This window comes from Polypterus senegalus, chromosome 17 (assembly GCF_016835505.1).
Source record: "Polypterus senegalus isolate Bchr_013 chromosome 17, ASM1683550v1, whole genome shotgun sequence".
Lineage (NCBI taxonomy): Eukaryota > Metazoa > Chordata > Cladistia > Polypteriformes > Polypteridae > Polypterus > Polypterus senegalus.
In genome coordinates this window covers 32,876,564-32,948,652 of record NC_053170.1, presented here as the reverse complement: position 1 = coordinate 32,948,652, position 72,089 = coordinate 32,876,564, and the positions used below count along the sequence as shown (strand labels likewise).

The 72,089-nt window shown below is 40.6% G+C and overlaps 1 long non-coding RNA gene across 1 annotated transcript; it reads right to left on the bottom strand.

The window, feature by feature from the left end:
* Positions 1-43,357: 43,357 nt before the first annotated feature.
* Positions 43,358-64,387, bottom strand: LOC120517563. Its single transcript, XR_005631056.1, has 3 exons — positions 64,306-64,387; positions 61,688-61,731; positions 43,358-43,519 (listed from the first exon to the last, which is right to left on the bottom strand). It is a non-coding gene; the product is annotated as an uncharacterized LOC120517563 (long non-coding RNA).
* Between the last annotated feature and the right edge of the window lie 7,702 nt (positions 64,388-72,089).

Genomic DNA, 72,089 nt, shown 5'->3' with positions numbered 1-72,089 from the left:
CAAAGGTTCATTGTATAAGCTGCAGCACTCCATTGAACTCTCCTGACTGTTAAAAATTTCAAAAATGTAGTACACCTTATATTAGAATGTACTTGCACTGCAACTACTCAGCAATTATCAGCTTTATTACACTGATTACAGGCATTCTAACTATGTCACTTGGATGGTAGTTACTTTTCATATCTGACTGCATTTATTCATATCCATATTTAAGATTAAACACTACTTGAATAACACCATGTCACACTGTAGTTAGTCCAGTAGTTATGAAATTAGTACAAAGGAATAAGAGACACTTATTTTTTTCTCCAGCCTTGGAGTTTTTTTTGTTTTTTCTGTCCACCCTGGCCATCAGACCTTACTCTTATTCTATGTTAATTAATGTTGACTTATGTTTATCTTTTATTGTGTCTTCTATTTCTCTATTCATTTTGTAAAGCACTTTGAGCTACATTTTTTTGTACGAATATGTGCTATATAAATAAATGTTGATTGATTGATTGATTGAATGTAAAGTATTGCTGAGAACAGACTTTAGGGCCTGTTCACTCCTGAGTGTTTTAAATTTAAAGTGTGTATTTGGGATCTTACAAGCTTTTTATTGGTATCTTGTAAGCATTTTTCGGTGTTTTTCAAGAATTTTCAAAGACTACAAATAAAGTGACAATACAAGACTGTAGAAATCTTTATAATTGACCATGAGTGACAGCTAATTTCTAAGTTAATGCTCACATAATAACCACTGTGGTCAGGTGCAGGAATAACAGGTCAAGCAAAATGAAAAATTGGGACACCAATTGGGTTGTCCAATTTAATATGATCATCCAAACAAAAAAGTCACATCTTTAGCCGGTAAAGGAAATGGCAACTCAGGCTCAGAAACATAAATACACGCTCTCTAAGCTGTCAAAAGTTAAGGTCATTCCAGTAAGTCAGTGGGAAATGACTCCTCCATTTGGGGAGCCAGGATTCCTATAGTTTGCAACTGGAAGGGGAGGGGCTAAGAGTCCCAGAAGGGAAGGGGCTAAAAAAATACTAGTGACAGCGACCACTCTCACTATGGCGGGTTATCACATACCTCGATCAAACCCATGAGGAGATCCCAAGACGTACATGTGTGACACCACTCATAGCTGATACAATACAAAGGACACACAATTATCTTTCTACTGTTTTTGTGATGCACTCAGAGCCTGCCAGTGCTCTATAAATTCAGCTGTAATATTGTTCCAGGCTCAATTTCTTGCTAAAATAAAAGCATGACCTGGGTCATAAAGCTGGGTGCTGATTGACCAGGTCAATTAAGACTTCTGTCTCCACACTGTCCAAGGAACATGCCATGTTTTTTTCCTGTGTCATTTAGAAGCTTCCTGCTTCATTTCTGACTCACCCTGCAGGACGAGGCAGGGGCATCCTGTAAGAGTGCTGCAACAACACTGCTTAGATGTGAATAGTGTCATTGCAAATAATGGCAAGTAACTTTACAAGTGATTTAGAAGCGTTCTGATCTAACATTAAAATGCTAGAAAAACTGTTTAGGTGTGAATGGTCGCTCAAGTATGCAGACACAATTACTTTCTCTCTGTAGCACTTTGAGATTCATGTTAATGATTTTTATGATAAGTTCAGGAAACTTATGTCCTGTCCACATGACTATGTTTTTGTTTTAAAACACAAACATTAGTTTTCATTTTCACCTTTTGTCTACACTATCCTAGCATTTTCAAACAACAAAAATGAAAATGCTCTCCAGAATCATATACTTCTGAAAACACAACATTAACATTGTAACCTAGATGGGTGAGAATGCAGTTTTTCAACAATGTGGGCTATGCTTGCACTCTGATTGGTTCATACATATTACGTAGGTCTTTCCTCATTGGATCTTGCTCATGACAATGTCTCATTTCCTGATTGGTCACCTTTCATGGAAGAAAACCATATTCCAATATAGTGGACATAGAAGAGTTGCCTTCTATGGTGCATGTTGCCATTGTCCCTGTGGATAATGGCAGATGGCATTACTGCCCCTTCAAGGATTTTTCTACCAATCTGCACACTCCCAGTGTAGGTGAACATCTTTGTCATATGTGTTTTCTGTCAATTTAGTGTGGAGATACATTCATAAACAACATGAAATGCTAATATGGACAGGGATCATTTTGATTTCAATGAAACTATACTAGTGCAGAGTCAGAGTGCAGAGTAGCCAATACAATATGCAAGATCTAGTGACACTACAGCATTAAATAACAGCATTAGTTAATGATAAATTGATCAACCTATTATTTTGAGTTTCAAATACTGAATTGTAACAATTGCCTGAATGTAGTACCTTTTGTAAAATGCTGTCTTTGCACTCATCACCACGTATTCAGTGAACTATAAAATACCATGGTTGTGTTTTCATGGAATGTGGTGAAGCACAAAAACAATTATAGGCCACCAAAAATCCCACATAAAGGCCAGATCTACCTTTTTGTTTGAGGTCTGGGCCCAATTGCATTGACCACAATGAGGAGTTGTCCCCCTATAATAGACTCCATTTTTCTGAGAAGGCTTTCCACAAGATTTTAGAGTTTGTCTGTGGGAATTTGTGTCAATTCGTTCAAAAGAGTGTGTGAAGTCAGATGTTGGATGAGGCCTCAACTCCAGGGTAGTGTTTGGAGCTGTGGAGGAGAAAAAAGATATTATCCATTGCCATGGAGTGGCATTTTTGGTTTTATCTGAGCGTTTTGGGTGATCCCTAAGTGCACATGCACAGTATGACACCATTCATGCAAATACTCACACAGGCCTTCACACGGAGCCAACTTAGACTCACCAGGTAACCCAACAGGCACATCTTTTTTGGGTATAGGAAACTACCCATGCATTTACTGGAGAACATACCAAGTACACAGTGACCAGGCTGGTACTCCAACCCATGTCAATTGAGCTGTAAAGGCTGCACCTCTGACCAGAGCACCACTGTCCATAGAAAATGTTATCAATATCATTATATATCATATTGCTCCAAAACATTTTCAAATAGCTCTCTAATTGAAAAGCAATTTATTCTAGAACTAGTATGGAGTCCCTGATCATGTCTTCCCATTATGCAAACACCTACATTTTGGACATATTTACTTCACATTTACTTTTATTTAGGTGTTGTTATGAACAGCCTTGTTTGTTATTCCCATAGGGCTTATACCCAAGATGACATTCTGAGGTATGGAAGGTGTCCAGCTAAACAATTTATGGAACATCAGTGATTAAAAAATTACTTCTGAAACGTTCCCCTATAAAGTAAGCGGTGTGAATGTCCATTATATCATTAAAGAAAAATAAATATGGAGGTACATTCCCATCTAAGCCAAAAACAAATGATTGGAGCTATAGCTGGATTCTTAAATTATTTCACACCTTGAAAAACAGTGCTTCATTTTGAACTCCTGCATGCTGCACATTGGCCTGTCTCGCCAAAATGCCAGTTAATATAAACTGGGTGACAAAGGTTATTTGTGGCAGCTCCTAGAAGTTACCAGGAGTGATGACAGCCCAATACAGTGCTCCAGGATGGTGCTGTCAGAAAGGCAGTCATTCAAAAATAATTGGCCTGGTCAGTCTAAAAATGCATTAGTGTACAAAATTAAACCTGAGTTAGAGTCCCTAAGGGTGGCATGGTGGCACTGTGGTTAGCACTACCGCTTCGCAGCTCCTGCGTTTCAATGTCAGCCCAGCTGCTGTGTGCAGTTTGCATATTCTCTCTATGTTTGTATGGTTTTTTCCTCATCCCAAAGATGTGCATTTTTATCGACTTTCTATGATTCAGCCTTAGTGACTGAAAACATGTGCATGCAGACATGTGACCTGAAATGGACTAGCATCTCACCCTGGGTTTGTTGTTTTGTTTGATATGTTTATTGGTCATTATTATGACATTCACAGAGTACAATGAAATTCTTACTTGCATGTACTAATCAACATCTCCGCTCACAGTCATGATACCAATACCCCTGAGAGATGCTCCGGTTGTCTACAATTCTAAAACTGCATTATGGGGCTTCAGACAATGGATGAATTGAAGGATAGATATTCTCCAAAAAAGTCCATTGGAGATTTTCTATATTTGTTTAAGTAAAGTGTGTGGAAAGGTACCTGGAGCAAGGCAGCAACCCACCTTGGATGGGATGCCAGTCCATTGCACAACACACTCATTCACAAACCCACACTCACACCAAGCCAGTTTATAGGCGACCAGCATGGCTTTGGGCTGATGGAGAACCCTAAGAAAAGCTCACGGAGTCACAGGGAGAGCATGCAAATTCCACACAGATAGGTAATAGGCTGATGAGGAGACACTAACATGAGAATGCAAAAACAGAAATCGATGGATCAAAAAATCAAAAACCTGGCGCATAATCCCAACTGCCCAATTTTCACCACTAATTATAAAAAGAACAGAAGGTTTAACTTGAAATTACCCACAAAGGATATTGGAATATCAGTAGTGTGGTCATATGTATCCTGGAGGTAATTGGACTGATCCCCCAGATTGACCTGTAAAGTCAAGGATCCTGACCAATCAGAAAGCGCAGAACACTAAGGTGCTGCTGAAACTAACGATCATATAATAACCCAGCCCGTGGCCAAGAACCCTCGTGATCACATGATGATTAATGCAAAGAAAAAATGAAATTAATTTTCTACATACAACACAGGCCAGAATTGAATCCCTGTCAGTAGCGGACTCCATAGGATCAATGCCAGTTTGAATTTTTGTAACGTGAACAACTACAGTTCATTTAAGCAGAAAACATTCATGCAGAGGTTTATTTTCTCCAGGGATTCTGACGACTGCAGGTTTGGTTTTCTTATCCACCGTTGACAACTGGCCATAGTTTAACAATTAATTAATGGAGGATACTGTTGGGCTCCTCATATGTTTGCTTACTTTATTTTCCAGTCTGTTTTTATGTGTACTCATTATGTAATTTACAAAGTTTGTATTTGTATCTACCTGGAAACTTTTTATAGCACTCTCAGCCTTTGCAAAAAAAAAAAAAAAAATAGCTGAATGGTTAATAGGTTTATCTTCTTCAACCAAATATTAGAATGGGTAAGATGTATGCTCTAAGTGATGTTCATGGTGGATCAGAAGCAACAACTCCCTCTGGGATTTTCAGATACTGAGGTCTGTAGAATTTGCAGAGAACATCCAGTCATTTTGAATCAGATTTTGCTGCATTATTTTGGTTGCCAGTCCATGCAGTTCCTGTTGGTGTTCACATGCTCAGTCCGGTCTATTCTTTTTCGAAGCTCTCACTTTCATATAAATAATATAATTAAATATCATGTTGTCTTTGGTTAACAAATACTGAAACAAATATGGACAGTAGCATATACAGTATAGATGGTTCTCCTTCTCTTCCATGTGGGATGGCTTGCTTACCTGTCCACCTCACAAGTACCATCAAGCAGTCCCTTTCTTCCCACTAGTAATTTGTTGTTCCAACTCTAGACTCAATCTACTTTGTGCTTTAAATGCCCCACTGGAATAACATCTGGCCTCAGGTGTAGACATATATGTGCTGCTGGGCTATAATTTCCTTTGGCAGATCTTGGTGTCTCTGCATCTCTAAGCTTTCAGTTGACCTTCAAGTGCCATGGCGTTCTCCAACCTGAACATTCCCTAAATGGAATGGCACAGTTTCTCCTCTATGTCAGGGCTCATGACATACCTCCAGTTAGTTGGGGCAAAACATGCCTCCTACCAATCTGCCATTGAAGATACTTACAACATTTGATGCTGCCACCTGTTAGGGGATCCACCTGGTAGGGGATCAGGCAGCCCTGGCACTCGGCCTCAAGTTTCCTGGGTAAATCTCTTCAGACTCATCCTCCATGGCTTGTCTCTTTCTCTCTCATCCTGTTTCTTGTGGGATTTCCCAAAGTTCAGTGCCACCTTGGAGAGGATCTATCAGTCTTTTGTCAGACCCGTTAAAACAACAAAAATGTCAGCAATGCTCAAAGAGGTTGAGATCCCATAGTAACTGAGTTGCTTTAAATAAACTCCTTGAGGAAAGGCAAGAGCGCTACTTCCAGCTACGCTAAAATGTAACATACAGATGGAGGCTTTCTAAGTAAGAGCAATGGGATTCAGACATTACATCTGGACTCATAGAAGGGGTGAAGAGATTAGAAAGCAGTGAGCCGGAAATGAGCACTCCTCATAGGGCTTATTTAACTGATCCAAATAATCAGTCATGCTGCATGTAGCAAGAAATTAAAGCATCTTAAGTCAAGGAATGTTTGAGGTAAATAAATAATTAATAAAGATCACTTTTAAAATATACAAGAGAGTGGAAAGGGAAATCAGTGACTGTGCAGATTACTAATATAAGACTTCATACAGTCTCGATGTCAGCTTTTTGAATCCTTGTATTTGGGTCGGCTTTAATTCCCACAGGAGTCCCCACCAATGATCTCCATTGATCAGACTTCTCATTGGTGGTGGCATTCCTTGAGTCCATAAGTAGATGAGCCATGGATGTGCACTAAGTACACTGCTAACTGCTGCTCTTCTATCACAGGAAGCACATCAGTGACTGCCGGCTTCTTCAGGGATCTGAACCATTCTGGTTCTGGTTTTATGTTTCTTTTTATTTTTTGACTGCCCAAAGTGTGGCAATCGTGGTGGCACAGTTGTTAGCACTGCTGGTCCATGGTTTGAGGGACCTTATTGTCAGTGTGGAGTCTGCATGGGTTTTCCTCCCACATCCCTAATATGTTTCTTTCGGGTAAAAGGGCTCTGAACAAATGTGTATCCTGTAGTGAACTGGCATCTCATTCACAGTTGGATTCTGCCTGCTGCTCAAAGCTCCTGGTATAGGGTTGGGAACACTAACCCTATAAAGGATAGAGGGGATTGAGATTAAGAATCGCCTTGAGCATGGGAAAGGTGCTATATAAATAAAATGTATTCATATTATTATTATTATTATTATTATTAATAATAATAATAATAATAATAATAATAATAATAATAAACTGTTAAGACAGCTGGTCCTGCAGCCCTTTAGGCTTAGAGAAGCACAACAATATTGAGGTAGCCATATTCACCAAACAATAGGGAGGCAGTTTCTAGTATTGTATCATAATGAAGTAGAAATACTTTGGTACATTACTTGAATATGTTTTAAAAGCATTTCTGCTTTAATTGACTGTAAACATTTCTACTTTCACTATATTTTCAAGAGCAAATGGGCTACCTTTTACTCCAATTCATTATTGCAATATCAAACAACAAAACAAGCACAACTCAGTCGGTTATCTAAAATACAGGCTATGCCTGTCTTAGGAAAATATGTGAATATGAAGAATCTGGGATGATTTTCAAAATGCATGCTAATATTCAATCATCTGTGCAGTCATTCCAATTACAGCTCGTTGCAGTTTGAACAGTGGGGTGAGATGTCTGGGGTGAAACTGGACGCTGGTGACCCTCACTACAACCTACACTTACATTTACTTATTTGGCTGATGCTTTTATACAAGGCAGCTTACAACATTTATGATACAATTGGTTCCATTTCTTTTGGTTTTTCAATTGGAGCACAGGCAGGTCAAGTGACTTGCTTATGGTCACACAGTGTCAGTAGCAGGATTTGAACCCACAACCTCAGGGTTTGAAGCCCAAAGCCTTAACCACTACACCACACTGCTACTACTATTAACATATATATAATAATAATACATCTTATTTATATAGCAAGGATGCTGGATGGGCAGAACTATATGACTGCTTTATCTACTGCACACTTTAAGGTGCTGTAGATTTAATTTTAAATAGATAATAAATTTGCCAATTTGTCCATCAATCTACACTTAAAAGCCCATGATGAAGTGTAAACTTGTTTTCAGAAAAGTTTGCAAATTTATTAAAAATCAAAAACTGAAATCTCCTACCACCATACTTCACCAGAGGGATAGGCAGGTGATGAATGGTGCAAAGTCTTCACCAGACACTTTTTGTCTCATCAAACCACAGAATCTTTGTCCTTATTCTTCCAGAGACCTTGAACTGATGGTCTGAAAACACGGCAAGCAGGAATTAGCCACTCCACCATAAACACCTGATTAATGGAGAGCTGCTAAGGCAGTCGTCCATCCAACAGGTTCTCCCATCACAGCAGAGGAGATATGAAGCTCTGTAAAAGGAAAACCTTGGGTTCTTGGTCACCTCCATGACTGGGACCATTTTTGTCTGCAGTTACTCAGTTTGGCATGACGGTGAACTCTAGGAAGAGTTCCTGGAGGTTCCAAACTTCTTCCATTTAACAATTATTGAGGCCCTAATCTCAATCTGTATCTCATCATAATTTGATGGTGGAGGTCTACAGAGAGTTTCATGGTTTGGTTTTTGTCCTGACAAGCAGTGTGAATTGCAGGACCTTCTATACACTGGGGTGCACCTTTCTAAGCGAATTCCAGTCAATTTAGTTTGGCACAGGTAGACTCTAATCAAGTTCTGGACAGATCTCAAGAAGTATAAAAGCAAACAGGGTAGAGCTGACCACATTATTTTTTTTGTTCTTTATTTCTCTTTATACAATTTCTTGTATTAGGAATTTGTTAGTTGTCACATACCCCTTGGGGTCAGAGCGCAGGGCAGCCATTGTACAGTGCCTTTGGAGCAATTGAAGGTTAAGGGCCTTGCTCAAGGGCCCAGCAGAGTAGGATCTCTTTTGGCAGTGACAGGGATGTGAACCGGCAACCTTTTGGTTACCAGCACAGATCTTTAGCCTCATAGTGCAACAACAGAAGATCTGAATATTTAGATGAAGGACAGATTTCAGTGTTTAATTTTTTTTTAATAAACTTGCAAACCTTTCTAAAAATGTGTTCACTTTGTCATAATGAGGTACTGAGGATTGATGATCAAAATCCCAAATTTATCCATTTAAAATTAAGTCTACAACTCAGTAAAGTGTGGAGAAAATGAAGGGGTCTGAATATACTCTTAATTATACTGTATGTACACATAAGTACATATACAGTATATATACAATGCCTTTCATAATGCTTGGTGAAAAGTTTACAGTATGTCAATAGCCCTATTAGAAATATAGTTACTGAGAAAAACGTTGATGCATTCAATACTTATTTTCCCCACTGTATATATACACAATTCACAATCAGATTATTTAGCTGGTTACCTATGGCCAGTGAGCAAATATCCAACATGTTCTCTCAGTTGTGAGAGACAGATAAACAACAACAACTATTTTAAGATACGTGGTTTATTTGCTCCCTTTGTGGATTTGCAGCTACAAATACAGTATATATATATTGTAAAAGATGTAACAGGAGACAACAAAAAGGTTTGGGGTTTTCCGGCCCCTTATATTGTCGACACTCCAAACTTTTCAGAAAATAAATACAGGGCCAAAACACAAATAAACAACATTCATGCGCGACGCCATACTAGGCGTCGGCGGCCATTTTTATATGGGAGGAGCCGGAAGTGCAGGAATGCTGGGAAGGAGGCGTGATGGATGATGGGACTGCTGACGTCAGGGAAGATGGCGGAGGAAGGGCGGAAGTGAACGTACTGCGGGCAAGGTCTTATGGCGGAGCGTCTTTAGTCCTGGAAAACAAAGAAACAAGGTTAGTACCCGCCATTCCCCGCCGGCGAACGTCCTTCGATGTGTTTTAAGATCCATCCGCGGTCTCCTAGTCGCGCATGCATGACAATATATATATATATATATATATATATATATATATATATATATATATATATATATATATATATAGTGATGTATGGCCGGCAGTTTATCCCGGCCAATACCCCCACGCCGCTAGATGGAGTTCTCCCTGCAACACGGAGGTGCCCCGAATTCCAGCAGGGCATCATGGACCATGGAGTTCGGCTTCACAGCCCTGCTGGATACCATGGGGGCCACCAAGGGATGCTGCAGGGAGACATGAACATTGTTTCTATTATAGCCCGGAAGTACTTACAAGTAATGGGGATGTAAGAACTAAAGTACTTCCAGCCTGAAGAAAAGAAGTTTTTATCTGACCCAGAAGTGTTATGAAGGGTCAAAGAATATAAAAGGACTCTGGGAAACCCCAGCAGACTGAGCTGGCGTTGGGAGGAAGTGTGACAGAGCTGTTGGATGGAAAGGACGATTGATTTATTGCATTATTGATTTATTATTATTGTTATTGTGAGTATTGTGGAGTTGGAGGTGCTTTGTGCACATTATTCGAAATATTAAATTCCATTTCTTTATTTTATCTGGTGTCTGGACGTGTTGTCTGCGGGTTTCATGGGGCAACAGCAACCCCTGCTGTCACAATATATATATATATATATGTAAACGTTTATGTGTGAAAGTGTGTGTGTCTGTCCAGCCTAGAAGTGAGAGGTGGAGTCTGGGTAAGGGCTCTGCATCCGAGGAAACAGAAAACTCGCTTAGCCGCTAATAACAAAAGCAGGGCCAGCATGTCAGCAAAACGAAACCTCAGAAGAAAGACAAAGTCACTCAGCCTCTAACATCAGCAAAACGGTATCCCTTTTACGTTTCCTCCTGCTGCTAATGCATAAGCAATGCAAGCACGTCTGCAAAACAAATCCTTCTAGGAGAGATGCTCGGAGTAGTTCCTTTCAATTACCTGACAGCTCTACATTTCAGTTTTTTTTTGTAACTTTTCAATAGTTTCTAGGACCCCAGGCTTTTTACAGCATGGGCTTACACAGCTAGTATGATGTATATATCTATAAAGCTCATAAAAAGTATTCACACCTTTTGGTATTTTTTACATTTTCTTATTATACCACAGTGACTCAGAGTAGATTTAGTTTTACTTGTTTGACACTGATCAGCTGAAAAAAAACTTTTTAATGGCAAGGTGAAAATGGATCTCTGCAAAATGAACTAAATAAATAAAAAATACAAAACATAATAATTGATCCCATAAGTACTCACACCCTTTAATACGACACCCATAAATCACCACTGGTACAGCCAGTTGATTTTAAGAGTCACAGCTTTAGTTTAATGGAGGTCACCTTATTTATTGATTTTTTTTACTTATGCGTGTGTGTGAGTGTGTATGTATTTACAGTTTTTTTACATAGCCTACAAAAATCTACAATTATGTTAATGTAAAATATGCAAGCCATTGTTAAACATGTGGGTACACTCCCTAGGCAGTACCTGTTATTAGATCAATTGTTAAGACAGCAGGTCCTCTGTGCACAACTGAAAATAACGGCTTGTTTAAGAAATAATGTCAGTGTTTCTGATGCTCTCTGATGTGCTTTCATAAGCATTTTCCTGCTAGATTTTTGCCCTGTCACTAGCTGACATTCTTTCCGGGATTTTGAGACTAACAATCCAACTGCCACAGAATGTTACCGTATTCAAGAGCTGCCACTATAGGCCCATATTTTTAAAATCACATTTACAAAACTCAAGAACAAAAACAATAATGCCTAGTGGGGTCTAATTTAGAGTTTGACATTCCTAATGTATCTAAAAACCAGAGACCAGGAGGGTTTAAAACGAGAGTCAAATGAGAGATGCAGAAATATCACTGAAATGTCACAGACTACATTTTATTGCTGTTCTACAAACAAGGGGATTGAATATTGATAGTAAAAACAGCATCTTAAGTGGGGGCATATAATTTGCAGCTTAAACATGTTTCATCTCAGCTTTATGCCGAAATTAGCATTTTGATGATGGCTGGATTAATTCTGGAATTGTAAGAAATGTTATTTTTAGCCTTAAAGCAATAACTCATCCAAATTTCAGATGGATGACATCTGAATACATTGATTATCATTGACCATTTTACATGCATGGAGATGCGCAATACGGATGAACGATGTATTACTATATTTTTCAAAAAACATTTTGAATTACAATATATCGGTGCATGAAACAACAGTTCAGTATGAGTTACTCCTAAATCTTGAAATATCTTTCAAGAGCAGCAATGTCTTGGTGAGTTCATAGAAGTTAATATGCCGCATGCATACCTTCAAGTAGGATAATCTAGTGGTTAGTATTGCTCAATAATTCTGGATTCCAATCCTGGGTAAGGTGCAGACTTTCTTGGAGTTTAAACCTTATTCCTATTCCTCAGTTCTCTAGACTCTCCATTTTTCTTCATATCACTAATGATATGCATCTTAATTTAGCATTAATAAAACTGGCTTCAGGTCAGTGAGTGTGCACTGTGATGGACCAATTCTCAGTCTGAGGATGCACCAAATGTTAACAGAATACGCACCAGCACTCCAAATTAACAGGATAAGCAGTTAAAAGACAGGCATGGGTGAATGGATGTCTTCAGTATAGTATTAAATAATCTCAAAAGCAAAAAAATAGGCAAAAATTAATTCTCTACTGAAATACACTTGCTGAAGTCTAAAAAGATGAAATATCATAGTTTTTATTATATATATATATATATATATATATATATATATATATATATATATATATATATATATATATATATATATACCTGTATATATACTGAATATATATATATATATATACAAACCGGATTCCAAAAAAGTTGGGACACTATACAAATCGTGAATAAAAACTGAATGCAATGATGTGGAGGTGCCAACTTCTAATATTTTATTCAGAATAGAACATAAATCACGGAACAAAAGTTTAAACTGAGAAAATGTATCATTTTAAGGGAAAAATATGTTGATTCAGAATTTCATGGTGTCAACAAATCCCAAAAAAGTTGGGACAAGGCCATTTTCACCACTGTGTGGCATCTCCCCTTCTTCTTACAACACTCAACAGACGTCTGGGGACCGAGGAGACCAGTTTCTCAAGTTTAGAAATAGGAATGCTCTCCCATTCTTGTCTAATACAGGCCTCTAACTGTTCAATGTCTTGGGCCTTCTTTGTCACACCTTCCTCTTTATGATGCGCCAAATGTTCTCTATAGGTGAAAGATCTGGACTGCAGACTGGCCATTTCAGTACCCGGATCCTTCTCCTACACAGCCATGATGTTGTGATTGATGCAGAATGTGGTCTGGCATTATCTTGTTGAAAAATGCAGGGTCTTCCCTGAAAGAGATGCGTCTGGATGGGAGCATATGTTGTTCTAGAACCTGAATATATTTTTCTGCATTGATGGTGCCTTTCCAGACATGCAAGCTGCCCATGCCACACGCACTCATGCAACCCCATACCATCAGAGATGCAGGCTTCTGAACTGAGCGTTGATAACAACTTGGGTTGTCCTTGTCCTCTTTGGTCCGGATGACATGGCGTCCCAGATTTCCAAAAGAACTTGAATCGTGACTCGCCTGACCACAGAACAGTCTTCCATTTTGCCACACTCCATTTTAAATGATCCCTGGCCCAGTGACAACGCCTGAGCTTGTGGATCTTGCTTAGAAATGGCTTCTTCTTTGCACTGTATAGTTTCAGCTGGAAACGGCGGATGGCACAGTGGATTGTGGTTTCTGGAAGTATTCCTGAGCCCATTCTGTGATTTCCTTTACAGTAGCATTCCTGTTTGTGGTGCAGTGTCGTTTAAGGGCCCGGAGATCACGGGCATCCAGTATGGTTTTACGGCCTTGACCCTTACGCACAGAGATTGTTCCAGATTCTCTGAATCTTCGGATGATGTTATGCACAGTTGATGATGATAGATGCAAAGTCTTTGCAATTTTTCGCTGGGTAACACCTTTCTGATATTGCTCCACTATCTTTCTGCAACATTGTGGGAATTGGTGATCCTCTACCCATCTTGGCTTCTGAGAGACACTGCCACTCTGAGAAGCTCTTTTTATACCCAATCATGTTGCCAATTGACCTAATTAGTGTTTATTGGTCTTCCAGCTCTTCGTTATGCTCAAATTTACTTTTTCCAGCCTCTTATTGCTACTTGTCCCAACTTTTTTGGGATTTGTTGACTCCGTAAAATTTTGAATCAACATATTTTTCCTTTAAAATGATACATTTACTCGGATTAAATGTTTGATCTGTCATCTATGTTCTATTACAAATAAAATATTGACATTTGCCATCTCCACATCATTGCATTCAGTTTTTATTCACAATTTGTTTAGTGTCTCAACTTTTTTGGAATCCGGTATATACAATATATATATAAACACATTTTTGGTGTGGAACTCTATAATTGTTGCTCAATCAACTCTCTTCAATGCTTGCATGGACTGGGTGTGGGGCATCTGTTGGTGATCTTGACTTTGCCAATGATGTCATGGAGTCAATAGAGGCTCTGACTGGAGCTCTCGAGAGACTGAGTGAGCACTCTGGGCTTGTGAATGTCCTGGATAAAAACCAAGATCTAGGCCTTTAATGACCTCTTAGACACAGCCATCAGCAGTGTGTCATTCTGTGGAGAGAGTGTCGACCTTGTCGAGAAGTTTAATTACCTTGGCAACAATATTCAAGTCTCTGGTGACTCTTCCTGTGAAGTCAGTTGACAGATTGGGAGAGCATGAGGGGTCATGAGGTCGCTGGAAAGGAGTGTGGGACTCTTCCGATATCTATGCAAAAGGACAAAGGTCTAAGTCTTTAGAGTCCTGGTGCTTCATGGTTGCTACATGGTTGCAAGCCATAGATGCTATCCAGTGACCTGAGACAAAGACTGGACTAATTCAGTGCTGTGTTTCTTTGGTAAATCCTTGAGTACTGCTGGTTTGACTTTGTGTCAAACGAGTAGTTGCTCATGGTGTCCCGAATGAGGCACATTACCTGCATTGTAAGGGAGCGTCAGTTACAGCACTACGGCCTTCCCCGAGAGTGATCTTCACAGGATCCTAATTATTAAGGACCCAGATGGCTGGACCAGGCCAAGGGGATACCCACGTAACAACTAGCTGCGGCAGATAGATGGTCATTTCTGGAGAGTGGGACTGGACAGCGTGTCTGCCTGGGGAGGTTGCCAAGCAGGATCTCATGCTGTTTCGTCATGTAGTAGATACCGCAACACGCTGTACCAGTGCATGCTCCACATCCTGATCTGGAACTTTATAACATTAAATTCTCATTGTTTTGGCTTATCCAATTCAGAGTCATGAGGTGCCAAGATGCAACTCCAGCAGCCTTGAGCACATGACAGGAGTCTGGGGGTTGTAACTCGGTTAGAGGTCTCACAGGTCTCATGGTGGCCTTCTTCACTTGTCTTCTTTTTGCTGGCTCACTCAGTTTTTTGTAGACGGCCCGCTCTAGGCAGTTTCACAGCTGTGCTCACTCAGTTTTTTGTAGACGGCCCGCTCTAGGTAGATTCACAGCTATTCTATACTTTTGCCATTTTCTAATGACTGATTTAACTGCCCTCCAAGGGATATTCAGCAACTTGAATAGTTTCATGTCTCCATTCCCTGATTTGTGCTTTTCAATCACCTTGTTATGAAGTTGCTTGGAGTGTTCTTTTGTCTTTATTGTGTAGGTTATATCACCATACTGACTCACCCACTACAATATGGATCATCCACATACAGTAAGTCAATTGAAAACATAGGTGACCTCCATGAACTGATTATGTGATTTCTAAAAACAGCTGGCTGCACCAGTGAGGTTTTAAGGAAGCCATACTAAGGAGGGTGAATACTTTTTATAGGTACTGTCAATATTAGATGAAATTACATGGTGGGGAGGTGTGCAGCTAGAAAAGTAGACACATCCATAATCAGGATATTGGCTTATATCTCTCTATTATAAAAATAAATCTTGAGATGAGACAAGACAAGACTATTTCCAAGATATGTTCTTCAAGTGCCACGAGACAAGAATATTGCCAAGAGATTTTAGCAAGTCCCACCCTCCTCTCAACCATTTACGGTTAACAGTCCATGCCCATGATCCTCTCACCTCTCATTCGTGTGAATGCTTTCTTCAACACAGTTCCTGCTCTTTCAGCTCTTATAAATTTTTACATTTTCCTCACTCTAAGTTCCCATGAAAAGACTTATTATGTCCAAATCATAATGAAGAATTTCATCCCGAAGGGTTATCAACAGAAGAAATGAGTACACGGGCAATCCTAGCACCTAGAAATGATGAAGTTAAACGAATTAATGCCAAAAATGTCAATCGGTTACATGGCAAATTGGTTAAATGTGAATTAATAAACTATGCTGAAACAGTTGGTGGTGACGTTGCGGAAGATGAAAACAACAACTTACAACAGTGGTTCTCAACCTGTGGGGCGCGCACCCTAGGTAACAAAAAGGGGGGCGTGAAGATGTGAAAAAAAGAAAACAAGAATCAAAATTATGAAAAAAACATCTGTTGAAACCCAAACAAATTAACTTAAACTACATTCTGATACTAGAACAATAAATATAGAGTTAGATAAATGTCGCTAAAAGTTAAGTAGGTATAATAAAATATGCATCTACGTTTCAAAAAAATGTTGGGGGGGGGGCGCATTTAAAACTGTCGCAAATACTTAAAGGTTGAGAAACACTGACTTACAATATCCCATAAAATATCTACAACCATTAACACCATTCGGTCTTCCACCAGCTGAATTACTGTTGAAAGAAGGATATATCGTAATGTTATTGTGTAATTTATGTCTGAGTGATGGGCAATGGAATAGGACAAGATTAGTTGTATTCAAAATTGGTTGAACAATTCTGACATGTAGAATTTTAACAGGCGACAAGAAAGGTAATGTAGTACATCTTCAGGGGATAACATTAGACACCAAAGGAGATCTTGATATGCCGTTCGTATAAAACGTTTACAGTTTCCTGTTAGAACAGCTTTTGCTATGACATTTAACAAATTACAGGGACAAACATTCAAAAAAGTCATTTTATTTACTAGAGAGAAAGAAACAATATTCACTCACGGGCAGTTATATGTTGCTTTGTCACGATGTAACTCCAAACACGGAATCAAAATCCAAAGTGATATTGATAAAAAGTTCATTCCAAATTTTTACTGAAGTTCTACAGTAAAAGTGTAAGTTTAAAAAGTATTTACATTTTAATCTCAAAGCCAAATAGAAACAAAAATGTATAACGCAACGAATAATAATGCAACATGAAACATTATTTTTTTTCAATTTATTACATTTTATTATTTTTTATTAAGGCTATATACACGCTGAAATGTAAAACAATAAGGTCAATTATGCATATGTAACAATTCCCATGAAAATAACAATCTGTTTAAATTGTACATCCACTTCCCCATATGGGAGAGGCACAGCCACAAAGTGGCTAGAGCGTAGCACCCGCACGGGAGTTGGCAAGCAAAGCGAGCAGGGGGCAGAGCCCCCTAGTAGTACATGGGAGCACAGTGGTGCAGTAGATAGATAGATAGATAGATAGATAGATAGATAGATAGATAGATAGATAGATAGATAGATAGATAGATAGATAGATACTTTATTAATCCCAAGGGGAAATTCACATAATCCAGCAGTGGTATATTGATACAAAAAACAATATTAAATTAAAGAGTAATAAAAATGCATGTAAAAGCAGACAATAACATTGAGTAATGTTAGCATTTACTCCCCCGGGTGGAATTGAAAAGTCTCATAGTGTGGGGGAGGAACGATCTCCTCAGTCTGTCAGTGGAGCAGGATGGTGACAGCAGTCTGTCACTGAAGCTGCTCCTCTGTCTGGAGATGATCCTGTTCAGTGGATGCAGTGGATTCTTCATGATTGACAGGAGTTTGCTTAATGCCCATCGCTCTGCTACAGATGTTAAACTGTCCAGCTTTATTCCTACAAAAGAGCCTGCCTTCTTAACAAGTTTGTCCAGGCGTGAGACGTCCTTCTTCCTTATGCTGCCTCCCCAGCCACCCACCGCGTAGAAGAGGGCACTCGCCACAACCGTCTGGTAGAACATCTGCAGCATCTTATTGCAGATGTTGAAGGGCACCAACCTTCTAAGAAAGTATAATCGGCTCTGACCTTTCTTACACAGAGCATCAGTATTGGCAGTCCAGTCCAATTTGTCATCCAGCTGCACTCCCAGGTATTTATAGGTCTGTACCCTCTGCACACAGTCTCCTCAGATGATCACATGGTCCATGAGGGGCCTGGGCCTCCTAAAATCCACCACCAGTTCCTTGGTCTTGCTGGTGTTCAGGTGTAAGTGGTTTGAGTCACACCATTTAACAAAGTGTTTGATTAGCTTCCTATACTCCTCCTCCTGCCCACTGCCCACAATAGCTCTGCAGTCTCACAGTAAGGAGGCCAGGTTTCAAATCCCGGGTTCTCCCACAGTCCAAAGACATGCAGGTTAGGTGGACTGATGCTGCTAAAATAGATTGTGTGTATATGTGTGAGTGTGCTCAACCTGAGACAGACTGGCACCCCATCCAGGTATTGTTCCTGCCTTGTGCCCTATGCTGGCTGACATAGACACCAGCACCTCACAACCCCACTCAAGATTAAGCAGCTTAGAAAAAGGTTTGGTATCTTCTTACATTCTTTCTTATCACGGTGCAGGAGAGTGGCACCATGTTGGTTGGACATGCAAGGAAGAATTTCACTGTAAACATGACAATCCAACGACTACTACTGCCTCTGCCATTGCATTAAGTACAAATCAAGACAGGTCAAGGTTAAGATGTTTAATCCCCTTGAGAAACAACATCAGGAATAATTTGTGCAGTTTTTATGACTACATTAGAAAAAGGGCATATCAGAAATTGACCAGAAAAGGGTAATTGCAGGCCTCTGAGTTTTGGGAAATGAGGAAAGATTGAAGAATCTGTCTTTTTAGTTTAAACAAATGAAGATTAAGAGTTAATGTGGTCAAAGTGTCAATGATGGGAGTAAGTAAGGTACTGGCACCCATCCCAGTTTAGTAAAGGCGTGTGCCAGATATATCCAGGATAGACACTGGGCCTGCAACCTTGAATTGGATGAAATGGGGCTTGAAGAAAGCACTTTAAAATTGCTAAGAACACACATGACAGGAAGCTAGCTAAAACGTTACAAAAATCAGAGTGCATCTGTGACTTTAAGGATCCTCTAGATCTCAGCATTAGTTTGGACATGTTAGGTCAATATGAAGAAAAGATGGACCGATTTGCCTGGCCTTGTCAGAATTCTTCTTGTGCACTCAAAGAAAAACAGCAGATTCCCAGTATTCCCAGCACAGAAGACAGCTCACCTGGGAGGTGAACCTGAGCTCCCCCAGCTATAATGCATTAAAATGTTTCTTAAATTCCAACAGCACATATGTGACAAAAAGAGTTCAATAAATCCCCAAAAATATCAGTTTTTAATGGTATTAAGTACAGTTGACAAGCAGAGACATGTCGGTCATATAATTTGCAGCACAGAGACATGCAGGCTTATTACAAATATTACTGTCTAAATGTAAATGTCTTACAGAAATTTTAAAGTATCATGTAAAAAGCTTTGAAATTCAGTAAGCAGGGGGCTAATTGACTGCCTTTATATAAATCTATTTTGCTTTCCAAGCATGTACAATAATTTTGGACATATTCAATTTTAAATAAAACATTTACATGTTTTCTCTTGTTTTAATAAAATTGACTGAAAGGCCCAGTCTGCGTTGTCTTTACTTTCTATCCTAACTCAACAAATGGGCCTTGTCAGAATATGTTAAATCCTCCAAGACTATACTGCTGAGTTTCCTCAATAATTTAGCTCTTGATTTTTACATAACACATTAAACAATAATATCACTGTGGCAGATATTGTCACCTCACTGGGCCCGATCATTGAGTCCCATGGCTTTTCTTATTGGTGCTATGCGGATGATATGCAGCTGTAACCTGTCACTCCCTCCGGGGGACCACACAGCATCAAGCTTGAATCTCTACATGTCTCGCTGATATTGCACCTGGATGAAGGAACACCATCTCTCTGTCTCAATCTGGCAAAGACAGACCTCCTTCTTATCTCAGCTCATCTGTCTGTTCCACACCCCATCTCTGCTCAGCTCAGCTCATTATCTCTAATAACCGCCACGTTGGTATGCAACCTTGGGCTGGTGATCGATGACCAGCTACCTTCAGGGACTCTGTTCCGATGGTCTCTCAGTCTTGAAAGTCCTTTATATTGCCTGTTTGTTTTTTTTTTCTGCAGAAGAATGTGGACAGCACAAGTGGAAACATCTGTCTGCTGCAGAATTTCTGCTTGGAAGAGACCTTGATGAGGGAGAATGACCTCCTTATGTCTTGTTGCTAGGTTTACTTTTGCCATGGGGTAAGATCTGAGCAGGGGAAAAGGTGCAATATACTGTAAATAAAATATATTATTACTAGTAACGGCGCACTGCACGATAACATTCAATGAATACACGACTTGAGCATTCATAGTTTTCATACTCTTTCATTGTACGTTTAGCATTCGTTTGCTCAGAGGTTGATGCGCTTTCTGCTTCCTGAGCAGCTCTTCCTTTCTCCACCTTAGCAGCCCGCTTCTTCTCTTCTTCTGTTGGCATCTTTTCACGTTAAAACTGATTAAGTCAGTGTTTCTGTTGAAATTACTTAGTACGTTTTCTTTAATTTTTCACTTAAGCTGGCACTTAAGTCTTCAATCTACCTCAAGAATGATTTAAGATATGAAGAGGTAGGGGAAGTGATGGTGAAGGTGGTAGGGTTGAGAACAGCACATACACATGCGCCACACAGCTGCCCTGCTGGCCGCAGCCAAGAGTTGATTCTACAATAAAATAAAATAAAAATAAAAAGAGAAATAACCTTAGAGGTCAATCATCTCCCCGACATCAGATAGTAGACGTCACATAGTATACATGTACCAAATTTCAGATCAATAGTTCAAATGGTTTGCGAACTACGGGTGATTTAAAACCTGGACGGGTGATTTAAAACCTGGACAGACAAACGAACAGCCACGGTAGTGTATTATATAAGAAGATTATTATTGTTATTATTACTAGCTGAAATACCAGGCGGAAAATAAAGGTTTTTTTTAAATTGTTTGAGAAAAATAAAATTGATAAAAACACAATTTGACAGATTCATTTTTGTTTTGTGGTGTAGTAAGTTTTTACATGTAGAATTTTTGACTACGAAAAAAAAAGTCTAAAGTGCCTAAGACTTTTACGCAGAACTTTGTCTTAGGATAACTGCAGATTGATTGTCCTGGGTGAGTGTGAATGTGAGTGTGTGGACTTTATCTAAAGTTGGCTCCTACCTTTCATACTAGACAGCTGCCCCCGTACGACCCTTAACTGCAGTATTTAACAATGATACAGTATAGGACACTGTGTGACCATGAGCAAGTCACTTGACCTGCCTATGCTCCAATTGGAAAACCAAACCAATTGTAACCAGCTGTATCATAAATGCTGTAAGTCGCCTTAGATAAAGGTGTCAAATATGTAAATGTAATGTAACGTGTTATATATGTAATATGTTATGTAGTTAATAACTTAGGTGTGACTGTAACCAGTCACCTTCCAGTTACACAGCCTAATTAAGTTTGCTAAAGATGTCAAAGTGAAGCTCTTGATATCTGCATTTGAGAATAATTCTAGAGTCACTGAGTGCAGTTGTGTTCACTACAGAACATACTCATAGTCACACTCTCACACATACATACATACATACATACACACACACACACACACACACACACACACACGCCAGCAAACATTACTGGGAAAAATGTTCAGACACAGATTAGAATTGTGTGGTACACTGGTACTAAAACAGTACCGAACAACCACATTTTTAAAACTATGCTATACGAGTATTATGCTAAACTCTGAATCTAACCTAGAAAAGTAAAGTGCTTCTTTTTAAACTGTACCTGGCAGTACTTCTGGTGCAACAAGATTGCCAAATACAGGCCAGAACCTCTCCCTAATAGGAAGCTCCCCCTAATGGCAACCATGGACCCTAACAGGGCTGCCCACCAGAACTACAAATCCCATGCAGCCCTGCAGGAGTCTAAATGGGGCCATACTAGAGAGATGTTGCCACCCAGCATACTGGAATACTACTTAGCTTTTTGAGGCAGTCTTCCTCTGTCATTCCACTTTAATGGCCTCCTGACTTGGAAAAACAACATTAACCATCCTGGCCAGATTACAGGCGAGATACACAAACAACCTAATCAGTCATGATAAATTTGGCATAATTTCTGTCAGCTGGACTGTTGTCATCAATGCACCCTTACATATCTCCCAATTAGTATCCTCAATATGTGCCAGATCGCCTTCATTGATGCACCATTAGACTTTACCAATATCAGCATCACCATTATCTGTTGGATTGTCATCATTAATAAACCATTAATTCCCCCAATTTGCATCACCACTATCTACTGGATCATATTTATCAATGCCCCATTATATTTTTCCCCCATTAAGCCACTATTTGTTGGACTCTAATCATTGATGGCCTATTATACATTCCCTTAATTTGTATCACCACCATCTACTGGATTGTTGTCATCGATGCCCCATTACACTTCCCCCCAATTTGCATCACCACTATCTACTGGATTGTTGTCACTGATGCCTCACTACACTTTCTCCCAATTAGTATCACTACGGTCTGTTGGATTGTCATCATTTATGTACTACTACAAAAATACCCGTGCTTCGCAGCTTTGAAGTAGTGTGTTAAAGAAGTAATGAAAAAGAAAAGGAAACATTTTAAAAATAATGTAACATGATTGTCAATGTAATTGTTTTGTCACTGTTATGAGTGTTGCTGTCATATACAGTATATATATATATATACACTCACCTAAAGGATTATTAGGAACACCATACTAATACGCTGTTTGACCCCCTTTCGCCTTCAGAACTGCCTTAATTCTACGTAGCATTGATTCAACAAGGTGCTGAAAGCATTCTTTAGAAATGTTGGCCCATATTGATAGGATAGCATCTTGCAGTTGATGGAGATTTGTGTGATGCCTATCCAGGGCACGAAGCTCCCGTTCCACCACATCCCAAAGATGCTCTATTGGGTTGACATCTGGTGACTGTGGGGGCCATTTTAGTACAGTGAACTCATTGTCATGTTCAAGAAACCAATTTGAAATGATTCGAGCTTTGTGACATGGTGCATTATCCTGCTGGAAGTAGCCATCAGAGGATGGGTACATGGTGGTCATGAAGGGATGGACATGGTCAGAAACAATGCTCAGGTACCCCGTGGCATTTAAACGATGCCCAATTGGCACTAAGGGACCTAAAGTGTACCAAGAAAACATCCCCCACACCATTACACCACCATCACCAGCCTGCACAGTGGTAACAAGGCATGATGGATCCATGTTCTCATTCTGTTTACGCCAAATTCTGACTCTACCATTTGAATGTCTCAACAGAAATCGAGACTCATCAGACCAGGCAACATTTTTCCAGTCTTCAACTGTCCAATTTTGGTGAGCTCGTGCAAATTGTAGCATCTTTTTCCTATTTGTAGTGGAGATGACTGGTACCCGGTGGGGTCTTCTGCTGTTGTAGCCCATCCGCCTCAAGGTTGTGTGTGTTGTGGCTTCACAAATGCTTTGCTGCATACCTCGGTTGTAACGAGTGGTTATTTCAGTCAAAGTTGCTCTTCTATCAGCATGAATCAGTCGGCCCATTCTCCTCTGACCTCTAGCATCAACAAGGCATTTTCGCCCACAGGACTGCTGCATACTGGATGTTTTTCCCTTTTCACACCATTCTTTGTAAACCCTAGAAATGGTTGTGCGTGGAAATCCCAGTTACTGAGCAGATTGTGAAATACTCAGACCGGCCCGTCTGGCACCAACAACCATGCCACGCTCAAAATTGCTTAAATCGCCTTTCTTTCCCATTCTGACATTCAGTTTGGAGTTCAGGAGATTGTCTTGACCAGGACCACACCCCTAAATGCATTGAAGCAACTGCCATGTGATTGGTTGATTAGATAATTGCATTAATGAGAAATTGAACAGGTGTTCCTAATAATCCTTTAGGTGAGTGTATATATATATACACACACAAACACACACATACATATAAACATATATATACATATACATATATATACTTATCTACATATACACATATCTAAATATACACATATATACATATATATATATCTACATATATATACTGTACATATATATACACATATCAACACATATATACATATATATATACATATCTACATATATATATATACACATATATATATACATACATATATACTGTATATACATATCTACATACATATATATATATATATATATAGCCTACTGTATATAGCAAAATCCCAGCGCTTCACAGCGACGAAGAACTGCTTTTAAATTTTTATTAAGAAGAAAAGAAAACCTTTTTAAACTGAGGGAAAATATACCAATAACTATCTATTAAGGATCTCTTTGTATACCACGTTGTCAGTTCAGCACTCAGGTTGTAATATGACCAAGCTGTGCGAGCTCACTCTTGAGAATGCAACATATACTTGTCCAGGAGAAAAGCAATCTTGCCTTAAATCAATGGCAACCTTTTGTAGGATCTGTCCCTGAGACTTATTAATTGTTATCGCAAAGCAGAGCCTTACTGGAAATTGGAGGCATTTGAATTGAAATGGGAGATCAGAGGGTATAATGGTGATGCAAGGAATACATTCAGAGTGTGGTGCTCTGCTGTTTTTTTGTGTAGCTGCCTTCACACAGCCTCTTCGCTGCGTTATAAACGAACGCCATATAAGGCCGTCCTTTCTCCTTGCTTCGCGGTTCTGTACTGTTTTATTGTTCGTTTATTACGATTGTTATAGTTATTGTGTAGCTATTTGAGACTTACTTTACTGTTCAGGTACCCATTTCCTGTATTTAATCTGCGGCCTCCCCGCTATTTTTTGTTTGTTTATTACGATTATAGATATTTATTGATTCCCATCTTCAGTTGACTGCCTGCTCATATAAGGCGCTCTGCTGTTTTTTTGTGAGGCAGCCTTTACACAGCTTCTCCGCTGTTTTATAAATGAACGACATATAAGGCCATCCTTTTACCTTGCTTCGCTAAGGAAGCAGCCTTTTTATTTAATCCACAGGTTCTCCGCTGTTTTATTGTTTGTTTATTACGATTGTTATAGCTCTCTTTGTATAGCACGTTGTCAGTTCAGCACTCCGGTTGTAATATGATGAAGCTGCGCAACCTCACTCTTGAGAATGCAACGTATAGTTGTCCAGGAGAAAAGCAATCTAGCTTCAAATCAATGGCAACCTTTTGTAGGGTCTGTCCCTGAGACTTATCACTTGTCATCGCAAAGCAGAGACTTACTGGAAATTGGAGGCATTTGAGTTGAAATGGGAGATCAGAGGGTATAACGGGGATGCAAGGAATACATTGAGTGTGGAGAAACTCTAGAGACAGCGTGTGTATTAACTTGTGGATTTTTCTGTGAGTATTTGGTGGCAGCGTGACGAAGTTGCTTCCGCAAGATCGCGTTAGCTGTGGAGCTCAGCTCGGAGCATATTCGTTTCCTACCTTGTCAATTGTGTAATGCGTTTTTTGAACAGGTTTGATTCATGGAAGTGAGCACTCGTACTGCGTTCAGTCAGTTCACGTGAGCTGCTCTATTGTGTGATGTTGCGATGTCCACGGCTTTATTTAATGTTACCTAAGACCCGGCACTTAAAAGTTTCTCGCTACAGCAACTTTAACTCCGTTACAAAGTGATCCAAAGTCTCGTTTATACCTCGTGTCTTCTCATTAAACTTCTATCTCGCGAATAAAGTATTTGTCGATGGCATGACAAACAGCAGCGGGAGCGTGTCTATAAACTAAATTTAAACTTACGGTTTACACCATGCTTTGTTTCTGCAGTAGCTTCACTTATGAATATGCTTGTATGCATTTTTTTCTTCAGCGCTCTTTGGAGCTCTTCCTTGTTCTCTACGTACTGCGTTCACAGTCAGTTGACGTGATTAAGTGGGAGGCGTGATAATGTGACATGCAACTCCGCCTCCCACGGCCATCGAGCTGCAGTCTATTACAGTATATGGATAAAAATAGGTTTTAGTTATGACCATTACACGTAGAATTTCAAAATGAAACCTTGTAAGTAAGCTGTAAGGAATGACCCTGCCAAATTTCATCCTTCTACCTACACGGGAAGTTGGAGAATTAGTGATGAGTGAGTCAGTCAGTCAGTCAGTGAGGGCTTTGCCTTTTATTAGTATAGATTATACTATCCCGACTTTGTGATAACATTGTAACTGAGACATGGGCTTGAGACTTTGAGTTCTGCATAGTTCTTCAAAACATACAACATCTGAGATTTTTCTCAGCCTTCCCACTCATATCAAAGTTACATTTAAGCTAATGAAGAACTTCTTGAGGCTGGGGGACTGGTGGGTGTAAGGCCACCACTGCTCCTTATCAGACATGACATTAGACACATATTTGTTACACAATTTTAGCTCATTTAAGTTTACCATGCAAATTGATGTAAAACATGTAGACAGATGGCTGAATATCAATGGTAATTAAGCACATACAATTGATTAGGAGATAACAATCCATTTTCCTTTGTCTTTTTTTCCAGCCAGTTTTGGTATCTCATTATTGTATTTTGAAAACACAGATTCTTCCTAAAGCATTTTAGAGGGCTGGGAGAGGAGACCTAAAAATAGAAAAGCTGCCATTTGTAAAGCAGGGCTGTCTGCAGAGCTGTGTGTGTGCGTGTGTGTGTGTGTGTGTGCGAGACACTGCACCCTGCTGAAGGAAACAACAGTTTTTACAGAATGTAATTACCCAGAACCCTCTGATGCACAGGGCTGCACCTGCTGCTGTCACCAGACTAGTCTGTCACCATGGCAACAGCAGAAAAGGAAGACGGGGAGCTCAAGAAGAGAAATATCTGAATTAACAAGTGCTTATACTCGAGGAGACAAATGCTTCCTTTCTCTGTTTCTTTCTTGTTGACTGAATTTTACTAAACCATCCAAGGAGTGTAACCTTGCAAGTGTAAGTAAGTAAGTAAGTGTAAGGGGATGGGGTGGCAAGAGTGCACCAACAAACCTTTGAAGTTACATCATTAGGAGACTTGTGTCTCCTGGTAGAGTCTCTTCTACCAAACAGGTAAGAGGTGAGGGTGTCAGAATAAAACAACGATCCTTAGACAGATATCCATTATTAATTTGCAAAACCTGGAAAGAAAGTCACCCTGGATTCTGAAAGCCAAGATGCACCCATAAATCATGGTCTGGAGGTGGTGTTTGCTGTCAAGTGCCTCGTGGCTGGGCTACATTCTGAGCTCATTCTAATATTACGCATTACAAATGCCACCCACAATGCTGGCCAGATGGAACACTAAGTAGATGGAAAACATAAGGAAGATGAATTGTACTGGCTAAGATGTAAATACCCAGGAGAGGCCCTGGCACACGCTAGTGGGATCATACTTTTGGGATGGTCTGTGAATACATTGTGTAGTATAAATAGGTGGACATGTATAAATGGAATTGTTGGAGTGTAAATAACACATACACAGACATCTAAGTAGTGTCATAAAACTTTTATGATGTAATACATGCCCTAACCTTTTATCAAAATTCATAATAATAGTACTGCAGATATTCCATTCAATAGAAAATTACAACAATTGTGATGAGAACAATACATTCAGCCCAATAAGCTAGTCCATCCTATTCACCTCGATTGACCAACATAACATTGAGTCCCACTCTCCATCACACTACTTGGTAATTTATTCTATATGCTTGTGCTTCTTTGGCTGAACAAAAGCTTTTTAGCATTTGTGTGAAATTTGCCTTGACAAGATTCCAGCTGGTGTTCCTGTGTTTTTATTGCTGAATTAATTTTAAAGAAACAATTAGGACCCACTGCATGAATTCCTTTCATAATATTAAACACTTCAATTACGTCCCCTCTTAATGTGCTTTTTCTTAAACTGAAAAGGCTCAGCTCCTTCAGCCTCTCTTCATGCAGTAGCTCATACCCCTTACTCCTGGAATGAGCCAAGCCGCTCTCCTCTAGACTTTCTCTGGTGCTGCTATGTCTTTATTTTGCAATATGGAGACCAAAACTGAACACAGTACTCCAGGTGAAGACTCACTGGTGCGTTATATGACTTAAGCCCAACCTTCCCTGACTTGTACTCCACAGAGTGTGATATATCACCTAACATTCCGTTAACCTGCTTGATTACTCCTGTACTCTGTCTGGATGTAGATAAAGATGAGTCCAATACAACTCTCAGGTCCTTCTCATAAGTAGTACTTTCAAGTTTGAGACCTCCCATTGTGTATTCAAATGTAGCATTTTTACTTCTTAATTGTAACACTACATTTACTTACATTAAATTTTACCTGTCACAAGACTGCCCAAGCCTGTATGCTGTCCAAGTGCCTCTGTGACAATGTAGCTAATTCTGCTTTATCTGCCCTTCCATCTTGGTTGGCATCGTCTACAAACTTAACCAACTTATTGATTACATTCCTGTCCTGATTGCTTATGACTATTGGAACAAACTCGGTTCAGGGTTATTGGGAGCAGCATGAGGCACAAGGCAGGAATTAACCGTGGGTAGGACACCAGACCACCACATAACATTCACATCTGCTTTTGCACACACCCGACACATTCAGACTCAAGAGCTAACTGAAGCTGCATGTTGCTGGCATGTTGAAGAAAAGTCCACTTGAATGGGATGAGAATGTGCAAACTCCACAAAACAGGAATGGGGGCTCGGGAGTAGTGAGTAAGAAGAGCTAACCCTTGCGCCAATATTGCAGTGTGTGTTTAATTTTCAGAGGAACAGAATTTGAAAAAAAAAGTGCAGCACGGTGGTGCAGTGGTAGCGGTAAGGAGACCTGGGTTTGCTTCCTGAGTCCTCCCTGTGTGGAGTTTGCATGTTTTCCGGGTACGCCGGTTTCTTCCCACAGTCCAAAGACATGCAGGTTAGGTGCATTGGCAATCCTAAATTGTCCTTGGTGTGTGTGTGTGTGTGCATGTGTGCCCTGCAGTGGGCTGGCACCCTGCCCATGGATTTGTTCCTGCCTTGCACCCTGTGTTGGCTGGGATTGGCTCAAGCAGACCCCTGTGACTCTGTGTTAGGATATAGCGGGTTGGAAAATGACTGACTGACTGACTGACGAAATCGTATTATCTGGACTTATCTTGGCACAACATGTTTGTGCAGCGGTTATCACTGCTCCCTCACAGCTCTAAAAGGTCAGCGTTTGACTCTCAGTCATCCTCCTGGTTTGTTCTAAATTTGCCCATTCCCTTAAATTTAAAATGAACTTTTACTTGGCACTCCAATTTACTTTCATGTTTCACAAATCTTAGGCTATATCTTGGCTCTGATTTGATTGAATATGAGAGGAATAGAGTGTGAGTGTGTGTGTACAGTATGTGGTTGTGCTCATGTTAAGAAGCAGAGGCATTTTTGGCAAGAAAATTCTGGTGGGGCTACATGGACCTGTGAGAGAGATGCTGTCTATCCTGAGAAGCCATGCAGAGGAGGAGTGAATAAGTGAGACAGAGACAGACAGAGAGAGAGGCTCAAGCACTTAAAGAGCAGCACTTACGAGACTCACTCCTCTACTTAAGACCACCAGCTTGAAAGCATGGCCACTGGTAATCTTAGGAATTCCCCTGGCTTGGATCAGAGTGTGGAAGTAAGTGCAGATGGTGTTGTCTCTGACCACAAGTGAATGTTGTGAGTTGGAGGCAGCAGAAAAAGATCATTGGAGCCACAGGGAAGGGGCAAAGGAAGATTAGAGCAGTGGGCAGCTGAAGAAGGTCTCCAGCAGAATTTAAAAGAGGAATGAGGGAGAGACATTGTGCTTCATAATGTACCAAGCTATCAGCATCTGTGATGCATTAGTTAAATGGCATAAAAAAATCACACACAATAAGGATCAATCAACACATTGTCATAAAGTACACTACATCAATATGAAATACAACACCAAAAGCTGAAACATAAATACATTTTTTCTTAATTTTTCATTTAGTTAAATGGGCAAAGTGGTAAAATATACTGAAAGGGGAACTGTATATGACAAGTATTTTAAAACCTCTTTTGATATTCTTGTTTTTTGCATTAGGTGTGAAGACAATATCACCCCTCCCAGGGCAGTTCGTGGCCATGACAAAAATGTGGTCTCCCTATGACCATCCTATCCTAAAACCCTAAAAACTTAATGTTAATTTGGGTTTTTCATAATTGCAGTTTAGGTCTACTTCTAATAAATTGTATATGCATTTGAATATCGTATTTTAAATGGATTTGCAACTATTACTAAACTCTGCTTTTCTCTACTTTCTTTCCCAGTTTTTAAAATGCCATCAGCACCATCTGATCAAAGACCCATGCAGCGGATACCCCAACTATCCAGGCGGCACAGTGGTGCAGTAGTTGACCAGGGTGTGCATCCCGGATCCTCCCTGCGTGGAGTTTGCATGTTCTCCCGGTGTCTGCGTGTGTTTCCTCTCATAGTCCAAAGGCATGCAGGTTAGGTGGATTGGCAACATTAACTTGGCCTTGGTGTGTGCTTGGTGTGTGTGTGTGTTTGCCGTGTAATGGACTGGCTCCCTGTCTAGGGTTTTGTTCCTACCTTGTGCCCTATGCTAGCTGGGATAGCTTTGGCACATACCTACTGTACGTTTCAGTTCAGGACAAAGCGGATTACAGCCACTGATTTGAATCTCCTAGGATGAAGCTTAAAAAGAAATAAGGAAGTACTGAAGTACGTTAACATTAGGTAGAAGGTGGTCTTTTGACCTTGTAACTCCTGCAGATTCTGTTATTTTCTATGTATTTGTTCTGACAATCCAACCATACAACAGGCATCAGATTTACCTGTAGACACATAAAAAAAGTAATCTACATATAAGGACTTTACTTTTTCTCTTATTTGTACATTTGTCCTATGGAAGTGCATATTGATTAATTCTTATCTGCTATTATTGGCTTGCAATTTATTCAATCTTATTTTTATCTGTTGTTCTTATAAGAATTACTAATGTACACTTAGAAATCTCTTCAGTGTTTTGTTTTTTTTTTCCGCTGCCTTTTGACTCACCAGTATGAGGAAACCCCCACCTATGATATACCAGTTGACTCGATCCAAGACGTAAAGCTTTTTGGAGCTTTCCCCTATTTTTGGCACTCTGTCCCCATTTATAGGACATTTTTGGGCCATATTTTGTGCAGAAAATTACACCCTTATGATAAACAGTAAACTAATAGGTGTCTTCACCAGAAATGATCAGAAGGACTTGAAGACGTGCATGGGATATAAGCAGTCACATTTCACAAATGGCACGTGGAGTGTTGTTTGATGCTCTTTCGTGGTTGATGATCCCAAATATGACAATAATCTTGACATCTGATTATTTACCACTACTCCTAGCCCTCTAAGAGCCACTGTCAGAAGGGTAAGGATGACAAATTTCAGACTGAAGCATGTGTGGTATCGTTTTAGATTATTTCAAGGTCTGTGATTACTAATATGTTGTTATTTTTGATTTTTAAACCTTTACTAAGGTGCTAGCCCTCTATGGACGTCTATCAGAGACTGAAAATGTCAAATTTCTATTACAAATGAGAATATTTAGACTTTAAACAGATAAATTGAAGCACAAATTTTAATATTTCAAACCTTGTTTATTACAGTATGTACTTCTACCTCATGAAGTAAATCATTACATCTCTTATAAACGTCCTTTGTTTAATTTTTTTTTTTTTTAATTGTTTCTTTGACATCTTGTACAGCATTTTGACTTACATTCCCTGTATATAAATATGTTGAGGAAATAAATGGTGTTGCTGTTGTGTGTTTGGTTTAATAATCTTTTTGTTGACGATCTGGAGTGCTCTTTTCTGGGTCTGAGTGGCACACAGAGGTGCCCTCATTTCAATACATATTCATGTTAGGCCCCGTTGTTGTGGCTTTTACAAATTTGACAGACTAAACAAGTGGCCCGTCCTTTGTTTTAAACCCAATCATTGCTTCATAATGGTGAATGGAAACTGAATTTCATTCCGAGTTAGCATGATGACCATAAATTCATGCAGCATCCCCTCATCAGCCTCACCCCCATTCCCTCCAGCATATTTTCATTTAATATACTGTTAATGTAATTTCTTAACATAATAAATGTAGAAATGATCTAATCTTCATACAGCTTAGCTGTTTGGACAATGAATGGATCCTGAAGCCAAACACTAAACTGAACAGAACAGACGTTGCTTTCTGCACATTAGCATGAGATTTGTTGCTTGAAGTAAATGTAGATAATCATGTGATGTGCTCACAATGTCTGTCATGTATACGAGGTGTGGCAGAAAAATAATGAGACTGATTTTTATTTACCAAAGTTTTTATTTTTTTCAAACATCAATGTTATCCCCTTCAAAGTAGTTCCTTGGGCAGCTACACACCGATGGAGACGTTGTTCCCACTGTTGGTAGCAGCGCTGGAAGTCTTCAACCGGTATGGTCTTCAGCATGTCCGTTACACTCTTTTGGATGTTTTCTAAAGTCCCGAAATGACGTCCTTTGAGGACATTTTTCAGTTTAGGAAAAAGGAAAAGTCACACGGACTGAGGTCAGGTGAATAAGGGGGCTGGGGAACCACAGGAATGCCTTTTGAGGTCAAAAATTCTGTTATGGAGAGGGCAGTTTTTCCATTTTGGCACAGACCTTTTGTGCAAATGTTCAGTCAAAATTTGATGAACGGTAAATCTGTTCAAATTTAATTGTTCTGATCTCACAAGAGTGTTCACACGTTCGATGTTTTCATTGGTTTTCGAAGTTGAAGGCCTCCCTGAAAAACATGAGCTCGGGATAAAGAATGTTCCCCATAGGCCTGTTTTAACTTTTCAAACGTCACACTTGCCGTTTTTAATGGCACAATGTTGCTCCAAATTCCGCTGTTCCATTTTGCGTGACGCACAACCAAAAACACAACTTCGCTAATAGCAGTCACAAAAATCACGTAGTTAACGGAAGGAGTTGAAACTCGCACTGAGCTATGGGAGGGTACTGATACACGTGCTTTATCAAGGACAACAGCGCAGCGTTGCCAGATCGCTTGCAGTGTTGCCAGTCTCATTACTTTTCTGCCACACCTCGTATTTTAATCTTCAGGATGCACATTTTGGTTTCATTTTGACTGTACCTGTATACCTCACTTGGTATATGCACCCTCATGGCACCCCTCCACCACTGAAATAATTCCAAAAGTCAGGTTCTTTTACAAAGAAAATTGACCCAGGGAGAGATGATCCTCGAGGGGGAACTCAAATGCTAAAGTGAAAACAATTAAAATGGTAACAGAATTACAGAATATATATTACCCTCCTCGACAATTACGTCACCGGCTGCCCATCTGTCTCCTGAGATGCTGGCCTCCTTCTAGTGTCTGTGAGCTTTTACTCCTAATTTTCTCCTGACTGCAGGACCAGTTAACACTCTTGTTTGATTCACAGTTCATCCCCTCAACTTACAAGAGGTTCAATGGCAACTCTGTCTTGTGAATAAGAACACTAAGCTAGAGCTCACTCAGACATACACTCTGGAGCCTTGAGTCCTCAGTAGTCTTTACTGAAGAACTGGAATAATTCATGCAAAATTGAATTTGTACCCAGGGCCGTCTCACCGGTATTATAGGCCCCTGGAAAATGCAGTGAACTGGGACCCCTGTTTTGATAGAATAACAGAAACACACATTGGCATAGAAACATCGTGAAGCCCTATGCTCCTGGCTAACCCCGGCCAGTGCCTATTGTGCCCATACGTTAAGATGGCTCTGTTTGCAGCTAAGCAATTCAAACAAAACTGATTACATAGCTAAACGATTTGCATAAAACTGAATTCTCAAAACAAAATTAGCAAAATGTGTTTATTACTTTCATTGAAATTCATGCCAGTCATACCAAGAAAGGTGTTTATTTCCTCTCTGGAATGTTTTTCATGCATTCATTCTGCATGTGCCTGCCTGTCATTGAGTATTTAAATGGAAAAAGTAAATGTCATCGGAAGTGTGCATATCCACAACTAGGATAAGAAGGGGGTTGGTAGGTAACACAGCGAGAGGCGTTTTTGGTAGAGATGACTTTTTGTGTACATACATTTTCCTGTGCAGAAACCACAGCAATGCACACAATGGTGTGTTTTCATGTGGAAAATATGCACCATGTCACATTTTTAAGAAACGTACTGCATGGTGATGTGAATAAGAGGCATAAACAGAGCTGACTTTACCAGTGTGATACGGACTCCATGTTTTAGAAAGCTGCAGAAAAGTGGGGCTTCTCAGTGAACACCTGGCCATGCTTTACTTTTCACCACATCATTCTTCTTTGCATGTCACATATTTTGCATAAAGGTTACAGTTCCTGTTGTGCCATGGTGAATGCAACACGCAAAAGTGGCCAGGGACCACAGTGGCATAGGGCCTACATCATACAGCAACTCACTGGTCCCTGAAAATGAAGTTCCTGCAGTGGGAAAATTCCTGTTATGTCAGAAAATAGCCTGGTGGGTCTTTGCTTTATTCTTGGATATAGAAAATGGATAGAAGAGTTTTTTTTTGTGAAGCCAATTCTTTCATTTATCATGTTATGTATGGAGACAACATCCAATGTGTCACCTAGGTTTTGCCTGATAGCTCTTGGAGAGGCTTTATTCTCCTACAACAACAAAATTGAATAATCAGGTTTGGAAGACAGACAAATGGATGCTAATCATTTGTAACTGCCAAATGCTTGGACCACAAGTGGACAGTCTTACATGTGCTCACCAGTCATAATGAAGTGTACGGAGTTAGAGAAACTGCTATTTTTTATCAGTCTCCTTGCCTAATAGCTACAGACCACTGGCACTTTTACCCCATATCATGAAGACCTTGGAGAGGCAGGTTCTGAACTACACGTTCCCTTGTGAAAAACCACCAGGACCCACCGACAAAGATTGGTGGGGAAGATGCAATTATCTGCAGTGTCTGCTCCACAAGGCTGGCAAACCTGACAGCACTGAGAGGATGGTGTTTTTTTTATGTATCCAGTGCCTTCAACAGTATCCAGCCATTCCTGTTATTATCCATTCATGGATATGTAGGTAGGTCATCCAAAGCCGCTGCTGTGCTTTGAAATAAATTATTTCCCGGTGGCATGACTTTCAAGATTTTGAAGCACTGTTGTTTTAAAGCAACCATTTGCCTGGCTGAAGTCATCAACCACAATCAGCAGGTCACCAGAGGCCCCATTCCGCCCCAAGGCAGTCCATTGACACCTGAGAGGGAGGGGAATGGAAAATTAAGCAGCAACAAATGTGATGCCATCTGAGAGTCTTTAAGGCACCAAAGCTCCAGTAGCTTTCGATCAGTGCCTGGGAACTGGATGAGCTGTCTACAAATACAGGTTGGGTCTTTTGCCTTGGGTGTCAAATCTAAAACCTGTTATATAGTCAACTCTTAATTGACAAGGACAATTTGGAAATGGAGTATTTGCACTGTGTATACAGTGGATTCAGAAAGTATTCAGACCCCTTCACTTTCTGCCTACTACAGTATATCGTGTCATAGATTTCATTTTAAATGGATATATTTGTTATTTTTCCCGTTAATACACATTCAATAACCCATAATGACAAAGTGAAAACATGTTTTCAGAAAGGCTTAAAAGATTATTAAAAACCATAAACTGATTCCACATAAGGAATCTCATTCTTATAAGTATTCAGGCCCTTTGCTGTGGCACTTCAAATCGTGGTCAGGTGCATCCTGTTTGCTTTAATTCTCTGCGACATGTTTCTAGAACTTGACTGGAGACCACCTACTGCAAACTGAATTTATAGGACACCACTTACAAAGGAACACACTTGTGTCTGTAAGGTTCCACAATCCACACTGTGTGCGAAAACAGAAACCAAACCATGAAATCCACGGAACTCTCCGTTCACCTCCGTGGTCAAATGATGGTGGGGCCTGCAAGCAGGTCCTTCAATTTGCAGGAAAAGCTTGGTGACTAGTTGTGATGGGTACAGCAATGTGCTATAGAAACCAACCAATCAACCATCAGGACAAGGGGATAAAACCATTTCTAGTTAGTGGCCTGAATAATTGTTAGATGGAAAAAATTTGGAACCACCGGGACGCTTTCCAGAGTTGGTCATTTGGTCAAACTAAGTGAAAGGGCAAGAAGGGCCTTGGACAGGAAGGCGATTAAGAACTCAATGGACACTCTAGCAGAGTTTAAAAAGTCCTCCTCTGAAATGGGAACTTTTCTGAAGGACGACCATCTTAGCAACACTCCGCCAATCGGGCATTTATGGTAGAGTGGCTAGATAGACGTCACTCTTGAGTGTCACCATTTAAAGGACTCTGAGTGCACGAGAGAAAAAGATGTTTAGTTTGGTGAGACTCTATGAGCAGCACTACGTCTGTTGAAGACCTGGCACTGCTCATCACCTGCCTAATGCCATCTGTGTGATGAAGCATGGTGGTGGCAATCGGTGGCAGGGACTGGGAGACGTGTCACAATTAAGGGAAGGATGAATGTAGGCAAATACAAAGACATCCTTATAGAAAACCTGCTCCAGAGTGTAGAAGACCTCAGACTGGGGTGATGGTTCACCTTTCAGCACAATAATGACCTGAAGCGTACAGTGAAGACAATGCTGGAGTGGCTTCAGGACAAGTCTCTGCCTGTCCTTGAGTGTCCCAGCCAAAGCCCAAACTTAAACCCCACAGAACCTGTGGAGAGACCTGAAGATGGCAGTGCATAGATGCTTCCCATCCAATGTAATGGAGGTTAAGAGGATCTGCCCAAAAGAATGGGAGAAGCAGGCTAAATCAAGGTGTGCAAAGCTTGTAGAGACTCACCCACATTCACTTTAAGCTGTAATTACTGCCAAAGCAGCTCTTACAAAGTACTGAATTAAGGGTCTGAATACTTAAATGAATTAGAGATTTCCATTTTTTGATTTTTATTAAATTTGCAAACCTTTCTGCAAATATATTTTCACTTTGTCATTGTAGGTTATTGAGTGTAGACTGATGGGAAAAAATGGCACATTTACCCAATTAAAATTAAATCTACAACACTATTAAGGTGTGCAGAAAGTTTAAATCCAATGTATACTGTGAATATGAAGGCCATGATCATCTGACTCAGGCCAGCAGGAGCGTTCTGAAAGAATCACAGGTAAGAGTTTTAGGAGAGGGGTCCACGTGTCGGTCTGCTTCCTTTCCAGGTCCAAAGCCATTGACTAGAAGACTACTGGGCCCAATTGAATCTGCAGAACTTCCTGTTGTGATTCTTACATTTTGTCTAACTACCATTTTAATCATTTTTGGCACAAATAAATTTATTTACCTGTTATTTTATAGGGCGGCACGGTGGCGCTGCTGCCTTGCAGTTAGGAGACCCGGGTTCGCTTCCCGGGTCCTCCCTGCGTGGAGTTTGCATGTTTTCCCCGTGTCTGCGTGGGTTTCCTCCGGGCGCTCCGGTTTCCTCCCACAATCCAAAGACATGCAGGTTAGGTGGATTGGCGATTCTAAATTGGCCCTAGTGTGTGCTTGGTGTGTGGGTGTGTTTGTGTGTGTCCTGCAGTGGGTTGGCACCCTGCCCAGGATTGGTTCCTGCCTTGTGCCCTGTGTTGGCTGGGATTGGCTCCAGCAGACCCCCGTGACCCTGTATTCGGATTCAGCGGGTTAGAAAATGGATGGATGGATGTTATTTTATAAAACTATGGTGTTGTACCATGTTAGTTATTATGGCTGTAATGAGAAGCCATGCAAAATGACACCTTTTATTGGCTAACTAAAAAGACTAAAAAATGCAAGCTTTTGAGGCAACTCTTCATTGCTTATTTAATGTAATTAGTAAAGTTTGTCGAATGAATTTATCTTTGAACTTGTTACAGTGCTCAGAGCCTGCACTCAGTAAACATTGCTATACAAAAATAAACTGAATGAAATGTAATCATTTATTTAATGTTGCTGCTATATCGGTGATGTGATCACCCCATCTTTTTGTGAGTGAATCTCTCATGGACGCTGCGATTGGATGCTCAGTTTTCATCGTCACGGCCATACAGTATTTGTGTATAGTAATACAATAACTTTAGTTGTTACTCTGTGCCAGAACACGTCAAGTCATCACGCATTAGGTTTATTAAAAGGCAGCACAGTATGCTTTGGATACTTCTGAAAGAACTTTGGTTACTTTTGGTTTGGGATATTGTTTGTTTTTGGCTTTGGACTTCCACTCCAGTTTTTTCACCTCTGACTATATCCTTCGATTTGTTTGTACGCCAGGTTGTGGGCCTCCTTATAAACGACTTGTTGCATGCTTCCTTACAATCTATTCATCTCTTGGTCGTTTCTGCTCTATTTCCAAATCTATACATTTTTAATCTGTAAAGCTGTAAACATGGCAGCTATTGAGATCATTTCCATATACCCACACACCTCATGGCTGGGGCTTTGACAATTGAGCGTCAAATGGCAGCGCTTGTGACAGAATTTACTTCTAAATTGGTAGCATGATGATTCAATCCTAATAAAAATAAAATTATACAGAAAAATAAAATGTGTGAAAAAATGATCAAAAATGGAGTCACAACACAGTTCATCTTCTGCCACATCATCCCTGATTTCTTCTCCACAGTCACAGCCCGTCTGTTATGACCCATGACTCATTCTTCAGTCATCATGCAGTTCTTTATCTTGCTATCCCCATGCTCTTCCATTTCTGTATTAAACAGAGATGTTTCAGTTCTCTTTGTTTTATTATCTTAATGCTCATACCATGGGCATCCTGCCATCCACAGCCCCCTTCCCCAAGGGACTTCCCATTTCTTTCCATTGGTACCCTAAAGCCACCAACATCTGCCATTTTCAGGAGTTTCTTCTACATAGCAGAGGTGTATGAAATGCTGTACAAAGAACAATTTTCAGATTTATTCACCATGGCCACAGGATTTGATTTTGAAGGGTTTGACATAAAGTAAAGATATTCACCCATTTATGAACCTGCTACTCTATTTTAGGTCACCAGGAGCTGCATGCACTCTTTCCCTGTAGCATCAGATGCAAGAATCGAAGAAGGCCTGGAAGGAGTGCCCGTCCATCACTGGTCACAAGGTAAATGCAGAGTGGGCTACCACCTAACAAACTTGTCTTTGGAATGTGGAAGGAGATAGGTGTGTACACGGAGAGAGCATTCAAACCTCACACAAACACTGAACCACATGGGATTTGAACTCTGTCAGTAAAAAAGCGGTCACCATATTTTTAGAAAAGGCTTCTGTCCATTCCACCTACCAAAGGGAGTTAACCACTGAGCCACCATGCCTCTCAATAATTGAGTGTAAAATAGTAAGTCAGTCATTATCCAACCCACAATAACCTAACACAGGGTCACGGGGGTCTGCTGGAGCCAATCCCAGCCAACACAGGGCGCAAAGCAGGAACAAATCCTGGGTAGGGCGCCAGCCCACCGCAGGGCACACACACACTTAACACACCAAGCACACACTAGGGACAATTTAGGATTGGCAATGCACCTAACCTGCATGTCTTTGGACTGTGGGAGGAAACCAGACTACCCGGAGGAAACTAAAGCAGACATGGGGAGAACATGCAAACTCCACGCAGGGAGGACCCAGGAAGGAAACCCAGGCCTCCTTACTGCGAGGCAGCAGCGCTACCACTGCGCCACCGTGCCGCCCCCAGTGTAAAATAGTTATAGTTCTAAATATGTTACTCATGTCTTACATTGTGCTGTATTTTTCTGTGCTACTGTGCAACCCGAGTGTAAAGTTATGTCTAAGGTTATTGGCATCAGTGTTCCTCTGCTGGCACTTCAGGGACTGATTGTCCAGCAAACACAGGGGGGAAACCCCCCTACATATTGAAAACCAGTGCCCCCTTCTTCATCACATACTCAAAGCCACTGATGTGCACCCTTCAGGTAAGGTCCTAAATCAGTCATTCTTCATGCCCCCATTTTCTATTCCCTTCATAGTATCCGTTTCAAGGATGATGGTTCCTTCAGATATAAAGAACTTTTTTTTTTTCATTGCTATATATTTCCATATAGTGCTTTTGTCTAAAAGCCATCACCTGCGTCACCTCCCTTGATTCATAGCCTGTCTGTTTTGGTTACATCTCAGCTCCAGCAGGTTGCTCACATATACCATTGATCAGAATTCAGGCCTTTGTGTGAGACCCCCCACATGCATTTCTTGCCTCCCATCACAAAGTGCCACCCGACAGAGTGAAGCTGAGCCCACCGTGGCACTTCAAGAAAATGGCCTCTTTGGCAGGGCATGCTTGCCATAGCAGGCGCTCTTTGTTTTCCTTTGGTGTCGGCGCCAGCTTGCAGCTGGTTACCATGGCTCTCTCCTCTCTGTCGCCTCACTTGTGCGCTCAGCTCTCTTTACAAAGCCAAGAATCTCCTTCAGCTGTCAGCTTTTCTTCACGCCCCTAAAGCACATTTTATGAAAGATGTTAACAAGAAAGGAAATTCATTTTACATACTGCCTCCTACTTCAGAAGACCGGCCTTGTAAAGGGTAACAACAATGGGAGAAGCAAGGACGCCACATGATGGCCATTTCCCAGGAGCAGCAAGTGAGCTATAAAGAAATTTAGACTTGAAAATGGAGGTGTCATCTCCCTGCAATACAATGAAAGTGTCCCAACCGAAGGTGAAAAAAGTCCTAATTCATGTATGTGAGTATGCATCTGACCACATGGATGACAGTACGAAACAAAATGCACCCTCAGAAACTTGTTGGCATTGCCAGCCTTATGCTCTTCTGGCCCATTTAAAAACAACACCAGTGTGAGTGGTAGTTTTGGGTGCCTCCAGAATTCCTGCCCCATAATCCTCCTCTCCTAAGAGACTCCATTTTGCAGAGCAAAATTTAACAGAATTCACCTCTATGATACCACCATGAAGCTTTGTCTTCTGTAAGTGTAAGCCACCACTTCACCGAGGGCACAAGATGCCCCACGCTAATCAAGGGGTCCCATTAGCCCTCCAGTATTAAGTCCTAGTATGGGAGTATGGAATACACAATAAATTAGCTGTGGAGAATGCCATCAGTTAGGATATACTGTATCTTAAGTAAGCGAATCCAAACATACATGGATACGCAATCAGGTTAGGAGCATGCACTGGTACAGCATGTTGCTGCACCCACCACACGATGAAACAGCTTGGGATCCCAGTTGGTAACCCCCCAGGCACACACACAGTCTAGCCACACGATCCAGAAATAACCATCTACAGTATGTGCTGCAGCAAGGTGTTACATGGGCATCCCCTTGGCCTATACAGTTTAAGTAAAAGGAGATTAAGAGGTGACATGACTTAATTATTTAAAATTATGATGGAAATTAGACCAGTGGATCGAGACTGGTTAAAATGAGCTCATCAAGAACACAGGAACATAGCTTGGAAACTTGTTATGGGTGAATTTCGCACAAACATTAGGAAGTTTCTCTTTACACAAAGAACAATAGACACTTAGAATAAGCTACGAAGTAGTGTGGTAGACAGTAAGACTTTAGGGACTTTTAAAACTTGGCTTGATGTTATTTTGGAGGAATTAAGTGGATAGGACTGGTGAGCTTTGTTGGGCTGAATGGCCTGTTTTCGTCTAGATTGTTCTAATATTTTTATCTCCGGAACGGTGAGAGCAGGTGTGGAATAGATAGATAGATAGATAGATAGATAGATAGATAGATAGATAGATAGATAGATAGATAGATAGATAGATAGATAGATAGATACTTTAGAGGAAAAGCATATCAAAAGTATGAGATATAGAGGTCCAAACACCCTAAGTCATATTGGGAACAAGTGTGGGTCTTCCAGGGAACTAGTGGTACAAGGGATGGTGTCAGGACTGACCCATTGTTTTTCAAAACAAGCATAAAACATGTTTGGGTTGTTGGCAAGATGAAGGTCATTCACAGAGTTGGAGGGCTTTAGTTTGAAGTTGGTGATCTGCTGTAATCTGCTTCAGACCGACCTGGAGTTAACAGCTTCTCAGAGTAAAGACATTTGACCTGTCTTAGCACCTTAACAAACTTGTATTTAGCCGGATTGGACCACTCCTTATTCCCACTCCTAAATGCCCCTTCCTTGTTCTGTTGTAGCTGTGTATGTTTAACTATCAGCCATGGTTTGTCATTGTTCTAACTCACCCTAGTTAGTGTTATTACTGGTCTATACAGTTGAGACACACATGTACTGCAGCTCCTGACCGGCTGCACTTCTTTGACTTCCTTACAACTTGCTTAGACAATTTTAATTTCTGCCTATGTGTGGGAATCAGACGGCTCACAATGTGGTTTAATCTACCAAGTACAGATATGTATGATAAGTATGATAAGCACAACTGACAGTCGTGTAGCAATGATTCAGTGTGCTCACCTCCTTCATGCTGCATTTAATAAACTCTGTATTTTGAAAGTTTGACACTTAAATGACCTGAAATATACAGGATGAGGGTGGAGCAGTACACATAACTACTAAAAAAATAATGAAACACGACAATGTCAACAAAACTGACACAATAGCAAAAACATATGAATGATAATAATTAAAAAACAGCAAAAATAATCACAGAACAGAAAATAAACATAAGGCAGGAAGTAAATGATGGCTGACATATAACACTTTCTGTATGTGTGTATCATTACTAGGGGCTGTTAAAATACATTTCTGGTGGCTCAGTGGCTGATACTGCCATCTCACAGCTTTCTTTGGTTTATTTCTTAGCCTGATGACAATCTGGGTAGAGTCTGCATGTTTCCGGCATGTCCATCTGGGTTTTCCTCACACTTTCCAAAGATTCGTATGTTAAATAAATGAATGACTCAAGTGAGTGAGTGTGCTCTGTCATGGACTAGCATACAATTCCAGGGTGGCTTTTTGCTTCTGTAGATTTCCATGACTCTAAATCGGATTAAGTAGTGGATGGATGATTTTGTTTCAGTCAGAAACTAAACTGTTTTAAATGTGGAGGGATTGAAAGTAAATAAAGTGTGAAAGTGTGTAAACCCCATGGCATCCCTTTACTTTTCTGATGCCTTTATCTAAAATAACTTACAAAACATTCATAAACAACTATCTCTGCTAATTAAAGGCAGAACACCAGCTTGTGGATGAAGGGCAAACAAAGAAACTTTATAAAAGGGGATTTATTTACAAAAATCTAAAAAAAAGTAACAAAGATGCAAAAAAGAGGAAACAAGACAATATGAAAGCAAACAAGTCCAATATACAAAATCTAGCAATCAAAATCCAAAGACAGAAGCAAGAAGAGTAAAAAAAAAAAACCCAGAAAATTCAATAACAATAGCAATACTGTACTTACTGATACACCAACACTCTGAGAAAATGCATTTAATGAACCCCAAGGGATTCCACTTCCTGGCCTCTCTTTTATGGGGCTGGGGGGTGGTGGTGGTCCCTAAAGGAGATCTATTGTTGCCCTGGCTCTTGTGGGTTCCACCCACAAAATACAAGGAACACTGGAGAACATCTGTTAACACATAGAAACATAATAAGATTTATAATAGATAATCAGCCAAAGAAAATGTATATTAACACACTGCAAACAATAGCAATTACTCAATAAAGAACCAACAAAAAAAGGAATTTAAGCAAAAGCCAGAGAAGAAACCCTGGCTAAACCACAATAGGTGGCAGTAGTGGGATCTGAGCTCTTTATACTCTAGAATACCCTGCTTAATGCTGTCTCATGTGAGCTGCTTAAAATGTTGAAATTATCATGTTTTTTAAAGTTGGCATTTATTCAACTCATTCATTTCTGTTTGTATAGTAAATTCATGTTAAAAGTATTTTATTTGCTGTTCCTGTAATAAATCTCCATCAATATTTGCTCCTTGTTTAAAGACAATTTAGATATTTCATCATTTTGTAACTCACGATCATAAAAAAATCAATACGTGAGCATTCTGGTATTATTAACATACCAGTCATTCCTAGTACAATTTATCATTTAATTGCGTCCAGACTGCCATCAGTATTCATTTCACTCCTCAGTAAATTATTAAAAGTGATATTCTAATATTAAAACTTTAAAATGAAGACAGATGAGGGATGGATTTCAAATGCATCATGCAGGCATTTAAACTCCCTGCATATATGGCCATGGTCTAGTCCTGGGTTCAATCTCTAGCCCGGTTTAGGAGTTTGCACATTGTTCCTGTTTCAGCTGTCATCCCATATTCCAAAAAAAATGACAGCCCGGAAACTGACCCTCTGTGGGTTTGTAGCCAAGTGTGTCCCACATTGGACTGTGTCCTGTGCTGCCAGCAAACCTCAACTGTACAGGTGGGTTAGAAGATGAGAGAAGGGATGCAGACACTTTAAATTATATATACGGTAAAGGCACTACAGTATCCTTATATATAATTTGATACTATCCGTTGTCAGGGATGCCAGGGGCCATGACCCGGCCGGGACGTCATGAGGGACCGGATGTGGGTCTGCGCCCACCCTGGATCACGTGGGGGTCGCCTTCCTGGTTGCTCTGGGGGCCACGGGTACAGGGCATGGAAGCTCCACCCTGTAGGGGCCCGTGGTCACCGCCAGGAGGCGCCCCAATGCCTTGGGGACCTGTTACCCCAGCACTTCCGCCACACCAGGAAGTGCTGGGGGGAAGACTTTGGAGGATACCCGGAGAGCTGCCGGGAGAACAGCCGACACTTCCGCCACACTGGGGCGTGGCCAATGGGGGAGTGTTGGAAGCACCTGGAGCTCATCCAGGTCATGAATAAAAGGGGCCGTCTCCCTTCATTCGAGGCTGGAGTCGGGAGGAGGAAGGACGAAGCTCAGGAGAGCTGTGGAGGCGGCCCGAAGAAAGGCATTGTGGCCAGGACTGTGTGTTTTGGGGTTTGTGCACGTGACTGAGGTCTGAGTGACAATTGGACTGTGTCTTGGTGACATTATATTTGTAAATAATTGTGTAAATAAACGTGTGGTGGTTGAGAACAACATGTCCGCCTGTCTGTGTCCGGGTCAACTTCCACACCGTATGTATGGTGTTCACGTCAATACCCCGTATGTATGGTGTTCGCGTCAATACCCCGTATGTATGGTGTTCGCATCAATACCCCGTATGTATGGTGTTCGCGACAATACCTCGACTCAATACAAGCTAGAACCATGCAATGGGACTCTGCCTCTGTAGTTAGAACATAACATGGCAAACGCGGACGAAGTATTGCATGATTGGCTAAGAATGTTCGAATACTTTAGTGACGCCGCTGGATGACTGAGTATAGTAAGTCGGTGTTGGTTCAAGCAGATAACAGTAAGTTTGGTTGGTTTTTGGAATGTTGGATTGGTGGGGCGTATTTTCCAGGACTAACATCATCGACTGACTTAAACCCTTCGACAGCTCCGGAACCGTAAGTAATTTAGAACGTATCGCCATTTGCTTGTTACGTCGAAATCTATCTTTGGGCAGTTCGGTTTTGGTAGCCGTCCTTCTGACATCTATTGGCAAACTGAGTAATGACGGCTAGGTATTAACAACGGTCATTGTTTAAATTTTAGCCGATCTAGATCTAAAATGACCACGCCAACATAAGTATTACTCCAACTCTGATTACAGTAACAAAATAAGGTTTGCTTTGAAAATTTGTTTGCCAGAAAAGATCAAATGAGGTGCGTCGAAGAGCTGAGTTCATGTCTCACAGCCCCCGTTTAAACAGGAAGCTCTTCATTACATCGGCCAAAAAGGTCTATTTTCAGCACAAATCAGTGCCATGATAACAAAATCAGTTTAAGGACTTAAAAAAAACAAATCTTTGTAGAGAAAGTATAGATTTCACAAACATAGAATTTGTAGCACGATTCTATTGGGCTCCCAGTCGCTAGTAATAAATATTCTTGTAACCTTCCTCAACATAAACATTCAAAATGAGTTGCTTCTCAACAGCAGGTTTCAATAGGAGCTGGTGTACCAGACAGCATCAGGGAGCCATGTTGCTTATCTGCATATCTACAATCACCAGAGAGGATAATTTGCCTCACTAGGCAGTTGCATCAGGTTTCCCAGCACGGCCTTCCTTGTTCTCTGTTTGTTCTCACTGCCTGAGCAGCCTGGGTTGCAAGCCGAGGTATTAAGAGAGGATGCAACAACCCATTTGTCCATTCCCGGAGGGTGAATATGTAATTACTCCCCTCTGTGAATGACAAGCTAGAGGCGGCATAATGAAGCTGAGCACCTGGCAGCAAAAGAGAAAACACAGCAGATTGAAAGGGGGGAACCTTTGTTACTCTGCTTTGTAAAGGATGGAGATGATGGTTGGGGGGTGAGATGGCAGAGCAAAATGTGATTTTTGCAAATTTGCCTTTGTTGTGATGATATACTCTTGAGAATCATGAAATGTGCTCTGGATGAAATGACCAAATGGTGGTCCTCCTTGCCAATTAGCTGATGAAAGCTGACCTTTTCAGATCTTCATGCTCAAGTTCAACATTACACTTTCATTGGCAGCGAGGGAAGGTGAGCCTGAAAAGCAGCCACAGAATGAGAGTGTGAACAGTTGTTAGACTTGTAGGGTGGCCAAATAAATGAGATATGAGGCTGGTCTGCTGTTCCATAGTCATTTAGAGGACGCTTTAGGGCAATCTGGCCTAAAATGTGGAGCATCATTTTCAGTAAATGTAGAGCAAGCAGGCCATACTTAACAGAGCGTTACGTGAAGAAAAGCACCCAGAACTGTGTTACATTTTCATTGCCTCTAATACGAAGCACTGGCAGGTCAGTGATCAAAGGTGGGATTTTAAATTCATGAGCCTTATCATTACTTTTATAATTATTATTAGAGACGCCCCATCAGTCTCAGCGTTTATGTCAGGGCAGAAGACTTATTATGTTAACATAGCCTTGTAGTGTTAGGGCTGCTGTTGTTAGGTCTCATACTGCTCTATTATATTATAATTTCATTTATAGTAGGAATGGCTTTCACATGGTCATTACTAAGTCTTTTCCATTTTCTTTGTCTTCACAGAGCTGTTCCTAGTAGTGGCATAAAAAACTCTGTGGTAACTGGAGTGACCCAGTGGTGCCCTAGCGTTGGTTGAACAATAAAAATTGTATGCGATCTGCAAAGAAAAGCCATGTCACGTAATACATCTGACCAGCTTCACATAGAGTGGCCATATTTCACGGCACAAACACATTCTGCGTAGGAGAACAGCAGCTGCCAATTCACTCACTGTACAGCGTCTATAAAACATATTTACCTTCTTTGAAAGTTTCACATATTATTGCTATACAACATTGGATCACAGTGCATTTAACTTGGCGTTTTTGACACTGGTCAACAGAAAAAGACTCCTTAATGTCAAATATAAAACTTGAAATAACTGATCACATACATATTTACCCCATTCCATGTCATAACTTAGTAGATACACCTATGGAAGCCATGACAGCACTGAGTGAGTCTGTACAACTTGGCACATCTCCTCACTGCACCCCATTTTTCTCTGCAAAACTCTTCCAAGTTCTACAGGCTTCAGGTTGATCGCGTCTGAACAGCTTTTATTGAGTCCTGCAACACATTTTCAATTGTGTTGAGATCAGGACTCTGACATTCACATTGCTGTTTTGAAGCCAATCTTGTTTAGCTTTAAGTTTGTCCTTGCTGGAAAACAATTCTCATCCCAAGGAGCAGCTTTCTTGCAGATCACATTGGGTTTTCCTCCAGCATTTCTCTATATTTTTACGACATTCATTTTCCCCTCCACCCTTACATGTCTTCCAGACCAGCTTCAGAGAAACATCCTCAAATCCTGACATTGCCACCACCACGCTTCACGGTGAGTATGTGGGTTTTTGATAATGTACAGTGTCAAGTTCAGTCTGATGGCCATGAAGCCTAATTTTGGTCTCCTCAGACTATAGAACCTTCTTTTATCAGACCGGTCTTTCATGTACCTTTTGCTAACCTCTGCCTGAAATGTTGTGTGTGTGTGTTTATTTATTTATTTTTAACAGTGGCTTTCTCTTTGCCACACTCACAAAAAGCTAATGCTGTTGAAGCTGTTGTCTGCATAGTCTCTCCAGTCTTATTCATTGCAACTTGTAACTCTTCCAGTGTTCTCACAGGTCTCTTGGTGGTCTCCCCAAATAGTTTTTCTCTCCTATGATCACTCAGTTTTTGTACGAGAACCTGCTCTAGGCACATTTCCAGCTGAGCCATGCTCTTTCGATTTCTTAATGACTGATTTGACAGGGCTCCGAGGGATATTCAATGACTTGGACATTTTCTTGTCTGCATTCCCTTACTTGTGCTTTTCAGTCAGCTGTATGGCGTTTTCTTATGTCTTCATCGTCTAGGTTAGGCAACCATACTGACTTGTCACAATATGGACCTTCCACATACCTTCAACTGAAAACCCAGACAGGAGACCCCTATTGAGCTGATTGTATGACTTATAAAACCAACTGGATGCCCCAGTAATGATTTAAGGATATCACATTAAAGGAGGGGGGCAGCATGGTGGCGCAGTTGTAGCGCTGCTGCCTCGCAGTAAGGAGACCAGGGTTCGCTTCCCAGGTCCTCCCTACGTGGAGTTTGCATGTTCTCCCCGTGTCCGAGTGGGTTTCCTCCGGGTGCTCCGGTTTCCTCCCACAGTCCAAAGACATGCATGTTAGGTGGATTGGCGATTCTAACTTGTCCCTAGTGTGCGCTTGGTGTGTGTGTGTGTGTGTGTGCCCTGCGGTGGGCTGGCGCCCTACCGAGAATTTATTCCTGCTTTGCGCCCTGTGTTGGCTGGGATTGGCTCCAGCAAGGTTATTGCGGGTTGGAAAATGACTGACTGACATTAAAGAGGCAGAATCACTACATGATTGGGAGTAAATTAATTCAAAAAATACAATAAAACACAAAACAACCACATTAAAGAGATCTGTTTTTCCTTTTACATTAAAAAGTTATTTTCTGTTGATCAGTGCCGGAAAAGCCAAATTAAGTCCACTGAAAGTCAAAGTTGCTTAACAATAAAATGTGAAACCGTCAAAGTGGGTGAATATTTTTTATAACCACTGCATCTGTGATTATGTTTATTTCAACAACAGCAAAATCACCAAATGTATGAGCAGAGGGCTTTGTTAATTTCATAGCAAAATTAGGCTAAACCAAACTGATAGATAGATAGATAGATAGATAGATAGATAGATAGATAGATAGATAATTCTGGAATGATTCATTTGAGAATAATTCTGGCCAATGATTTGGACCTAAACCCACTACATGCTGCACTTGAGTATCCCCTACTGTTTGCTAATGCCACTTTTTTTACATATCTAATATAGTGCCTTTCTGATCTATCTATTTCATGGTACATGATCTATCTATCTTTTATAGCTCACCATGTCCCTGACCTAGATAAGCGAGCTAGAAGATGGAAGGTTGGGGTAAAGAAAGTGCTGTGAGAAAAGGGCCATCTAAACAATATCGATTTTGTGATGGATCTTCCATCAGCAATTTAGAACTACGTGACCTGTTTGTGCAGAGATGACCCATTAGACAAGAGTAAAGTGCAGAGACAACATCCCAGTCCTGCCTGAGTACAAAGTCATCCAGCTCAGTGTTACTGAGAAATAAATACCTCTAACAGTCAGCAAACAGGTAATTTGGCCACAAATCAAAACTATTGACGTTTAAAAACAACAAAGGCGTTTATTACCTGTAGCAGGGAGTGGCTGGATGACACCTGACTGTTTTATTTCATAAAAATCTACTTCCAACAAAAATTAAAAAATCAGATTCACATCATTAAAGGTAACAGAAGCCAGCTGAAAATTCTAAAGCGTGACTTCATCTGTGATGCAGTCTTCCAGCAACCCAAGGGAGTCTTTATCAGAGCTGACTCTCTAAGTAATCTATATAAGTGGTCAGATGGATCAAAGTCAATGATACCATAAGCAGTTCTTTCTCCATAAGTCGTGATGTCAGGAAATGTGATCGCATCATCTTAAAGAGCAGAGTCCATTGTCTTAAATTAGAAACTGAGCCTCTAGCTGATTTCAGCAAACATGCAGGGCTTTCTGAATGTTGACTTCCCAGAATTCTGGGAAAGACAGCCTGCACACACAGAGCCTTCAGATATGAAGACATTGGGCTTAATTAAACCATCAGACAGTTCTAGGCAAGAGAGACAGAGCTGCACTCTCTCTCTCTCTCTCCAGACCTGTTTGAAAAATATCTCCACATGCACTTTCTCTTCAAAAATACTGAAATGAAAATAATAAAACAACAAAGAAAATACAGTATAATGAGAAGAACAAAAATAGGCCACATTCCTCTGGAACAATCCTCATTTCATTATTAGCCACCCAGTCATCAACAAGAGTACTGTGAGTAAACAGCAAACAGATACTGCAGATAGATATAAAGGCAGTATAAGATATGATAGATAGATAGATAGATAGATAGATAGATAGATAGATAGATAGATAGATAGATAGATAGATAGATAGATAGATACTATACACAAAACATAGCACTGTATTTGATAGACTGATAGATAGTCCAATAAGAAAGACACTATATTAGATAAACAGGTAGGGCACTATGTTAGATAGGGGTGAAAAGCGATTGTTGAAAACTCATAATATAAAATAGATAAGACAGCTAATATATGAATTTCTATAAAAGGGTAAGTCAATAATTATCTGCATTTTTCTGATAATTTTGTTTGGGTTTGCTATACAACTTTCGAGCACAGGTAGAAATATGGTGTGTCTGTGGTCACAGTGTTAAAGTTTCAACCTTTTGATCAGTCAAATTCTCTTGTCTTTTAGGAGTAGACATGGATGCTCCTCTCCATTTGCACAACAGAAGAGAAGCAAGCAGTTGGTACAGACTTGCTAATTTTTTTTTTTCAGTAGTAGACATGGACTCTGCACTCTGCTTATGCTTATGCTTAACACTTGTCTGACCATTTATGAACTTTTTAATGCATTTGTCTCTGTATGTCATGCAAAAACCCATCTATGAATTTCGGTCTATGGTACACTTTGATGAGCAGCATCTGGCCTTTGCCAGACACTATGTTTGGAGTTCTGCACAAAGAGTTCAATTTTTGTCTCAGCAGACCAGATAATCTTTATTCTCATGCTCTCAAAGTTTTTTTAAATATCATTTTACAAACTCCAAAGGGGGGTCAGTCACTTTACAATAATTGACTAACTGATGGAGTGCTGCTGAAATGGTTGTCATTCCAAAAGGATCTCCCATTTCAACAAAAGACTTCTAAAAATCCTGTTATTGTGACCATTGGTTCCTTACTCACCTGCCTGACCAAGGCCCTTCTTGGCCGCTATCTCAGTTTGGTCAGACAACCAACTTTAGGAAGAGTTCTGTGTGCTAAACTTCTTTCACTTCACAATTATTGAGGCCACTGTGCTCCTGAAAACACACAAGGCTTTAGAAATGGTTTAATCCCTTTGTCCCGATCTATTGCCCCTTTGTTATCATTCACCACAATTTGATCAAAGAGGTCTTGGTCTTCATGTCTTAGTTTTTTGTCCTGACATTGAGTGTGCCTTTCTCAATGATGTTCGATCAATTCAGTTTTGTCACATGTGGACTCCAATCAAACTCTAGACACATCTTAAGGTAAGATTAAAGTAAGCAAGATGAGCCTGACCACGGGATCTGAATACTTGTAGAAATGAGAAATTTCAGTTTTTAAGTTTTAATAAATTTGCAAACCTTTCTGAAACCATGTTTTCACTTTGTCACTGTGGGCTATTGAGTGTAGATTGAAAGGCAAAAATGGCAAATATATTCATTGAAAATTAAATCTCAAACACAATAAAGTGTTCACAAGGAGAAGGAATTTGAATACTTTCGAATCCAGACTGTATGTATATATGTATAAAGTATATATATTGAAATGGATTGTGGGGTGGGGAAGCCGGCTTCCCAACCAGGTTTTGTGTCCATGCAGATCCCTCGTATAATTGATGGACAAGGAGAGAATGGTTATTGGAACTGCATGCTCCCCAAACTGTTATGTGGCAGTGTCTTGGGGCTGGAACACCTATGTACCTACCAGTAGGGCACTCTGGGTATTGTAGTCCCGAAGCAAAACCCTACTAGATACAATGGGTGCCACCAGGGGGCACTACTCAGAATTGCATCCCTATCCAGACAAGGGTCTGCCTGGCACAGAGGCAGTTCCTCAATGGGAGTCGCACCTCTGGAAGTGCCCCATGGGTCAGACGGGAAAGGAGCCACCCCTCTTCACACAGGGGTTCAATTGGAGCCTGAGTAGGAGCTGGAGTGGAGTGGAAAATAAGTGAAGCAAAAGAAAGAAAAAAGAAAGGAAGATAAAAGAGAAGGAGAGAGTTTATGATGTTTTGCACAGACCTGAATACAAGGGAAATCCTGTGGCAGATATTTGTGGAAAAATAAACCGTGTCATTAACCTGGTGTGTGGTGTCTGAGAGGTTATGGGCTCTGGGGCATAGGTACACCCCCCCAGTGTTCATTATCGCAATCTGATTATTTGGATGGTTACCTACTAGGTAATGATTGTAGTTAGTCAGCCATTTGGCAAACATCTGCCACGTCCTCTCAGTTGCGAGAAGCAGATCATAGGAAATGTGATACGGTTTCTGCAAAATAATCAGATTGCGATTCAGACCTATGAATGTGGTACTACGATCTTCACCCTGTCAAGTAAGCAAACCAATTGCCGTGGCGCAACATCATATATATATGTATATACAGTACACCTCCAAAATTCACGGGGGTTACGTTCCTAGAGCACCCGCGAATTGTGAAAAATCGTGACTTTTGGTTGTGGGTAAAAAAATGCCTTTTAAATGTCTATTTTTATAATTTAAACCCTAAATACAGTATGCCCCAATGCACTTTAATTTCGTTGCAAACTCAGCTTAATACATTAATACATTACCTAAAAACAGAATGTAAAGGTAAACCCGTCTACTGTACATTACTGTACTGTTATGTCTCCCGCAGTGCTAGAATGTAAAATACAGATGTTACCGCTATATGTACTGTAAATCATGCAAGCACGTTTTCTTTGTTATGTGCTGTAGTTTTCTTTGTTATGAGTAAATAATAATAATAATTTATTTAATTAAAATACAGTAAAATGTATGGGTTCTCAGCAATGATGAATGATATTGATGATGATGATGATGATGTAGCTGTGCAGTACGATGCAGAAGATTTAAAACTCCTCGGGTGGTGCCTCTTCTTCAGGTGCTTCAGGAGGAGTCATATCTTTGGATGGGTCTTCTTCTGGTGGGGTTTCGTGCTGGCTTTTCTTTATAGGTTACATTGTGATGGGAAGTTGCTATATTGTCTCCTGTAGCAAACTGCTGGTACAATTTCCGTGCTTTCTCACGGATGTACATGTACATATACATATAGACACACAAGTTTATCTTGTTATAGTATTTGTTGCTATGATTTGCTGTTCAGTAACCTTGTGACTTGTGGGTTTAAACTGTTCCTGAACTATAGATGCGAGTGCCAATGGCCTTGTATTGTTTGCCAGAAGGAAGGATGAGTAAAAAATGCCCTGCGTTTGATCAACAGACTGACAGGCAGGTAGATATATATATATATATATATATATATAAAAAATATATATATACTAGACATTAAGCCCGTTACAATAATGGGCGTTAGAACAGTAGTGCATAAACATTAGTAGGAACAGTCTATATTAAATGGCAAGGGACCTTGTATGTGGCTGTAATATGCGTCACTGTATTGTGTGCCTTTAATTTTCTCTCTTAGTAATACTGGTTTGTATTTCGGTAAAATGCCTGTAATTTTGTCTGACAGTAATACAGTGGAACCTCGGCTCACGACCATAATTCGTTCCAAAACTCTGGTTGTAACCCGATTTGGTCGCGAACCGAAGTAATTTCCCCGATAGGATTGTATGTAAATACAATTAATCCATTCAAGACCGTATGAACTGTATGTAAATATATATTTTTTTATGTTTTTAAGCACAAATATAGTTAATTATACCACTGAATGCACAGCGTAATAGTAAACTAAATGTAAAAACATTGAATAACACTAAGAAAACCTTGAACAACTGAGAAAACTAACACTGGAAGAGTTTGCGCTATAGCCTTATGACCCGCTTGCTAAAAACACTTTTTTTTTAATGAGTTTTAAGCACAGGGAAAAAAAATTAACATTTGAAAAATTAATAAACAACCAAGAAAAGTAACATTGCAACAATGCACGCGCACACCTGTGTGTGTGTGCGTGCGTTCCGTGCGCGCCTGTGTGTGTATGTGTGTCCCGTGTGTGTGTGTGCGTGTCCAGTGTGTGTCCCTTGTGTGTCCCTTGTGTGTGTGTGTGTGTGTCCGTGTGTCTGTCGTGCACGCGCCTGTGTGCGTGTGTCTGTCTCTCATGCGCCTGTGTGTGTGTCTGCACAGGGAATGCACAGGAAGAGACTGAACACGTACCGTGTGACCCCGCGCATACGCACTTCACCAGAAGACACACACATGGACACCTGGACGCACATAGGAGTTTTATTAAAGAGGATGATATATATATATATATATATATATATATATACTGTGGGTTGGCACCCTGCCCAGGATTGGTTCCTGCCTTGTGCCCTGTGTTGGCTGGGATTGGCTCCAGCAGACCCCGTGACCCTGTATTCGGATTCAGCGGGTTAGAAAATGGATGGATGGATATATATATATATATATATATATATATATATATATATATATATATATTTATATAATAGATAGATAGTAAAGGCACTGTGTTTCCTGATATGACAGGTACTATATATAACTAATGGATACATTTTGTTTGATTTTACATATTCTGTGTCTATACATTCCTTCAGTGATAATTACTGTATTTTATTTTAGTTCTCATTCTCAAAATCTTTGGCATTTCTGGCACTTTGATTCAAAAGCTGTTATTCAGATGACACTCACTTTTCACTAAAAAAAAGCAGGACTCAGTTGTCTCAGGCGCCGTTCCGATTTCTTGGTCTAATTGTGTGTATCAGGATGTTGTCTTTAAATGAGTGTCTATCTGTTATTTACCCACACATACACGTCAGACTCAAGGCGCAGCTTCTTTTAAAAGATAAGAGGAGTTTATTATTAGTGAGGTGAAATAACAATGATGGCCTCCCTACTGCCAGGAAGATCTTTCATAGTAAGGATTTGTGACAGATGAAACTGGGTGTTAAGTAAAAGTAAATGATAGTGCTGAGTGTAAACGACACTACATGATTATCTGATGAGCTGCTCAACAATTCTTCCTTCTTTTTTTCTTTTGAATTGTTTTGAGCTTTTTTAGCTTTGCTGTTACCTAGCTATTAGAGGGCTAACTAACATTATAAGCAGATAATGTGTGACAGTTTAGTAAGTTCTTGTATTACACAGGCACAGGGAAGCATAAGAGAAAGTTAGTTCAATTAGTCAACCTGTCTAAAGTCAGATAATACCCTTCACAGATGGACACCAGCACAGGTCTGTTTATTATCACACACATAGGGAAGAAAGGATGCTGGTGTCAGCTGCCTTAGAATAATCAGCCATTACTAGTAACAAGAAGATAAAGGGTTAATGCTAAGCCTTAAGCTGGGTGCCATATTGACGTTTGTCAATGATAACTGTAATGGGCCTCGACTAACAACCCAATGAGAGAGTTGCTGTGCAGGTGAAGGCCTCATCCACACTAGCACATTTTCATTTAAAAACGCAAACATTTGTCTTCATTTTTCTCTTTCATCCACTCTCCCCGGACGTTTTCAAATGATGAAAACAAATACTTTTAAAAATGCTCTTCAGAGTCATAAAATTTAGAAAATGCTGGAGTGGCATTTCAGTGTGGACAGGCGAAAACAAAGATTTCTGAAAATGTGCAGACTCATGAGAACAATCAAGAAGAGAATGGGCCATGCAGCCTATCAGAGCTCACCAGTCCAATCCACTTAGTTCTTCTAAAATAACATCAAGTCAAGTTTTGAAAGTCCCTAAAGTTTTACTGTTTACCATACCACTAGGTCACTTATTCCAAGTGTCTGTGGTTGTCTGGGCAAAGAAAAACTTCCTAATGTTTGTGCAAAATTTACCCTTAAGAAGTTTCCAACTGTGTCCCCATGTTCTTGATGAACTCATTTTAAAATAATGGTCTCGATCTACTGGACTAATTCCTTTATAACTTTAAACACTTCAGTCAGGTCTCCTCTTAATTTTCTTTTGCTTAAACTGAGAAGGTTTAGCTCTTTTAAATCTTTCTTCACAATTCATCCTGTGTAGCCCTGGAATCAGCCTAGTTGCTCTCCTCTAAACTTTTTCTAGCACTGCTATGTCCTAGTTTTAGGCCCAAACTGTACACAGAACACCACGTGAGGTCTAACCAGTGTGTTATAAAGCTGGAGCAGAACCTGTTTAGACTTGTACTTCACACATCAGGGCGCTATATAACCTCACATTCTGTTAGTCTTCTTAATGGCCTGGATTTTGATAGTGTCAAGTCAACTGTAACTCCTAAATCCTTCTCATAAGGTGTACTTCTGATTTTCAGCCTCCCAGTTGTGTATTCAAACCTAACATTTTTGCTTCATGTCCTACGTGTAATACTGCAACACACTGTGGTTGGTCCGTGCTTATTACGAGACTCTTCCCTGATTAGATCCTGCTCATTATATCTCATTCCCTAATTGGACACCCTTCAAAGAAGAAGAATTTATTCCAACATAATGAGCATAAAAGAGTGGCACTTGGTGTGTTGCTACCTGTATGCATTGTGGCAGACGATTGGGGACCTTGCCCCACCAGGATGCCTGGAGAAGGGAAAGACCAGGAGAGGGGCAATATCCCCCCCCAGGTTACATCATCAGGGGGTGCCTGGATGATCCTGGAGCCCTGGATGGCAGCACTTCCGCCACACCAGGAAGTGCTGCTGGAAGAGGAACCAAATGCACCTGGAGTGCTTCAGGGTGCCCATGCAGCAATTCTGCCACACCAGGAAGTGCTGCAGGAAGTTCATCAGGGCACACCTGGGGCACATAAAAGGGGCCGTCTCACTCCATTTGAGGAGCCGGAGTCGGGTGGCAGAGGACTGTGCTTGCGAGAGAGGAGTAAAGGCGGCACAAGAAAAAGGCAAAGAAAAGACTGAGCTGAGTAATTTGCGGATTTGTGCATTGTGTTGTGCTAAGAAGAAGGTGAAAATAAAAACCATGTGTGTTTTGGACATCAGTCTCAGTGTCTGTCTGTGTCCAGGCTTCTTTCACAGCATCTAAATTGCATTTTGTGAGATTTTTAGAAATGGTGGTCAAGCAGCTACTCACACTGCATGATAGAGTCACCAATCATATATTTGTTCTAACTGCATGAGGATGTATACATTTATTTTTTTTTAATTTACAAAAATATCCTAAAATCCTCTTCTTACTTTGCTGTTCTGGGGTATTATGTGTTGTTTGATGAGGGGAACAGATGAATTTAAATGAATTTAGTACAAAGCTGCAGCCTAACAAAACCGGAGTGAAGCAGCCTGAATACTTTCTGAAGGCACAGTAGATACTGAGGGAGTTTATGTTTAATTAATGAAAGACACCGTTTAGAAGTAGAATTTCATTTAGAAACTGTTAAGTGTTTTGTGCAGATTAGCAGGGAATAATACCAATTAGCTGCATTACAACTAGCTTAACAAAAATTGAAAATTGTTTAAGGGAGTGTTTTTTTTTTCTATCCACTGCACTTCTCGAGTGATGAAGCAAAACATGAGTTTAACTGTCTTTGTGGCACTTATAAATGCCACCAGTTAAAAGTTTCAGTGCATTTCCAAAGTATTTTACAAAAGCATAATTGTGCTTTCGTGTTGACTATGAAAGGTGCTATTTACAGTGAGCACTGGCGGGTACTTCTCAAAGTGTGTCTTTGTTATTCCACTCTGCTGTCCCGATCCTTAGTCAGCTCCTCAAATGAATATTTACTCTGCGATTGTCTACCGACTCTGGAATATCTTCTTCCTACACATTCTTTCTTGTACAATGTAATCATTTTCTCAATTCTACATTCCCTTTTGTATCATCTTTTGAACCGTTGAGCATTATTTAAGCTTTAGACTGCCTTTCTTATGACTTCAGACTCAGAGGTTGTGGGTTCAAATCCTGCTACTGACCCTGTGTGACCCTAAACAAGTCACTTGACCTGCCTGTGCTCTGATCGGAAAACCTAAAGAAAAGTAACCACCTGTATCATAAATGTTGTAAGTCGCCTTGGATAAAGGCATCAGCCAAATACATAAAGGTAAATGAAGTATGCGTTCCAACTATGAACTCATATTTTTCTCATTATTTCAACCCAAGTCTCCCATTCATGAAGTTTTTAAAACCATGAATACCTTCGCTTATTGTTCTCTGTGTTTCAGTTATGCCTTTCAACTGTAGACCTTCTTTCTTGTTTACCAACGTAAGCTCTGTTTTTATCATCTTCTCAGCTGTAGAATCCATTACTGTACTTATCTTTTCCTCAGCCTAGGACCCCTCTGTTATCATTGATTAATCTTTAGATCTCGTTCTTACACTTTTCAGCTATGCACCAGCCCTGTCATATTTTCAATTTTCTGAGCCACCTTTCTGTCTGGATCCTTTTTCGTCATTACTTCTTATTATGTGACTTTGTTCAGCCTTGTTGTTCACAACCTACCCATCCATCCATTTTTTTATTCAAATTAAATTTAGGATTATGGTGGAGCTGGAGCCCAACCGATGAGCATAAGGCAGTGTTCCTGAATAGACTGCCGTGCCACCATAGGGCATAGCGTTGATCACACCCACAGGACCAATGGAGGCACAGCCTGCTTGATCAATTCAAGGCAGCTTAGGAAAGCCAAGATGAGGAGCAGATTGTGAGAACAGGAACAGAAAACATTTTGAAGTAGGGTGGAAGAAAAACTCGACTCAAGTAACATTGAAAAAACGCAAGTGGATCGGTGTGGGGGGGTGGTCTGTTGTCTAATGCCAGCACGTGTATTTGTAAGCAGAAAAGTGGAACTGATACCTGAGCCCCCAGCAAACTACAGTGGAATCTGAAAGCATTCAGACCCCCTCACTTTCTGCACACTTTATTGTGCTGCAGATTTAATTCAAAATGAAGAAATGTGCCATTTTTGCCCATCAGTCAACATGCAATGACTCATAATGATAAAGCAATGGCATATTTTCAGAGAGGTTTACCATTTTCTTTTTAAAAAATCAAACACTGAAATCTGTCTTTCATAGAAGTATTCAGACCCTTTGCCTTGGCATTCTAGATACGTTTAGAACTCGATTAGAATGCCCCTTTGGCCAACTGAAATGGCCACCGTTTAGTTAGGCGCACCCCTGTTTGTTGAAGGTCCCCCAATTCACACTGCATGTCAGGGCAACAAGCAAACCAAGAACTTCATAGAACTCTCTGTAGACATCTGCAACTGAACTGTGGTGAAGCATAGATTAGGACAAGAACGTAAAACCCTCTCCAAAGGCTTAGAGTGTCCCTAGAAACATAGTGGCCTTAATAATTGTAACATTGAAGAAACTTAAAACCAACAGGACTCTTCCTGAGTTGGCCATCCAACCAAACTGAGGAACAGAGCAAAATGGGCCTTGGTTAGGGAGGTGACCAAGAACCCAAAGGTCACTCTAATAGAGCTTCAGTAGCCCACTTCTGTGATGAAAGAACCCATTTAGGACCCTCTGAAAATAACACAAATATGTGTGTGTAAACATTGTGATCTGTAGCGATAGTAGAGAGCAGGTTGAGGAGACCCTTGAGAGGTAAAGATATGCTCTAGAGAGGAGAGGAATGAAGGTCAGTAGGAACAAGACAGAATACATGTGTGTGAATGAGTGGGAGGTCAGAGGAATGGTGAGGATGCAGGGAGTAGAGTTGGTGGAGGTGGATGAGTTTAAATACTTGGGATCAACAGTACAGAGTAATGGGGATTGTGGAAGAGAGGTGAAGAAGAGAGTGCAGGAAGGGTGGAATGGGTGGAGAAGAGTGTCAAGAGTAATTTGTGACAGACGGGTATCAGCAAGGGTGAAAGGGAAGGTCTACAGGATGGTAGTGAGACCAGCTATGTTATATGGGTTGGAGATGGTGGCACTGAACAGAAAGCAGGAGACAGAGGTGGAGGTGGCAGAGTAAAAAGTGAGAAGATTTGCATTGGACAGATGGACAGGTTTAGAAACAAGTACATTAGAAGGCCAGCTCAGGTTGGACGGTTGGGAGACAAAAATCAGAGAGGCGAGATTACGCTGGTTTGGACATGTGCAGAGGAGAGATGTTGAGTATATTGGGAGAAAGATGTTAAAGATAGAGCTGCCAGGGAAGAGGAAAAGTGGAAGGCCTAAGAGAAGATTTATGGATGTGGTGAGAGAGGACATGCAGGTGAGGGTGCAACAGAGCAAGACGTAGAGGACAGAATGATATGGAAGAAGATGATCAGCTGTAGTAACCCCAAACGGGAGCAGCCAAAAGAAGAAGAAGAAGAAGAATCTCAAGACTAGGATCAATAACTGAAAACATTTTTGGATTAATAAATGGACATACAGTATGTGTTATGTTTTAAGGCTTTTTCATTCACCTATGAACCCGTACACCCTTTAGCCTGATTGTAAGCTGCAAAAACAGACAAGGTATTTTTAAAATTTACAGAAAATACTTCACTTTAGAACACAGATTTATACAGCAAATTAATATATACCGTGAATCTGAATAAATAACTTTGACTTGATAAACACCCAATTTATCCTTAATATGACTCAACGCCTTTTGAGGACACGGCCAAGTAAAAAGGACCCTTGTCCTAGAAAACACAACTTAAAATGGGAGCAACTGTTGAACAATGAAAATGGTGTAGCAGGATTTCCAAAACATGATGCTAAAATAAAACAAAAACTATATACGAAAGATGCATATGGGTCACAACTACAGTGTCATCCATCACTTACCCTGACTGTGACTCTCCGAGGAACAGATTCAGATGTGTGTAAGGCTTCAGTTCCTCTGTAAGTAGGACGTGGATCGCTAGATCATAGATGATGTGTCACTTGCTCACAGATTCCTCCTTATCTGCTCTCAGAGCCATTGCAGCCACCTGTGGACGCTATCCATTAACCTGAGATGAAGACTGGGCTCCTTTGGTACTGTGTCTCTCTGTAGAATCCTTGGGAACCGCTGGTTTGACTTTGTGTCGAATGAGTGGTTGCTGATGGAGTCCCGAATGAGGCACGTTACCTGTATTGTGAGGGAGCAGCAGTTACGGCACTACAGCCATGTGGCGCAATTCCCCGAGAATGATCCGGCTCGCAGGATCCTAATTGTTGAGGACCCGAGTGGCTGGACCAGGCCAAGGGGACACCCACGTAACACCTGGCTGTGTCAGACAGATGGGTCATTTCCGGAGAGTGGGAATGGACCAGTGTCTGCCTGGTGGGGTGCCAACTAGGATCCTGACCTGTTTCATACCAGTGCATGCTCCTCAACCTGACCACAAACCTGTATACAAAAGTTATGAATGAAAATAGAATGTACCGTTAAGCTCCTCTAATACCGAAACCAAAAGAAAAATTACAACAGAATAAAGAAAAATGTATTCTACCCAAAAAAATGCAAAAAACAAGGACTTACCGAACACTGACAAGCAGATTAAACTTATTTGGCTGTGGTTCTCTCTGTAAAAGAAAGCAAAAATGTTTCCATCACTATCGATAATACGCCTACTTTGCTTAATATTTACAGGTGGTTTGTTACAATTGAGCATTTCACTTGACTTCTGAAGACTGGCAGCTCTTTGACAAGCAGATTGGAAGGTCAAATTCAAGTTAGAAGACACCTACAAAGCTAAAGGCGATAGCAGCAAATGGTGACACATAAAGAGCACACTTTATATTTACAGTAGGCACAAACAACTATTTTATCAATAATTGCATTATATGCCAGCCTTGCTCAATGCTGTACATGTATAACCTTCAAAAAGGACATTCAAATAAACAATAAAAAAAAAAAAAAACGATTGAAAAAGAAAGCCATGACCAGCTCAAGTGTTAGCAACAGGGGGGCGAATCGGGCTGTCATCTTGTGAGGATCTGCCGAGTCACAAAAGAGCCAATTATCACAACAATAGGAGGACATGAAGAGAGGCAGCAGGGTCACAGCAGGGCTTGGGGGGAGTGAATGCCATTAACTCGGGGTCAAGCAGCCTTCACCTGCCTCTGTGCAATGCAAACAAAAAGCTAATTTCTTTATTTATTCCTCTTGCTTTACATCTACGCAGTGACTATACAAAAAGAGTTATTTGAAAGTGTCGTGCCACTACATTATTTCAGGAATATAAAAAGAGGAATACATTTTAAAACTGATTTTGCATGTGCCATTAAAAATAGAAAGTGTCCTTTTTAGCTTCAGTGATATTATTGTACTAATTGAAGAGCCCTCACATGTTTCCGTATCTGGAGGAAATACAGAGATGAATTGGGCTCCGTAATTATTTACTTTTAACATTGGCAAATATTTTCTTTTCTTTTCTTTTTGTGCCAGTTTTTGCAGACTGAAAGGTATTGTCTGTGATGCACTGCACTCAGCTAATTATTTGTCTTGTTTTATCGAACCAATGGGAACTGTGTAGCCTCCTTAGTGTGATGTTAACCCCCAGAGAAATGAGCTAAAAATGTTGAATATTGTTCAACATGAAAAAATGTTATTGTAACAGGAAATGGAAATACCAAAATCCCGACATAATCAGTAGGAGAGGTCTGTTTAGAGCCCGCTGCTCTTTCATATGTCTTTCATATGATCAACAGCCTGATGGGACAGTAGTAGTGTGTTACTTTGCATGCTTTTCTTAAGTTTTTTCTGTTGCTTGCATATAAGAAGGTAGAATGTCAGTGTCTGATCCACACCACATCTTCCATGGTGCAGGTGTCTTACAGACTTGTTCCCCTCTACTCTCATGTGACTTCCTGGGCCCCCTGCAGAGAGGCATCCTCACAAGATAATACAGCTGCCAGCATGCTTCAAAGAGAGGATGGTATGTATTTCATAAAATGTCGTATCTGGCTTGTGCCAAACATGATGGGCAAAAAGCAAAATTTTGGCCTTATAAGACCACAGAACGGTGTCTTCTGGCAAACTAAAATGTCTTGTGGGTGTTTTTTTCCCTCTTTGTCGCTCTCCCATAAAGCTGCAACTGGTGAAGCACCCGGACACAGTTATTGTCTGTATGGTCAATCGGCCACTGGGGCTTGTAACTTGTTCAGAGTCCTCACAGGTCTCTTGGCGGCTTCTCTCACAAATTGCTCAGTTTTTGTGGAAGGCCGTCTCATAGGCTCTTTCCATTTCTTGCTGAACGATTCCACTGGAGTCCAGGGGATCTTCATTGACTTGGAGGTTTTCTTGTCTCCATTCTCTGACTTATGTTTTTCAATCACCTTTACCAGGAGTTGCTTAGAGTGTTCTTTGGTCCTGGGTGGGGGTGCATGCTGGAGCCTATCCCAGCTAGGATGGGGCACAAGGCAGGAACAAACCCTGGAGAGGGTTCCAGTCCATTGCCGGGTGACTGCACACACACACCCACACAACAAACACACACTAGGGCCGAAACAGAGTTGCCAATTCACCTGACCTGCATGTCTTTGGATGGTGGAAGGCAACTGGAGCACCTGGAGGAAATCCACGCAGACACGGGGAGTACGTGAAAACCCAACACAGGAAGGACCCGGGACACAAACCACAGTCTCCTTACTGCCAGGCAGCAGCGCTAACCACTGTGCCGTCCATCGGGTTTAGAGATGTTCCTAATAATTGCTTCACTGAGTGTATACGGTTAGGATCCATTCAGTATGAAATTGCTTTGTGTGTTTTAGCTAAGATGTGGATCTTTATTGTGTGTCCTATAGTAAATTTTGTAAAGTTTATTTATAATTGCATTTTACTGCAAACTCAGTGAAGGTGCCACAAAATGAATTGGAAAAAAGTGCTTAAAATGCCATGGTGCCTGCTGTTAGGAAAGCGTCACTGACTAATTAAATGGGGATTCTCTCTTAGGACCTGAACTCTTCATCTTCTCCACTGTGTTTACTTTACTACAAAATCAAATCCAAAACTTAAAATCCAACTTACTCATTCTTCAAGACCAGAATCTGCCCTGAAAATGTCTCATGTCCTTCCTTCTGGATTTTTAGCTCAAATGATGCATTCCAATAAATTTCTCTTATGAATTGTTGTTTTAAATAAAATATCGTACTTACATAAGACTATGAAAGCGTTGCCCGGGCAGAGATAGCACCTGACCTCTCCAGGGAGCCTGTTAGCACGGGTGAAACACATGCTTGTACCTAGTGGATCCATGTGTTCTGTTTTTCTAGCTCAGCCTTTTGGGAATTTGACAAACCAGACAAGTCTGGATTCATCCGTGTTACAGTCTCGCCACTGACAACCCGAGACTAAAAGCTTTGCAAAAAAAGCCCTGCTCATCGCATCAGCCTTTTACCGATGTGCAGCATTCTTTAAAGCAATTATATTTATCCTTGACAGCTTTGTATGACAATAACCTTCCTGCGATACCTCTAGGATAAATCTTGTAAATGGTAATTTTACACATGGATGACATTCTTACACGTGCAGCGACATGTGCAGCCCTTACATTCAGTGCACTACAGTTTCAAATAAGAAAATGAAATAAGACAAGTGGTTCAGCTCCTGTCTTCTTTGTCCATAAAGACTAAAATACAGAGAATGTGTTTTTAGTGTCCTGCTGAGGTGTCGCTTCACATTAGAGTCAGACAGATTGAAGCACCATGTTTGATGCTTCACATTAAACTCAAACAAAATGATCTTGCACTGATATTCTTTTTGTATATAGCATTACCATCACTGCCCTGTGGGATATCCTGAGAGTTTGCGGGATCCCCCTGAAGTTGCTGGATATCATGGCCGCCCTGTACCCTGGTACTGTGAGTGCTGTGCAGAGTCAGAGGCAGAACCTCTGTGTTTTTCCCAGTTGGTTCTGGGGTTCATCAGGGATGTGTTCTGCTCCTACTCTGTTCAATTATTGCATGGACTGGGTGTTGAGCAAAGTCGTGGGGTCCAGCATCTGTTGGTGAAGAAAGATTCACTGATCTTGACTTTGCGGACGATGCTGTAATCTTTGCAGAGTCAATGGAGGCTCTGATTGGGGCTCTCGAGAGGCTGTGTGGAGTCTGAGTGTCTGGGCTTGCAAGTGTCTTGGATAAAAACCAAGATCCAGGCCTTTAATGACCTCTTGGGCACAGCCTTCAGCAGTGTATTCTTCTGCAGAGAGAGTGTCGACCTTATCAAGAGGCTTACTTACCTTGGCAGCGACATTCACATCTCTGGTGACTTTTTCTATGAAGACAGTGGATGAATTGGGAGAGCATGGGGGGTCATGAGGTCACTGGAAAGGATTGGGTGGCGCTCCCGATACTCTGCAAAAGAACGAAAGTCCAAGTCTTTAGAGTCCTGGTGCTTCCTGTCCTGCTATATGGTTGCGAGACATGGATGCCTTCCAGTGACCTGAGATGAAGACTGGACTCCTTTGGTACTGTGTCTCTTTGGAGAATCCTTGGATACCTAACGCTGGTTTGACTTTGTGTAGAATGAAAGGTTGTTCATGGAGTCCCGAATGAGGCACATTACCTGAATTGTGAGGGGGCACTACAGCCATGTGACGCGATTCTCAGAGGGTGATCCGGTTCACAGGATCCTCATTGTTTGGGACCCAAGCGGCTGAACCAAGGCAGCCAAGGGGCTGCCCACATAGCACCTGGCTGTGGCAGATAGATGGTCATTATTGGAGGGTTAGACTGGGCCGTGTGTCTGCCTTGGGCTGATAACCATCACAACAATGTGAGCTGGCAGAGCTTTAGATACACAAAATTTCTACGCAAGTCTATTTTAGGCCTAAAATACAAGTTTATTAAGTGTTGCTTTATGGGGTGAAACTGTTTGCCACCCTTATCAATGTCTCACAATTCCCAGACTTTAGCATGGCAGTATGCACTGCAGTGACGCGGGTGATTACAACAACTGCCTTTTATGAAAAAGAAAAACCTCATTGGTTTTTCTTGTTTAACAAATTACAAGTTCAAAATGTGACTACTGATTACCACTGGGCTTACTGGTAGGGATGGGACATTTTACACTGAGGCTTGAGCGCTTGTATTGCTTTAATGAAGAACAATGTATTACACCTTGATCACCACACGACTGATGATGTCTAAAGCTTTGAACATCGCTGAAGCTCCAGGAGCAGACTGATAGCTTTGAAGGTTTACACTGTCCCACGTCCTATTAAGGGGAATGTGAAACTACCAGTCGTATTTTAAATATAGAACATATTGAAGTAAATAGTCCAATGTTTGGCACTTGTTTTCAGACATTAACGTAAATACCACACTATGCTATTCTTTTGTATGGGAACTTATAATGTGTCATTAATACTCTCTTGTAGCCTGCTATAGGCACATTCTCTAAACCCCCTCATTTATGATCATTTCGCCAAGCACATTCCCTAAACCCGGTTATGATTCTAATTGCCCCTTACTTCAATTATTTCTAAAACATTGACGGAACCACATAATTATCATTAGATCAAAATGAGCACACAGATTGTTTTTAATGTAGTTTGCCTTTCCAACTAAAACTGCACCATCAACAAGCTTGTACTGTATGTGCACTTCCTCCACTGGCTGCCTCAAACTCATGGCTGCTATTATTTTTTTGTAAATCACTAGATGTCACCATTTTCGAAGCTTTGGCTCTTTTTCAGGTTCAATCAGGAAGCTTGGCGTGGCTTTGTCTGCGTATCACTTCATACTACACTGGCTCACTGCGTGGCATTGTACTACAGAATGTAAGTAGCTCAGGAAAAATAAAGAAATCGAAAAAAGGATGAGAAGCATTCAAAAAATAAGCCAAAGTCAGAACCTGGAATTAAGTAGACTGTTGCTGAAATCAAAACTCAAACAATCAAATCACAGTTGAAGAATCAAAGCCTGTCATTAACCCGAAATGTTACTACTTCTTTCGGCTGATCCAGTTTGGGGTCGCCACAGCGGATCATCCGTTTCCATATCTTCCTGTCGTCTGCATCTTTCTTTGTCACACCCACCATCTCACCACATCCATAAACCTTCTCTTAGGCCTTCCTCTTTTCCTCTTGCCTGGCAGCTCTATCCTTACTATCTTTCTCCCAACATACTCAGCATCTCTCTTCTGTCCAAACCAACACCATCTCGCCTCTCTGACTTTGTCTCCAAACTACAACTTTCTCTGTCTCTGTACATGACGCAATTCTCCTCTAATTTTAGTCACTTGAGCCCGTAGTCCTCAGACTGGCTTGATTCAATTTAGGGTGGCAGGGCATCAGAGTCTATCTCAGAAACATTGGCCACAAACAGGAGTTAAGTCAAGACAGAGTGGCAAGTCCACCACTTGTCAAATGGACACAATTATACGACGTAAACCTTTACTCGCTAATTTACCCTCCCCAAACAGATCCTGTTTCTAAAGCCTTATCGCAATATCATGAACATCAGTGCCATGTGTTATCTTTTTATCATATAATACATTCAACAGTCTCCAATATACAGTATTACAATGAACTGAGTAATTACACAGTAATGATGTACTCTGTGAGATCGATATACTAAAATTACATATAGTGGATTCATAAAGTATTCAGACTCTTTCACCTTTTTTACATTTTGTTTTGTGGCAGCTATAATAATTAAAATTATTTCCCCCCCCTCAAACGACACTCAGTACCCCAAAATGCCAAATCGAGAACAGAATATTAAAATAAAAAAATGAAATATCTCACTGACGTAAGTTCTCAAAACCTCTGCTCATTGTTTCAGTAGTGATTCCAGCCTGAAGTCCTCTTGTTTGTGATGCAACAAGCTTCCAACACCTGGATTTGGGGATTTTTCTTCCATTCCTCTCTGTAGATCTCTCAAGCTCTGTGAGGCTGGAAGGAAACTGTCAGTGAACCGCTATTTACAGGTCTTTCCAGAGACTTATTTGATTGGGTTCAAGTCAGGGCAACTCAAGGGAATTCCCAGAGTGGTCCCTAATTCACTCCTGCGTTGTCTCTGCTTTGTGCTTAGGGTCACTGTCCTGTTGGCCCAGTCCGAGGTCCAGAACTCACTTGAGAAGGTTTTTGTCAGGGATATTTCTGCAATTAACCCTATTGCTGAAAAACAGTTCCACATGAGTCACTGCTGGAATGGTATTGCACAGGTGATGAGCGGTGCCTGGTTATCCCCAGACATGGTGCTAACCCTGGTTTCCTGAGAACAGAGAATCTAATTTCTCACAGACTGGCAGTCCTTTACATCCCATTTTGCAAACTTTAATGAAGCTTTTGTGTGTGTTTTACTGAAATTAGGCTTCTGTCAGACTATTCTGCCATAAATAACAGATCAGTAGAACGTGACAGTGATGGTTGACCTTCTCAAAGTTTCTCCTATCACCACACAGGTTCCCTGGAGCTCAGCCAGAGTGACCACAGGGCTCTTGGTCACCTCTCTTACCATGGCCCTTCTCCCCCAAATGCTCAGTTTGGTTGTGGTTGTTCCAAACTTCTTCCATTTAAGAATCATGAAACTAACTGTGGTCTTGGGACCCTTCAATGCAGCATGAAATTTTGTAGCCTTCCACGCACTTGTGCCTTAACACAATCCTGTCTCCAAGCTCTGCATGCAATTTCTAGAACCCCAAACCCCACTTTGGTTTTTTGTCAGCTGCGAGGCCTTCTACAGACATGTGAGCGCCTTTCCTAACCACCCATGTGCTATCAACTGAATTGACAACAGGTGGACTCCAAAAAAGGTAGCAACATGTCAATGATGATCAACAGAATGGGGTGCACCTGGGCCTAAATTTGAGAGACGTAACAAAGAGTCTGTATATTTATGCCAATGTGATATTTCATCTAATCAGGATGCCTCCTGGACGCCTCCCTGGTGAGGTGTTCCGGGCACATCCAGCCAGGAGAAGACCCCGGGGAAGACCCAGGACACGCTGGAGGGACTATGTCTCCCGGCTGGCCTGGGAACTCCTTGGGATTCTCCTGGAAAAGTTAGAAGTGGCCGGGGAGAGGGAAGTCTGGGCCTCCCTGCTCAAGCTGCTGCCCTCGTGACCCGACCTCGGATAAGCGGAAGAGGATGGATGGATGGATATTTCAGTTTTTTTTATTTCTAATAATTTTTCTAAATCTTTTATCTGCTTTGTTACTATGGGGTATTGAGTGTTGCTTGATGAAAGAAAACATTTAATCGTGCAACATAACAAAATGTGTAAAAAGTGAAGGGGTCCTACTACCTTCCACCCTCTTACATCTCTATATACTTGGACAAAGCTCAAAACACATCAATAATGAATTAAGACAGTGAGAAATTTTGAAACTTTATCCATTTCAGGACAGCTGTCAAGCCAGCATGCACCCAGTGCAGCAACTGAAACTGCATCAAAACTGGTGCGCTACTAACACTAATAATCCAGTCAGCAAGCCTAGGCCTTACAGTACAATGGCATCCACACCTTGAGATATGAATTTGTCTGAGGATTATTGTGAGATTAAGTAAACCAGGAGAAAGTTAATGTGAAATAGAGAAGTAGTTAAAAAAGCTAGGGTCAAAGACATGAGTCAGAACTAAACTCAAAAAACGGGCCAACACGTTAATCGTAAGTTGGGGGCAAACTGAAGTCAAATTCAGTGACACAAACCTAGCATTAGGCCCTCTTGAATTAGAAACTAACTACACCATAGAGAGACACTCTCCACTGTATATCCATCAAGGGATAATGCAAGCTGTTAAAGTCGCATATAAATATTATTACTGTACTTCCATGATGTCTGCCACGAGACAATCACAGTCACATAACACATCCAAATGCCATTGCTTAAAACAAAGAAGACGTAATCCAAAATAAACTTTGACAGAATGCAGGAAAATTCAAAACAAACCACACAAACAGAATCTTTATGTGAAACAACCATACAATGCATACATTTTAACATACAGTATAACATAGTAATGTGACATGGAAATCACTGGTATCAGTCTCCACCAACCAGACAGTCACCAATCCGCAGCAGAATGACAACTCATACCTCATTGCGGTTGATCTACTGAACATTGTCTAAACACTGTAGGCACTGCCAAATCTCATAATACAGTACTGGAAAATTTTGAAATTTAAAGAATTAATGAAGTCATTAGGTTCTTAACTATCACTCAAAACTTGTACAAGGTACAGGACACTTGAGGACAGTCTTTGTGTGGTCTATTAACATCTTAGGTCACCATCATGCATTAAACCTGTAATGAGAGCTCCTTTCAGTTAACTGTACTTGTAGACATGTAATTGTTTTTCTTGTGTTTATGCACAGTAGCTATTTAATTGTGGAGATTGTATATTAGATTGTATATGCTGCATGTAACAATATATATGTTTACATTGAATATATGTTGTATATTACATTATACATGTTTGTACGGCTGCTATTTTGGCCAGGTCTCTTTTATAAAAAAAAATTTAATCTCAATGAGACTTCCTGGTTAAATAAAGGTATAAATAAAATAAAAGCAAACTGATTCCGCTTCTTTATGAAGTTACATTTTGGCTACTTCTCCGTTGTTGAGATCTGCCTGTTTGTGGTCTAGCACAGATGCATTTATCTTGTTGCATGTTAAGTTTTAATATCATCATATGCTAGCAGCTGTGAACATTATAGTCTGCATCCAATAATTTCTTGAAGATTCAGTGAATCAAGCAGCACTTTGGAAATGAAACGCTCTACTCAAATCACTTTATTTACCTTCAGTATTTATTTTCTGTGTATGGCTGCAGGAGATAAATGTTAACAGCTTGGCCTTCTAAATAAGATAATTAAAAAGTGAATACATGTTAGAAGCATAATCATCAATCTTTGCTTACAAATCATTTTAAATTTTGCCACTATGTTATTTAAATGTTATTCTATACGGCACCCTTCATGATAAATACATCCTGATCAATTATCCTCCTTTCTAAATATGTCAAGATCCACTTTGTCTCTGCAGCATTTGATGCAAAGCAGGAAGCAGCCCTGTATAGATACCAGTGCACACTCAGGAGACACCCAACTCAGACTGATCCAGTCAATCCAACTTGCACACAGCCTCACGTTTTTTCTAGCTGTGAGGAAGCAGGGAAAACTGCTGTGTCACCCTTGTATAACAATCATTTATTCCCTCCATTATGAAACTCACTTAATGTAGTTCAGGGTCAGGGTCTAGTCTAGTAGCTTTAACTGCAGGTCAGGAAACTAATCTAGACACTGTTCCGGGACACACTTATTCACATACCAGGCCAATCAATCCACTCTGCACACAGACAGTGGACAAACCAGAAGTGAAATCCAAAGTCTCCATTGATACACAGTTTATGACTATCTACTGATCATAACACCACCTTAATTCAGTTCTGGGTCCCAAGGAATGGACCTTTTACCAGTAGCAATGCGAGCTCTGCAGAAAGCAGTCCTGAATGGGGGGTTTATTACAGGGTACACACTTGGACCCAGACCCACACTCAGCTGTATTTGTCTCAATACAGCAACTTACCCAGAAATCAAACCCAAGTCTCTAAGGTTAAGCAGCTGCTCTAAGCACTGTGCCACTCATGGACACAGGGGATTCAGACCCCTTCACTTTTTTCAAACTTTATTGTGTTATAGCTTTAATTTAAAAAGGATAAATATGAAACTTTTGCCCATCAATCTACACTTAATATTTGCAATTTTCAGGTCTGAAAATTGTTCAATGGGGCTTTCACTGGACCACTCAAAGGACATTCACACACTAGTTCTAAAGCCACTAACTTGTTGTTGGAAGGCGAAACTTCACCCCAAAGTAGTGTCCAGAGGTGGGATTTCTCCATTCCCTCAATCCTGTAAAGCCTCCCAGTCGCTGCTGCTGGAAAAACAACACTGCATAATAATGGCACTGGCCTGCTGATGAGCACA